General features: G+C 45.0%; 1 protein-coding gene and 1 long non-coding RNA gene across 2 annotated transcripts; both read left to right on the forward strand.

Annotated features, from left to right (window-relative positions):
* Positions 1-27,739: 27,739 nt before the first annotated feature.
* LOC119185966 (protein regulator of cytokinesis 1) lies at positions 27,740-51,341 on the forward strand. The gene is made up of 4 exons (XM_037434770.2): positions 27,740-27,799; positions 29,947-30,023; positions 48,758-49,013; positions 51,066-51,341. The coding sequence occupies exons 1-4, from the start codon at positions 27,740-27,742 to the stop codon at positions 51,339-51,341; spliced, it is 669 nt and encodes a 222-aa protein (XP_037290667.2).
* Positions 51,342-61,041: 9,700 nt separating this feature from the next.
* On the forward strand, positions 61,042-63,498 carry LOC142769337 (uncharacterized). The gene is made up of 3 exons (XR_012885783.1): positions 61,042-61,327; positions 62,636-62,776; positions 62,923-63,498. It is a non-coding gene; the product is annotated as an uncharacterized LOC142769337 (long non-coding RNA).
* The last annotated feature ends 8,591 nt before the right edge of the window (positions 63,499-72,089 follow it).

Raw genomic sequence — 72,089 nt, forward strand, 5'->3', positions numbered from 1 at the left:
TGGGTGCTTTGCGTCAAGAACTGAAAGCTGTGACCTCATAAGATGGACAGGCAAAGAAATTGTACAACACATATGCGTTGCATCATGAAATTTTAATTGCTTTTTATTCGGGGGCCATTTTGACTGAGCCATTTTGACTTTGAAAAATATAGTCATTGTATTTTATGAGCTGAAATGTATCTCAGGAGTGTCAACATGCCAAAGCAAGCTTCTCAAGTTACACTCATGCTGACTGTATGTTTGTTACAATCATGAAGCAATTATTTTGTAATGATTTGCATAAATTCATGTGGCTAAATCACTGCATAAACATCAGTCTGCAAATGTGATGTACAATTTTTGCATAGTTATAAATTAAGGAGCACAAGCAGCTGTTGCGGTCAGTAACACAGCAGACAGTATGATATTCAAGTGAATATTCATGGCGACCTATAAAGTAATATATGACTTAGTAAGGTTCTTACTGCAACTCTAGTCTTGAGGTACGTGTTACTGGAAAATACAGACTTCGTAGTATGTTTGTTTATCGAAAAATTCTCAGCAAGTGCTCCTGGAGAGTGAATGATAATTCAACAAGGTTTGAAGAGTAGGCCCTTGCTCAGTCATCGGTTAATATTTAACGTGGAAGTGAAAGAATCACTGAGAATAAAAAATGCACATCTGTGCGTCTACTTAAGCACTTTCTTGAATGCTCATGCATACACGGCTTTATTTCGCATTCACTCGGCAAATAGAAACAGTGAAGATGGTGGTAGAGGAGAAGAGGCTACTTATTTAGCACCTCTTGAAGGAAGGTGGGAGGTGCTTGCTCTGCTAGGAGTGCTTACTCTGAATTTTATGGCATTAAGAGCGTCTTTACTGAGTGGTAATATTTTAAGTTTATATATACACTCCAAAGACCCCCGCCCCCCCACCCCACCCCTCCAAAAAAAAGTCGCAGAAGGCAGCGATTCAAAAAAGAAAAAGAGCCCTGTAGGATGGCTCTGGCAATTAGAAGCTTGTTTGTTTGAGCCTCCTCCAGAAAGAGAAAATTTTTACAATGGAACGAGTGGATTGAGCAACAAATAGAGGCTTTGGAGGAAAGGAATAGCAGACTTCAGATCCCCTCTCAGCCATACGTCGGCAAACTCCCTCACAAGCCGAGTCACTCAAACTCGGATTGGGCCATAAATGAGAATCTGAATGAGCCATATGAGCAAATATATTTTGTGATTGAGTGAGCTTCACATTTTTTTGGTCGGCCTGTGCCTTCAACACACCTTCGACAATTTAAAGATAGAATTTTTGGTGAGCCTGTAGTTCGCGCTCTCTTCTTTTTCATTCATCTATTGTTACCACTGGCCCATCTGCCCTATGTAGGTATGGCCGAAGCTAAAAGGAACATTTTACTTTACCCCTGTATGGTAATCAAAATTTTTGGTGTGTTTATGAAACAAATGTGAGTCCAGCTTCTTGTCCCCTCTCATTGTTTTCAGCATGACATTATATCTCGCCTAGTACCTAGTCTATTGGTGGCCATAATGCATTGATGTTGTATCTATTTATCACTTTCTTTAGCCCCTGAGCTATGTTGTGAATGTAAGAACTGCCCACGACACACCCGTTACATGCTACGCTTCTCGCTTATTATGTTCGCAGAAGTCCAACATAAATCTCTACCAACAAGCTCAGCTGTCCATCACTCCAAGTTGCAAATTTCTGTAATGTAGTGAACATTCTTTTTCATGATTTCTTAATACCTATTATCTGTCACCCCTTTTGTTTCAGTCATATCCTCCAGGTCAGGCACCTTCGGCAGAAACACTGTAGCTGCTGCTACCACCACCACGGCCTATATTTCACTTCAGCCATTGCTGCATCACAACCAGTATTACAACTTTTGAGCCGCTACCACAGTCCTTCCCAATGATGCCTAACCTTGAAAGGGCTTCACATGCTTCCAAAGGAAGCTATCAGGCAAGTGTGTACTGTTAAGAAGTTTAGCTTTCAATAGCATTGATGTTTTAAATGAGCAGATGAATTGACAAGTCTGCCAACTTCATGCTTCTTGAACAGGGTTGAAACTATGTGTGTCTGTCAGTGCAGGGAACCAAGTTTATGTGAATTTCAAAGTAGCTTATTTTTATTTTATGTTACAATACTGCAGGCCCCTTCTCGGGCCCATAAAGGAATGGGTTGAACTTGAATAAACAAAAATGTGAGGAAAATAAATAGAACTTATGTACAAAGCAATTAGGAGCAAGAAATATGCAAATTGTAACACAAGTTGTTCTCATAAGTTCTGAATTCTGTTTATAAATTTGACAGAAGAGGAGTTCACAATATCATCGGGCAGCATATTCGATTGCTAAATAGGGTGCAGAACTAAATAATATTTGTAAGGGTTCTGTTATTAATTTTGTGTATGAAAGAAGCAGGGCAAGCAAAAATTAAAAAAAAATACTTTTCATTGTTTACTAGATATGAAAGCAGATTCTTTTTCCACACTTTTCGTGTACCGTGCAATCCTGAGCAAGTGCTCCCACTATGAAGAAGGTGACGAGAATTTGAGGGGGGGGGGTTCTTGCTCGGTCTTGCATCAAAAATCAAGATTGTGGTGAAAAATTCGCATGTGCTTCCAACGAAACTGATACACTTTAATAAATATGCATGAATTCACTATGATTCTGCTACCTCGTTGCGCTTCTAAATAAAGAAAGTGAAGGAAACTGCAGAAATGGCAGGAAGGCGGGGGGGGGGGGAGTGCATGCTCAGTTGTTCATGCATGTTTTAAAATATCTTGAAAGAGAGAGAATGGAACTCGCTTAGGTGGGGGCGCTTGCTTGAGATATTATAGTATTGTCCTCATCCTGCGTATCTTTTTTTAATCAACTGAAAAAAGCGACCTGAAAGCAAATGGCCCTTTTACAATTTTGAAATGGCAAAAGATGTCATGCTGATTGTTTGTGCACATACTCAAGCAACACATGGTGGTGTACTGAACTGAACTTGATCCTTTAAAATAACTTTCATTTTATCTAAAAGAACGTGTGCAAAATGTATAAAATCATGTACAGGAGCAAAAAATGCAATTTTTAAAATAAAATAAACCATTCTTTGGTTCGGTCAATAGAAGACAAGGCTCTGAACAAATTAGTATGAACTTCTGGTTGCTGTCATTATTACATGCTTAAAAATGATGACAATAGGGTAAAAAATACGTGGAAGTCTGGGACTTGCCGGTCTTCTCTAATCGACACAGTGCTCTGAAATAAGGCAGTGTTTACAAACACCCGCACAGCTGTCTTATTCAATAATGGCAAAGTAGATACATGGTGCAGAAAAGTTATTGTTGCTACCCCTTAATTGGAGGCAGTAACCGGGTAGACTCCAATGGCTGACTTAACAGCTCCAAAATGCACTGCTAAAGCTTGAACAGTTTAACATCAGGTCCTTTTAGCAGGGCTGCAACAGCTGCGCCAATCGCGCCGATTTGATACAATTCCTGATTGTTGCACCGAGCTGCGCCAAACCCATGAAATTGTTAAAATTGCACCACGCTGCGCCAAAATGCCCAGTCAGCCTCATTTTTTTTTCAGGTGTACTAATTGCGGTGAGCAATGCAGGCCGTGTCGGCCACCTGCAGCTTTGCGCCATCAGTCAAAGCGCGCAGACCCGAAGTAAAGTACGTAGAATATACCTAAAGTAATCTAGCCACCCACCCAATGCTGGTGAGACATGATCGACCAGATAAAGTAACAACACTGCATGCCTATCGGTCCGCTGACCACAACAGATACGTATCCGCGGGACGGCAGAACTTTAAAACAAAAACATGTTGGTGTAGCCACCAACTCTTCGCGGAAAATGTAAGTTCTCTTGCCAGAAACGCGGCTATGGCTTATTAAGGCTCAAACAAGCTCGACGTGCTGCAAATGCCGGCATTGATTACCTTAGCAGTGGCACATAACAAATTTTGGCTGGAAGCTGAGTCCTTCTTGCCACGGTCTTGGCGATAGATATTTAGTACCGTCGCAGGGGCAACGGGCGTGCGCCGTTGTTACTTTATCTGGTCAAACTCGTCTTGCAAGGTAGCTGAAGTGGCACATAGCCCCATGCTGAAAAGGGTGGGTTGGAGGGGGGTGGTGAGTGGTTAGAAAATTTGTTGACTTTGGTTTTAAAGCTGCTTGAGTCACCTTTGTCGCGCTAGACCGGTGCCCGCGAAAAAGCGTGTTGAGATTTACCAGGGGCTATTCGCGATACTGGGACACTTCACATTTTGCTCAGTTACTCATGCGTTTGTACATCGTTAAATTCTGAGTACCAGTATAATTACCGACGTATAAATAAGCTACTGGCAATCATTTGAAGCAGTGTGTGACATTTATGCTTCTCTACAGAAATAAACTAAATTGTGCGCCAATTTTTTTTACCACCTCTAATTCTCGTTTTTACTAATCTTCCAAATTTCAAGCTCACAATATCGGCACATTGATATTAAAATTCTCAGAGTTTGTCAATTGATTTAATAGGTGCAGTAAACGCTAATATGGACTTTATAATTGGTTCCTTAGCGAGCTGGTTCAAAATACTACCTTCATTGAAATAGTAGTAAATACTATGCTCACACTACATAATTTAGGTTATGTTGAATTGTTTCTACATGTTTTTTCTCTAAATGTAAGCCGCCTTTATTATAGTGCTCCAAATTCGCTATGTCATGATAAAAATGCATGTTCTTTTTTTCCATCACCAGCTTCGAACTTGGAATTTAGTGCTCCAAAAGTAACATTTTGTTGCTCCAAAAATTGCTCCAAATGGTATTTTGGCTGTTGCACCCCTGTTTTAGCACGCCAGCAAATGCCGGTTGGGGTCCAAAGATAAAGTCTGAGCTCAGAGTTTTGTTACAAGCATGAAGCAATGAAGAAAATAGGAGCAAATAGGAATGCTATACAAAGATTAGCACTTAACTCTTCAGATTCAATTTCACAAAACGAAACACTGGTTACAGTCAATGTCAGTGCTGCTGAGAGTGAGTGGGTTTTGGTGCTGTCGGTAGTCTCAACGAATAGAAAGTGCTGAGAGCACACCATGTAAATAAGCCGTGTAGTGATATTTATCCAAATAGCATGCACCAGCACTCGCAACTGCGCCCTTATGTTCAGTGGTAGCAGCTGTTGAAAGTGTCCATATAATTGCCATTGCAATATTTTATTCTAAATAAATGGCTGGTTAAATCACTGGAAAACTCAAATGAGTTTACAATGATTGTGAAACAATCAAGTATTGCTCATCACAAGCATGAAACTCAGGCACTCCAGAATATTCAATCCTTCAAGCAATGATTTCATCACCAGCCCGACTAGTTCCTCCATGTAGACTGCAGTATTGACCAGGGGCTCCCCTGCTGCAGTCCGTGAATACTTGTTACTCCTCAGTGTCACTGTGTTTCTCTTGTGACTCTCTTTCAAAACACCTCCTCAGTGACTGCACAGCATCATCTATAAAATCTTCATCATAGATTGACTGACTGATGCCCTAATAAGCTGCTATTAGGAGCTGTTTGGTATGCAAAACATCACACTGCATTGTTTCAAATTTTTTCTGGCCAGTGTTTTTCTCGGCAACAATGTAAGATAATCGATGGTACTACTTAATAATGTAACACTTCTCTGGACAACCGAAGAACTCTTCTATATCATAACACATTGCCCCACCAACTGAACCACTTCTGCATTTACCCTGTCTCTGCGTGCTTATATTGAGCAGCACCCTGCATAGGTTAAAAAGAAATCTGCGAATTATTCACACTCACTCATAAAATATATTTTTTCCTTAGGCCTTACTAGTAGACTCAGACTCGCGGCTCAATGCAAGTCTGGCAAGTCTGATGAGTCGACTTCCGAGCCCGTTAAAATATGATGATCTTTTCCACACATGGTTTCAATGCTCCTTAATAGCAATATGTTGTATAATTGGTGCCCCAGTTGATGATCTTTTCCACACAGGGTTTCGGTGCTTCTTAACGGCAATGTGTTGCATAATTGGTGCTCCAGTTACAACCTTTCAATTTCAGACCTTTATATAGTGACTGCAACCTAGTAAGGTAATCTCTATTCAAAGATAGGGTGCCTCAGATATTTTATGAGAATGTCCCGGGAAGAAATTCACAGGAGGGCATGTCAAGGAACCGCGACTCACCCCCCCCCCCCTTCTTGTAGTTCTGTCTTCTGAGCTATAAATATTGAGTCGGTGCACAAATGCTTGTGCATTAAGATATGTGTGAGCTGTGAAAATTGAGAGCTCATGGCGCAATTCCCTGTGGAGGGAGGCCGCTACACTACCACGAGACACTGCAAGGTGCCAGCTGGAGTACCTATTATGCAATATATTGCTTTTATGGAGCACTGAAACTATAGGTGAAAAAGATAATCATATTTTAACGGACTCGTAAGTTGACTCACCAGACTTCGTCATTGGTCACTAACAACACAAAAACCCTTCACTCTTGGGAGCACTCACATTAGCTTTAACCAGCGTTTTGTTTTGTAGAGTTAAGCGAGATTGAATCCAAAAGAGGTAACTGCTAATATCGATTCTCAATTGCTATAATTCTTAAACAAGGGAGCCAATAGTTGCCATTTACACCCTGGTTCGAGGAATATTGACATGACTCATCCTTGCAGAGCAAAACAAAGGCAAAGCCTTGAAATGAATAAGTTTCTTGCATGCTTTTCTCATAGCACTGTAGCGGCTTCCACATGACTTTGTGTCCTGAGTTCTCATTTTTTGGGGGGGCTTTTGCACCAGCATTTGGTGTGAAGCATGCTGGCTATTGCGCGGCGCCTTCTTTCAGAGGAGGGTGCAGGAGCATGCATGCTTCAGAGAAACAGCTATTGATAGCTCGTGTAGCTGCAAAGGGCTCATTAGGGGCTGTGCTTGGGCGTTTCTTCTTTAATGCTGTTTAAGTGGTCATTTGTGTCAGCTGTGGTTGCATGCTTGTGTGGAATCGCCTTATTTTATGGCTGACTTAACAATCAGATTTTTTTGCTTTTCGGGGGGCAGCACCCAGTGGGAGGACTGCCGCTTACAGTTCTGGCCCTCATAAATAACAAAGTAGGCAGCTGTGCTTTCTTTTGAAAATTTTTGTTTGCTGTTGAGGCATTAATACTCATCTCTACCAGTTCCACGACATTCCTCATGCAGCCTGAATATGCCTTTTACACTCCTGCTGCTTGCACTTATCTTTTTTATATCCATGTACTGTATTTGCTCACATAATAATTGCATTTTCTTCATTTTTGGATAATTTACTGATTTAAAGGTGTGGTTTGTACAGTGAGTAAAGTTTTGTAACAGGTCGACTACATTTAAAACTGGAAGCTGGAATTGTGATGACTACGTTGTGCCATAACAAAACCATATCAGGTTGAAGAGTTTTTACCTTCATGTTACAGGCACATGTTCGCATTGCCTTGTTATGAAAAAGCCCTGAAAAGCCTTTCCAAGTAATCATCAAATGTCTTCATTAGAGAAACTTATTCATCCCAAATCGACTGTTGGAAAAAAATTTGCAATCTGCGAAGTACTAGCGGAGCTACAGGAATTCGTCACATGCTTTACGTGCTTTCTTTCACCTTTCGTTCGAGTTAGCTCACTCAAAGCCACGCAGGAGGGGATGACTGAGGGACAAGAAGCTATGCCTATTTATCAACGTGCGTTCTGAATTTGAGCTCTTTTATTTTTATTTCCCCCCCCCCCTTTTTTTTTCTTCAAACATGGGGCTTCTTCTCAGTGTAATCATGAATAGGTGCACGGGCATGTGGCAGCCTCAGGTTTCGGTTGTACACATTACACTTGAAGCGCAGTCAGTTGAATTTGGAGCCCTATTTGTTCAGGGGAAACAGCGTTTTTCAGGTGACTGATAATAAATTATGAATAACAGGCTGCCTGTTGCCCTATTATGTCTGTCTCACATGCTCTCAGGTGCCTCGACTATCCTCGGCAGCATTTTCTGACCATGCTCGAAAAGGGTTGCTGGGCCACCTAAATTGCTTCATGGAGAGTGTTGTGTATACTATACTGAATTTGTGAAAAAAATGCCCATTTTAGCATGCCTAATTCCTGTATATCTGCCATCTGCTACACTTTATAAGAACAATTTGAAAACAATTTAAGTGATGACAGTAGATGATTGAGGCCCTTAAATTGCTGCATATTAAATGTTACCGTCAAGGCACTTGAAAAACAGGAGGAAAAGGTCTCTCTGGTGCAAATGTGCCCTTAATTGGCTATGCTTTATATGGTTTTGCCTGCTTCAAAATCATCAAAGTGCTTGAAGAACAAGAAGAATAATTCTCTGTGGCACGAGTGTCCGATAAAATACTCAACTATTTCTGGTTTTCCCACTTCTCTTGAACTTTATTGTTATAGTATGTGTGCCAAAGTGAATTCTAATATTGAAGTGTGTGTGCAAATTGAATATGTTTCTGAAATTTCTCAAATACTTCTAGAATTTTTTTCAAGTACTTCATGTGAAATTCTAGAAAAAAGTTGGAGAGGCTTCCAATTATTCTTATGAGATGAAAGTCTTCCTTTTGGTAAAATTGATAAGTGTTGGTAGGGTGGCGTTTCGTAGTTGCCTTATAAAGAATAAGGCAACGCACAATTAAATTTATGTATGCTCGAATGTGTTTACATGCACGATTTCATGCAGCCGAAGAGTTGATCAAATTTCAGGTCAAAAACCACTATAAATAAGCCCTTGCCTCTGCCACACCTATCATCTCCTTGTTAGAATCAGCCTTTTCTAGAGTCAGTACATTTGTGACCGTAGCAGAGCCAGAAAGGCAGCTTTCACGCAATACGAGTGTGATGAGGTGAAACATATTAAAACTTTGGAGGGTCCCTTTCAGTCAGACATTGACCCTATTTTGTCTCTGGTAAGTTATAATAGTTCAAATAGCAAAATTTGCAGTACGAATTGAGCCGAATAGCAAACATTATTCAAAAGATATTCAAAAATATGAATAGTTGCGTACCCCTACTTATTGTTTACTTAACATTTTTCACCCCATTTTTCGTTCTCTGTAGAAAAGACATGTGCCCTTCTAAATGCTGTGCTAAGGCCACAGATCACAACTCATGCACGTGCCTAGAGCTCCACGCATATTTTTTTGTGAGACCTTCAATTTACCTGTTTGGATTCAAAATTGTGGAACCTCTTGGATCAATTTCACTATTGAAACTTTATTCTTTGAAGTAGCTATGCTAGTAAGTTTTAAGTGTAAAAGCAATAATTTGAGAGTGAGTGTAACGATGTTAACTCCCACACACACAAAAAAAAGGATCACAGAGACATTCTTCCAATGCAGGTTCATCTGAGAGGCAGAAGAAGGAGCAGTGGGCTTGGCTGCGGTCGTGATGCAAGAAGGCCACAAAGATCCTGTGGAGTGTCCTTCAGCTTCAGAACAAGAGCCTCATAGTAGCCCCGTGTTGGAGTATTTGTGCATCAAGAGGAAAAACAGGTGCCCCTGAACGGGGCCCTGATAGTGAGAACTTTGGAGGTTGTGGCTAGTGATTATTGCTTAAAGAGGTACTGACGCAAATTTTTGTCTTGCAATATTAACATTGTTGACAGCCTATTAGTCACAATGTGACGGATTGCTTGCTGAAAGCATGGGACAGGTGGACGATTGCTGTCTGTTTATTACAGACTAGTTTTATCTTGGCACAGCTCTGAGAACACGAGCCACGGAATGCAACAAATGCCAGCTAGTGTGCTAAATGGTACACATAAAACGGGGCTTCCAGGTGTAAGCACTTGCACAGCAGGTCTATCAATAGTGAAAGTGGGCGGTGACAACCGACACAGTAATCAAGGCGCTGGGGCAAACAGCCCCCGCTCGACGCTTCTGGCTTAAGAGATGGCCCACCATGGCGTATTGTTCTTCTTCCTCCTTACACACAGAATACTGACGCAATTTCGTGCTGCCTGCGTTATGTGCTCACATTCTTTTGCTGCTGCATATACAGCACAATGTCGTCGTAAAGTTGATCGTTCTCGTTTGGGTGCAAAGACTTTCTTGGGGCATCCTCACGTTCCGCATGTTTGCATTAGGCATGGACACAGCAGTCACTGAATAGTAGCCTGCTAGCACAAGCGTGGCCAAAAGGCAACGACTATGATGTCAGTAATGAAGCTGTGCCAACTCTGAGCTCGGCAACAATGGTGGCACCTGGAAGTTGGGACTCGGCTTCAGGTAACTTTCAGTGATTCAATGATGCGAGATGCGGCATATAGCACTGGTTCAGGCACGCAAACTTTATTTATCATATAATTGGCCGTATGAGCTATAATTGTTCATCCAATTTGTAGATATACGCATGTTCAAGAGAACCGATGTCGCAGGCTATATTAGCCACAAAATTTTGTGTCAGTACTCTTTATAGTATTTTGCTTCATGTTTTAACTTACAGTTAAACAAATAAGTAAAGTATTTAGTAAGTGCTACATGTATTTGCCCAGTACTGTGCAAATGGTTTTGCAAAATTTGTGAATCAGCCAGCAGATATGCATGCACCTAGCAGGCTGAGAAAGATAAACACACTTCCTTGCAAAATGTTTAATCATATAAATAAATTCGAGGATGCAAAAATATTTGTCTTGTTTTTCTCAAATGTCCCGACACTACACTACATACAACACTTTCACCCCTTTGATCTACTGCACTTTCGAAGCACCATTAAATTGCCCATTGTGGCATATTCATATTTTTTACACTTTATAAACTGGCATAGCCTTATTACCATGCTTAGGCAAACATTACTTATGACCCTTACTACTTGCACAAAGTAACCGGGGTTGTTCTGCTGAAGGACTTGTTTTTGGGCTAGTTTATGCTTGCTTAAAATTATATGGTGTGTGGTTTCGTGTGACTGTTCTCTCTTTTTTGCACTATATTATGATTTTCAGCAGGAACCGGAAAACTCCTCGGACCCCTATCATCTATATTACCCACAAACCCTAGAACTCCTGTATGGCCCATATGCCCCATAAGCTCTGTATCCCCCATATGGCCCGTAATCCCTGTATGCCCCATATGGCCCGTAATCCCTGTATCACCTGTATCCAATAACATCGTATGATACGGGTCCTATCTGTATAGGATTTTTCAGTAGGGCGACCTCTCTGCCTTCTAATAAATTCTCACTCTCTCTCTCTCTCTCTCTTAAATAACTATTTTTAAATTATGGGCTGAAAACCCAAAATATGAACGCTGAGATGTAGAGCACTTTAGGAACCACTGACAAAATTGTTTCCTGTACGATACGTCTAGCGCTGTTATTTTTTTCCGCGTTGTAAAAAGAGCCTATAGCAGCACTATAGCAGTGCGCTCGCGTTCCGTCACACGGCTTCTTTTCACATTTCGCGGGCTTTCTTTACAACGTGGAAAAAATAACAGCGCGGGACGTATCGTACAGGAAACTTTAGTCGGTGGTCTCGGAAAGTGTTCTACATCTCAGTGTTCATATTTTGGGTTTTCAACCCATAATTAGAAACTAGGCTATTGGGAAATAATAATTAATTAGTATTGCGAGAAATAAAAGAATCCTGAGTACCTACAGGCTAGCGCGAGTAGTATGCGTTTGGTTCAATTCGCCTCCAAAGTGCCTCTTATTCTTTCAAATTCTTGGCTCAAGTTATGTAGGACACCCTGTATACGGCACTTCTGAAATGTGGGTTGCGTAAGTTGCTGTTTACTTTTAACAATACAGCTTTACAGTTTTAAAATACAGTTCTTCTAGGGCTGTATTTTAGTGGGCTGTAACCCAGCGAGGGGCGAAGCATCGCAAGCGAATGAGAAGGTAATACGTAAAGTAAAGCCGCAAACGCTATCGGGTTCCACTGATAGATGAGAAGCTGAAATGTCCTGTACTGTTCTGTTTTATATTTTGCAAGCTGTTAGCTACACGGTGTTTGTAGATTTATTGAATATTAAAATCGCGTACAGTACAACGGATAAGATAACCAAAGCGGCGTGGCTGTCCTGTGCTGACGAACTCTCTCGGGCTGAAACAAGTAGAAATGCAACAGCCCATTGAATGATGTATGCGCATGGCACGTTGCAAAAACTAGGATGAAATCGCAAAACCACGGATCGAATATAACTCTAAGCAGATTTAATGAAAATGCATGTGTAACCTAATCAAAAGTTTCTGCATACTTCAAGGTGGTTGCACAGTGCAAGGAAACGAGTACTTACATCGCGTAAACACGGTAGGAAGCATCACCAGCAAGAAAGAGCGACGACTTTCACTAACTTTCATTAGTGAAAACGCTGGAAATATATATGCATTATAGCAAGCAGCGCGCCGTAGTGCAACCGCGGAACCTATTGCGTTACAGCCCGATACTGGATATATTGTTAAGTTGGGTACAACAGCACACCTCAGCACGAACTCGCAAACTATTCGGTCACATCTAGCTAGTCGATTTCTTTTTTTAGTGAGCGCAACCGAAGACATCCTAACACAAATCGGACCCAGTAGTGGCTTTTGATTAGCCTCGATTATCTCGCGTGTTAACTGCTCACGACGTTTTCCTACAACAGTGCACTTTTCGAATTCCGGTTTGCATCCACAATCTCTACAATCGGTAGAGGTGGGCCTGAACAGCTGCGTTCGCAAGATGGTGACGCCCCTTTAAACGCCCATTCAAGCATCTGCCTGTTCGCCGCAGGACAATCTGCCTGTTTACCGCAGGACAACCTCCTGCCGCAGGACAATAGGATGAAGTAAACAACAGCCACAGCACTCGCTACGAATCGCCTGCTATGCTCAGTTGGGTAGCCGCCCTTTTGTGCGGACTAACCATTCACACGTTTAGAGAGCAATGGAATCGTTTCTGGAGCTGAGAAAACAACCTTGACGTCAACCTTATCACCTATTTTTTTTCAAACTGTGTGTAATTCATTATAGATTGATGAGCTTCGCGATGGGATTTGAGGTACTGGCGGCAGAGTTTTCTGGGTCTTTACGTCTTTGCTTAAAAAGATCCTAAGCATCTTCTCCGCCACTGAAACCAGCATATGATCAGGGCACCTAGCACTTATCAAACAGAAAGCTTGATCAACAAAGCTGCTGTTTAACGAGTGACTACAAAACTAGCGAAGAGCGTTGCTGAAACAATGATTAGCTATTCCTCTCTTTACGAGGTTTGAATGAGCCTACAAATACGTTGGAAACGGTTTGCTTCTTTTAGGTTTGTATTTCCATGCCACGTGATCACATGAGATAATCAATCTCTGTTGTGTCCCGACTCCGAAGCACAGCTTTGTTCTCAAGCGAGCCCTGAACGTCTGGGTGGTTCATCACAACTGCAGACGGCCGTTTGTCGACTGCTGCCCTGTACCCGCTAGCAACAAGCATGTCACCACTCGTCTCCCACGGCAGTTTGGCTGCCGCCTCCTAGCAGAAAGAATCACGTTTTAGGGGTGAAGCTCCAATAGCCGTGGCTTGCCTCTATTGGTACGTGACCACCTATTTCTCACTCAGCAGGTGCGGATGGACGGACGGATGGGAAGACAGACAGACAGGCAGACAGACAGGCAGACGAACGGACGGGCGTGCAGAATGACAGGCAGACAGATGAATGGACGGGCAGATAGACATATGCACAGCATGTGACGTCGACAATAACACTGGCTCTTGGAGGAAGCGTTATACTTTCAGCAGAAACACGAAGAATGTCGGCACGTTGTTGGTCGTCCTGCTTGTCGATTGCTCGGTCGGCTGAGAAGGTGATGCGATTCTCTTGAAGGTCAATGACAGCTCCATACTCCTACAGGAAGTCAACACCAAGAATAACGTCGCGTGAACATTCACGCAGCACAAAGAAACTTGCTACAAAAGTATAACCACAGACCCGAACTCTACTCGTGCAGGTTCCAAGCGGAGAGACGGTGCGGCCGCCAGCCGTTCGAATCACAGAGCCATGCCAAGGCGTGATTACCTTCTTTAGTAGTCTGGTCATTTTCCCGCTTAGTATAGAATAATCAGCCCCGGTATCAACTAAAGCACCTACTGCATAGCCGTCTATCAGCACCGGTATATCCAGAGAAAGCCGCACAAATCGCTCAGGCGAATCCACACCCTTTACTGTTAGCGTTGATCGGAGGTCTTCAGCACGTCGACTGCCAGCAACCTCGCCTCTAAGGGTCGCTTCCGTTAGTTTTCTCGGTGGGGACTGGGGGACTGTGCGCAAGCATGGCGCTGTGGCGAAGATGAATAGCGCCTCGGCGACGGTGAGCGCGGCTGCCGTCCAGAAGGCGGTGGCATGCGCTGTTGAGCTAGGTAATCCTCAATGTCCCGGGGTTGCTGGCCATACCGAGGAGGCGCTGAATATACTGAAAAGCCGCGCAGCCCGAGGCGCCGGTATGGACACTGGCGGTACAAATGGTCCGCTTCACCGCAGTGGAAGCACAAAGGTCGGCGATCAGGAGTGCGCCAAACATCAGATTTCCGAGGCGAAGCACGTCTGTCGTCAAGGTAGTGTGCTGGTTGTTCTGCAAGGTGCACAGGGTTGGCGCAAACGAGGGGTGGGGGCGTGCGTGTGTTCTCGTAGTACTGTAGAGGCTGCGCCGACTGAATTGAAACTGTAGGAGGTGCCTGAACAAACAGCGGGGAAGAGGAAGCTGGGCGCTTCAAGGCTTCCGCATAAGTCACACGGTGGTAGTCAGCCGGGGCGGGTGTGGCGTTATCGAGACTCACAGGGTCACGCAGGGCATGATGCAGCTCATCCTTGACGATACTTGCAATAGAACTCACTGTAGGTAGTGGTGGTGTGGCAGCCTTTTGCAGCTCCTCGCGTACTATAGAGCGGATAAGGTCGCGCAGACACTCGGTGTTGTTCCCAAAAGCCGTGAAAACTTGAGCAGTGGACGTGTTCACTTGCCGCTCATACAGGGTGGATCGATGCTGAAGCGTCTTTTCCATCGTGACGGCTTCAGACAAAAACTCGGCGACCGTGCTCGGAGGGCTCCGTACAAGGCCAGCGAAAAGCTGCTCCTTAACTCCCCGCATCAGGTGACGCAACTTCTTTTCTTCTGTCATACTTGGATCGGCCCGTCGGAACAGGCGCGTCCTATCTTCCACATAGGTCATGACAGTTTCGTTGGGCATCTGGATGCGGGCCTGGATCGCTCGCTCCGGTCGTTCGTGGCGATCAGCACTTCTGTAAGTGTCCAACAGCCGGCGGCGGAATTCGGGCCACGATATCTGTTCCTCGTGATTCATGTACCAGGTACGTGCTCCATCCTCCAAATAAAAATACACACGCCGTAGTTTGGCCGCGTCGTTCGAGTCGTTCAAAGCAGCTACACGTTCGAAGTCGACCAACCAGTCCTCGACGTCTTCGAGCTCGGTGCCATGAAACGGTGTCGGAAACTGTGGACTTTCGAGGGTGTACCGAGTCACCGGGGGGTTCCCGTTCCTGTTAAAGTGGTTGAATGGACGTGCTCATCATACTGGTGTGAACTGTAAGGTCAGCTTCGGGTGGCAATTCCCTGATCCTGCGGCTTGTCCGATGAACGGGAGTGTGGACTCGCACTGGGCTTGCGGTGCCGCTTCCGGGAGGGGTCTGAAACATCCGTGAGGGGCTACCCCGCACCTCCACCAATTGTCACGTCGCTCCAGGGGGTGTCGACAAGATTTATTGATGTCCGAACAACAGAGCTCCAACCAAGCGCGTTGGTTGGGCTTGTTTGCCAGAGTTGGGGTCCATGCGCACTTCTTCCTTCTCTGTGGTGTGTGCCTTCACCTTGGCATACGACCTACTACTAGAAGTAGGTGGCAATATGATTCACGGTTTACCTGTAAAACCCTCCGAAGCTTCGCCCCACTCATCATGATTCACCGCGTGGGTATGCCACGATTTTTTACTTGTTCCAGGATGCCTATGCTTTCCAGACTACCCCACCTCGAGCGTATGTCTTTGGGCCAAAGACTAGTGGCTGTAACAGTCTCTAATCTAAAGAGCTTAACAAGACATCCTGTGGCAACTCATGAACCAGAAATAGAGGTGTCATACACTTGTCGAAATGACGTACTATGGTTGAAATGGCAGCTACCAAGCCCCTATCATTACAGTAAAGAACACGAAAAAATTGTCAGCAAAACAAAAAAGAACATTTAAAACCGTTATTTCATAAATGCGGCTAGCCAAGATTCAGCAATGGTAAGCGTGAAAATTTTAGGGGCGAAGCTCCTTAGGGCGTGGGCTGTGCGTCCCCTGTAGCCTGTATGTAGCCACCTCTAGTTTAGTTCTTGCAGTGTTAACTAGATGGCGGTACCGTCCCCTGTATGTAGCCACCTCTAGTTTAGTTCTTGCAGTGTTCACTAGATGGCGGTACCGTCTCCTGTATGTAGCCACCTCTCGTTTATTTCTTGTAGTGTTTACTAGATGGTGGTACTTGTAGCTGATGATGAAAAGATGCAAGATGTTATAAACTAGAAAGCGGTACTTGTAGTTGATGAAAGACGCGAGATCTTATAAAATAGGAATGATGTCACATATGGCGCGTGTCATTGGTTGAAGGCAATCGTTCGATTTAGTGCGGCGACGTACGCTAGGGGGGGCGATGTAATCGAGTTGGCAAAATGTACAGAGGATTCATTGTTTACCAGGTTTGCCTCCGGATCTTCGCCCACTCATCATCATTCACTTCGTGGATATGGCGGAATTTTTTTTACTTGAAACGGGCGCTATGCATGAGCTGATGCTCAGTCCTATTTTTTTAAGTATAAACTGCCACATTCCACGAGACAAGAGTTGTCCTTAAGTGAAGCCCAAGGAGTTCAAGAAAGCCGCTGATTCTTGAGGCCACCGCATTCTGTAACGATACTTAGCCAAAGTTGCGTATGCACTCCTCTGGCCTACAAAGCAAGGACGTCAAGCCCCAGCAAACTGTGCAGCCAGTGACTCAATGCGCGTTGCGATGCTCCCCTATCTACATTAGATTTCACACAATGCAAAAAATCACAGCATATCCACGGAGTGAATGATGATTTGTGGGGCGCAGTGTTCGTCAGTCTGTCTGCCCATTCGTTCTTGCGTCTGCCTATCTGTGTGATCCTTGGTGCATCCGTTCGTTTGTTCATTCGTATATCTGTCTGTCCATCTCTTTTTGCGGCCATCCCTCTGTCTGTCCATCCTTCCGTGCGCCCCTCTGCCTGTCCGTCCGTGCGTGTGGCAGTCCGTTCGTCCGTCCATATGTCTAGAGAAAACTCCAAGCACAGCCATCTCACATCTTTTCATCATGTATTCATTATGTACAAGTGCCCCCATCCAGCAGACAGTGTAAGGACTGCTCTTTCTGGTATGTGCCACTGGTGGTTACGTACTACGAGGGACGCACAAGCCACGCCATAAGGAGCTTCGCCCCTAAAAAAATTGGCAGCATATCCACGGAGTGAATGATGGGGAGTGGGGCGAAGCCTTCGTCCGTCCATTCGTTCTTGCTTCCATCCGTTCCTGCGTACGTCTGTGTAACCGTCCATGCGTCCATCCACCCGTCCGTGCGTGCGGCTGTTCGTGCGTCCGTCCCTGCGTTCGTCCATGCATCCACGCCTGCATCCATTCATGCGCCCATCCATTCATTTGTCTGTGTGTCCGTTCGTCCATCTATGAAGCACTCCAAGTACCACCATCTCGCATCTTTTCATCATATATTCTCCATATAGAAGCACCGCCATCCAGCGGACATTCCAAGGAATAAACGGGAGGTGGCACATGCACACTTTCGTACGGCTTGCGCTTCGGGTTTACTTCCCACCTTTAACCACCTCGAGTTCAGGGTATATACTAGTTCACTGTATTCATGGCTATGCAGCCCAACGCTCGCTAAACCTTTCTAAAACCAAGGAGGTTACACCCAGCGAGTATAACGTAGCAACCCTTTCTTCTCAGATCGTGCTCAATGTACATGCCAATAGCTGCTAATGGGTATCGCAGCGTGCGCGTTACCTAAAGGCCGAACGCTCCTGTCTCTCATTCCCCCTTAGCAGTCATTAACATGTGCATTGAGCACTATCTTTTATTGTTCAACAACGCACAGAAGAAATCTCTCACCGGAACCACCTTGGAGGTCAAAATCGTAAGGACCGCTGTTTCGGGTATGCGTCACTGGTGGTTACGTACTACGACGGACGCACAAGCCACGCCATAAGGAGCTTTGCCCCTAAAAAGATTAGTGATAAAGTTGGCGTCAAGGTTGTTTTCTCTGCCCAGAAAAGCTTTCAGTGCTCAGCAAACGCGCTAATCCTCAGTCCACACAAAGGAGCGGCTGCACTGCCCAACATGGAAGACAATTCGTAGCATGTGCTGTGGCTGTTGTTTATTTCATCCCGTGGTCCCCTCGGCTGATGACCCGCAGGTCGCGGGAGCGAATCCCGGCTGCGGCGGCTGCATTTTCGATGGAGGCAGAAACGCTGAGGCCCGTGTGGTCAGATTTGGGTGTACTTTAAAGAACCCCAGGTGGTCGAAATTGCTGGAGCCCTCCACTACAGCGTCTCTCATAATCATATGGTGGCTTTGGAACGTTAAACCCCACAGATCAATCAATCAATCAACCAATCAATCAATCTCGTTGTCCTGCAGCAAGCATTATCATGGAGAAATGAGCAGGTGCTTGAATGAGCGTTTAAAGAAGCATCACCATCATGTATACACGGCTGTTCAGGGGCATTTGCAATGGTTGTAAAGATTGTGGATGCAAACCGGAATTTTAAAAGAGCACCGTTGTTGCAAAGAATCGTCAGCAGATATTACGCGAAATAATTGAGGCTAATCAAAAGAAACTTCTGGGTTAACTATGTCTTAGCATGCCTTCGGTTGCGCTCACTAAAAAAATGAGTATCTCGCTGCGATGCAATGAATTGCAAGTTTGCGCCGAGGTGTTCTATAGTACCTACTTAACAGGATTACGATTATATGGCTGTAACGCAATAGGTTGCGCGGTTGTGCTATAAGGTGCGCTGCTCGCTATCACAAGCATATATTTAAAGCGTTTTTGCAATTAAAACTTAGTTGAAGTCAGTTCTCTTTCCTGTCTATGAGTATTCCTACCATAGTTACATTGTAAGCACTTACTGAAATACAAAAAGGCGCGTCCCATCGAGGAAGAAAACAAGAGGACAGAACAGAAAGGTCGTCAATACAAGTTCTCGTTTTCTTTCGCTGTGCAAGTGTGTTGATTCTAAATCACCAACTAGTCCAGGCATCCATCTTATCTGTATACTTTGTGGGGCACTACGGTACGTGACCGCTTAAGAGAAGACAAGACTTGTCGTGTTAAATTATATAAAATAATTCTATAGACGCAGTATACTAACCCACGCCAGGCTGCTACCAGCCGCGTAATCTTGATCTTGTGCTGCGTCATATATGTACTGGTAGTCTGTGCCATAATAATATTCGTAGTCTGCAACAGCAAAAACACGAACTGCTTAGAGCTTGCTCTGACCTGTATACTGGACGTTCGTATGTGCTACGAATCTGCATTACCAAGTAAGGGTATAATTTTATCCCGCGCAATCATTCCGAAAGAGTGTATATGGGGTTGCACAGAACACAATGTCTTGTCGAGTTGAACCGAGCATAACACACGAACAACTGAGGAAGCAGCTGGCATCCCTGAGGCAACTGGCGGAGCATATCCCAACCACGCACTTTTTTGAAGATCTGCTATAACAGCACGATAAAACACACTTAGCCTAAAAAACAAGAAAGGACACACGAACGTCTATAGGAGCGAGTGCGGCTACTAGGCACCTGAGTTTGGCAATAGAGTCACCTTCAACTTTTACGATGTTGCTACTTACTCGACGGGTCGACGTAGGCTTGACCCACATTTTGAAGACATGGCTCACATTTTGTGACAATCTATTAGACAAGATTGGCGTGGCAGGATTTCTGCAAGGATTCTACGTGGAGCAAACACCAGCTCTCTATTTTACGGCCATATGGAATGAAAAGAATTGCTCCATCATCAAGCCTGAAATCGCACCGTGTGGGCCATCACACCAGCGAACCCCATATAGACAACAGGTGTTGCATGTGTCGTTGCTCTTATTAAAGCTGTGCTCAGATTTGGTCACTTGTAGTGAGCGGTTGAACATGTTTTTTACCTCAATAAAACAGATGTAGTGGAGGCCCTTAAGCGCTGCATAAAAAGTGCGTTCCTCTTTGGTTCCCTCACCCGTGTGACCGTTCTTTTCAGAACTTATGGGCTTGAGCTGCGAACACATTAAGCGCCCTTAAGAATGCATCCAGAAACTCGCCCGCATTGCTGTTGTCGGAAGCCTTATTCCTGATATCGACTTTTTGGCATAAGTGTAGAGGTGGCTAACTTTAGGCTGGCAACACCAAGAGCATAGACGATACGTAGTTAGGTTTCGGAATGACTGACAGGGCAGAACAATCGTGAGCGTTGAGCTGAGGCTGTAGGTTTCTCTACCTGTCGTCTCAATATGACTTTTGCCCACGATCTCAGAGCATTATGATTTTGCATAGGCATGAAACAAAAAAGTTAAGTACACAAAGGTGCTACTCGGCAATGGTCGGTGCAGCTTCTCATGGTGAATAGTGGTGGCAGCGAATGCTGCACAGTGAAGCGTTGGCGGACCAACTCAGGGCTGTCTAGAGGACCCGTGTGGCGGCAGAGGGGCTTGGCCTCTCTTACCCGACGAGGGAGCAGCCAGCATCAGTCCTGGACTGATCTTCAAGACTTCGAAAAAGTTCTCCATACCCTACCATACAAAGCACTACCCTGCTGATTCATTGTCACTTGACATCATCTGTCCTAAAATAACAAAATACTGCATATGCACCATCATTTAGAGAAAAGCGCAGTTTAGAGAAGAAGAAGCTTTCTTGTAGTGTGCATCACAATATTTGAATCCACGTAAGCATGGATAACTGATTGCATTGCGATGATAAAGCATGCTTTGCTGTATGTGTCCATGCGGGTACTGCTTCCTATACCAACTGCATTGTAGCGCAAATCACACAGTGGCCACCGCATTCGGATTTGCATAGTATTGTGCGTTTAGGAATGAAGAAGTAGGCCTACTACTTCTATCACACGGCATCTACGAGTATTTCCAAAAAACCCTCGATTCAGTGCGGATCAAGTGTTTTTAGGCCTAAGAATTTTCTTAACCACAACGACAAAAAGATATCATGTGTAGTAAGCCTCACGGAGTCAGTTTGAACACGAAAGCTGTATGGTGCATTTTGGTGCAACCGCTTGGATACGATGACAGAACGTTGACAAAAATCACAGTTCATCACTCTTTCTGAGTAGTAGGAATAATATGAAAGTGGGACGTATCCTCGCAAATTCACTTGAATGTGCAGTTTTTTTTGCGTAGCATAAGGACAAAAATTTGCACTGAGCGTTTGGTGTTTTGTTCTCTTCATAGACTAAACCTTGAAGTTTAAATGCAAAGGCAGGTGGGACGACTTAGTGAACGTGCTGTTGATTCTGTCGTAAGTTCAAAACCACACAGCACGTTGAACTACAGGCAATTGAAATTATCCACTGTTCTTCACTGCTTTGCCTGTCCTGGCCTTAGTTCATTCGAATGTTAACTTCGCTAACTAACTAACTAAAAACTAACTGACCAACTATTTAGTGAACTAACCGACTGACTGACTGGCTGACCGGAGCTAACTAACCAACCAATAGAATAGCTCACTGATTAACCAACTAACAAAGCAACTATGGCTGTTACGCTGAGCACTGAGAGTCTACCGTAACAAAGCTGCATTATAGATCCATGTTATCGTCGATTAAAACTGAGTTTCTACTTTGAAGGGTATAAAAAGGCCTTTGAAATGATCTTTTTATACCGTTGCCCCACCGCATGTTGTCTAGTGGCTAAGGCACTTGACTGCTGACCAGCATACCGAAGGATCAAGACCCGGCTGCGGTGGCTGTATTTTCGATGCAGGCGAAAATGCGGCAGGCCCGTGTCCTCAGTTTTGGGCACACGTTAAAAACCCCACGTGGTCAAAATTTACATAGCCCTTCACTACGGCGTCTCTCATAATTATATTGTGGTTTCGAGACGTTGAGCCGGACATATCATTATTATCTTTATACTATTCAAAGTATAGGCTTTCTTGTCGTCAACGATGACCCACTAACATAGCTCGTGTTTCGGAACGAGGAACGTGTTCTCAAGTAGGCTCTAATATGCTTCATATGATCCCCTTTGTGGTATAGCTAAATGTGCTCGGTATAACTACAGGTAACCATAAAAAGAGAGACAAAGTCTGATGTTCAATTAGTGACTTATTTGGCTTCACATAGTCAAAACGCTCTAACTCAACATTACTTCTATTAGAAAAGCGACATGTAACGTAGTTGCATGTGTAGTAATGCACAGCTGAAACAGGTTTGTTTGCAGCTGTGTAATAATCACCTTTATAGTTCTACACGCTCAAACCGCAATGTGATTATGAAGCACGTCCCAGTGAACACCTCTGGCAAATATGACAATCCGACGTTCTGTAACTTCAACGCCGCACAGTACACGATCATCTAGCGTATAGCCTCCACCGAAGTGCGACGACCATGACAAGAATCGAGGTCGTGACTTTCGGGTCCCCTGCGGATTTTGAGAATGCCTTTACCACCGAATAATAAAACATATTTCGGGAGTTTTACGTCTAAAAATCACAATGCGAATATGGGAGACGCAGAAATGGGAGACGCAGGGCACCAGAAATTTTCACCATCTGGTGTTCATTACGTGCACTGTACTCGAGCCTCTACCATTTCGACTCCATCAAAATGCGACCACCGCAACCGGAACCAAACCCACGACATTTGGGTCGGCAGCCGAGCACCCTAGCCTCAGGCCCATCGAGCTGGACGCCTTTACCACCGGGGCAGGCGCGTAGCCAGAAATGTTTTAAGGGGGGGGCACCCCCTTAAAATGGTAATTTTCCAATCTCCATGCCATAAAACCTTTTGGGGGAGGGGGGTGCCCGGTGTCCTACCCTCTAACTACGCCCCTGCGCTGAGCGGAACCGCAATCTGTATAAGACAATGAAGTAGCACTCACTCGTTGTAGCGGACATTCTGGTGCTTTGGCGGTGAAGCGAAGGAGCTACAGCGCACGTCAGACGGTATCGAGTCACGAGAACGCGAACGCGGCAAGCACGCGCTGTAATCGGCGATGAGGATTGTATAAGTTGATAGTACATGCCAACCATTAGCCAAGGACTTGCTCTCGGGATGCAAGGAGATGCTATAAGAACTAATAATGACTTGTTTATTGACTGTAAGAAGCCAGCTGAGAATTATTTGAGGCCTCAGATAGGTATGAATAATTATAATAGCTGTGGTTTTACGTCTCAAGGAATAGGAATGCGTCAGACATAATGGGTGCCTGCTACACAACAACAGCAACAAAAACGCGCACTTCAGTCAAAGAATCAGGACGAAAAAAAAACTGTTGTCAGAGAATAGTTGGTGGGTACCGAAGCCCTATGGAACACTTCACGTGGAGTACCAGTTACAGAAGCCCCCCCCCCCCTTTTTTTTAAATGTACTTCTTTGTCTCTTGTTACATCTCATACCAGTAATCTTTCCACAGTACAACTGCCTTCATTGAAACGAGACGCAGTGAGCGTCTATAGGTGGCGCTGAGTTCAATTCAGGAGAGGAAAGACTTGAGTGCGTTCAGCAGCTTGAGAACAGAAAAGAACAGTGATGTTTAACGCAGACAAAAAAGAAACTGCAGTGCCCATTTCTAACAGAGAAAGAGAGAAAACGTGGCTGATCTCTCTGCTTAGGAATCGGTACAGCACGAAAAGGAAACGTGTCTTTACAAAAGCAGTTGAGTGGTTTTTGTGCATTGCTTCACCACAAGAGCGAGGAAATTAATGTTACACCAAAAAAAAAATTGCCCGCAGCTTCCCTCGGGGGAACACTGAGGAGGATGCGGAGCATATAATTGGTTAACGGGGTGTTAAAGTGCGACTTAACTTGGGTCGATGGCTAAATTGGTTAACGTGGTTGTGAAATGGGGTGTTAAATTGCGACTTACTTGGGTCGATGGCTAAATTGGTTAACGTGGTTGTAGGAGGGGGTGTTAAATGAGTGAACACGTACACACGTATGCGAAAGGACGGCGCTGGTCGAAGGGACGTCGATCATTGTGTTTGTGGATTCGTTGGAATTCATTTCACCGCGACCTTGGACGTCGACGCGCCGTACAAACCAACCGACGAGCGGCAACTGAGCGAGCGAGCGCGGACCTTGAGTATATATACAGCGCGACGGCACATGCACTGTCAGCTGTTGAATGTTCTCGAAGGAGAAGCGCGCGCGCGGCACAGATGGCGACGGCGCGACGGCGCATGCGCTGTCAGCTGTCGAATGTTCTCGAAGGAGAAGCGCGCGCGGCACAGATGGTGGGCGACGGCGCGACGGCGCATGCGCGCGCGTCAGCTGTCGAATGTTCGAGAAGCGGTGCGGACGGCGCGGACGGCGCGGACGGCGCACTACAAAGCGCGAGTATAAGATGCTTCCGCATCTAAAACTATAAAGTCACGCAAACAAAGGAAAGCACATCGAAACTTGCAACGCGCTGCTTAAGCAGAAACCGCGCATGAAATTAGCATACACATGACGACAGCAGACCGACAACTCACCGCTTGACATTTAAAGCGTGCTGCTCATGCAGTGAGAAAGACGTACCTAACGAACGCACAAGTACACGCAGGAAAAGCACGAATAACGCTCCCAATTGGCCTTTTTCACGACAAGTACAGCGCCCTTAGCGGCGAGAGCCAAAAGCGAATTTGGTGGCTTTCCGGTCAATGCGACAGTGAGGGAGCTTGTGCGTTCATTTGCACCCGATATGGTGCGCCGACAGGTTTCGGAGGCCACGAGCCACCAAAAATGTTTCGGGGGAGGGGCGCCGTCGAAGCATTTCCAGTGCGCATGCGCAGATGGTGCCCGTAAAAAAGGCCCATTGTTACTTTATCGTATGTGAGCAGCGCACTTTTTTAAACGCAGCTGCGACAGCTCAGGAAGTGACCTTGGTGTTCTCTCGATGAACGTGCCCGTAAGCGTTCAAGTAGGAATGACCGTGCACTTGCGCGCTCATTGGAACGTGAGAGGCAGCGACCTTTAGTGCACGTCTGACGCTAGGGAGCCTTCATGTGCGCGCGTCTGCGCATATGAAGGCTCCCTATCTGAAGCGAGCTGTCCACGCAATCTCGCTACTGATGATGAAAACGCCCTGATGTTGCGGAGCTCCGAGGACCAGCCGGCGCTATCTGGTGCATTTGCTTGCCGTTAGCAAGGTTGCCAAAGTAAGTTCTGTACTTTAGTAGTTGCGCGCTGCGGAGCTTCAGGTTTGACACAAACAGTTGGTTCCACACTTCGCGAAACCACTTTGTTGTTTTCAATCTGTTGCTATACATTTTACAACGTCGTATCCGTGACGGAAATACGTCAGTGAAGCCGTGGTGAACCTTGGCATAAAACACTTTTGTGTTAAAAAAGGCAGCGCTGCCCTAGCAGCATCAAGTCTGAAGCTTAATATGAGGGTTAGGAAGCTTCTTCTTGACCTTCAGTTTTTTTTCTATTTAGAGTGAAAGCTGTTATCAGATAACAACGGCAGGGTGATGGGGTGGTTGTCCGCCGTCGCCAACGCCATTGTCCGCAACCACTATCGCGCAAAACTAGAAAAAAATCAACCTAGAAAGAAAATTCTAGAGCTACGACGCAGCAGAGTGACAGCGAAAGCTGGAAGAGGCTCCTTTTCTGTTGTAGACTCTCTTAGGGCTACTACAGCACACCATATATTATCGCAACTTTGATGATGTAGGCATTATGAGCGGTTTATTTGTAATGCGCCATGCTGAAGTTATTAAATACCTCCTCGTACGTTGCACAGTTCACACTGCATGTCAAATGGTTGTTATTTTAATCAATTACTACGCAATATCCCACGTGAAGATTCATTGCTCGACATGTCGATTGTAGAGGGCGTTTTAGCGAAAAAGTGCCAGGCACCAGCGTGGTTTTCCTGTAGAATTCTCGACAGGCACGCAGAGGGCTCGAACTAAAATTCCGTCCGTTCCACGAAGTCTCGTTCGTTCCTCGAAGCCCATCCATCCCACCGAAGCAGCCTCGCTTCCTCTGAAGCAAATCGTAGGCCCAGAATGAAACGCGATGCGTGCGTCCCTCTTCTTGCATCAAAGGGCACGCTGGACAAGTGATGCTACGCTAGCAAAACTCGAGCTCCGAACGCGGCATGCAACCGATGCTAATGGCGTCCGTTGGTGCGCCCTTGGTTGTCACTGTTCCAAGGCACGGGGCGCTTGCGACTTCCGGTCGAATCCGCTGTTTTTCGTAGGCAGAGGGGGGGGGGAGATTAACTGCAACGAGCCTTCGCAATAATATTAGCAGTAACTGTTGATGTTTAGCTTCCTAAATGATAGGGCACTTCTTTATGTGATGGCCGAGTGGGTGTTTTCGGAGAATTCACGGCTTACAAAATTTAAACTCGGCAGAAAAGACCATCATAATTCACTTTGTGCATACGGCGTAATTTTTTAGAAACGAAGCGCTTAATAGCCTAACCTTGTCCCGTGTCTGGCGTAACCAACAGTATCTCCCGAACCTATATAAAAGATGGCACTGTCTCATAGAAGTACATACAAACTGCAGTTGAGTGAAGACATTCCAGATGGCGCTGTACCATTACTCTTAATTGGCTGTTGCGCAGGCAGGGAAAGAGATTTCTCTCTCAGTTTCCTCGATTGTCGCCGTACGTGTCGGATCGATGATGGGGCATGAACGAAGCGCAGTGGCTGGCGCGGGGAGCCATGGCGGCTCGTGCTCGTCGCCAGACAGAGAAACAGACCAACAAACAAGAACCGACAGACAGACAAACAGACAGACGAGCGCTTCGCTCCAGTCATCATCGTTAACTCCATGAATATGCTGCGAATTTTCTTATTTTGTGCTGAAGCAGGTACAGGCACTAGCGGCAGTAGTGCCGGTGGTGGGCAGCCACAGTGTCGTAGTGGGCTCCCGTTGTGATCTCACAACAGCTTTCGCTATAACATATCACCATCATCATCTGCCCACATAACCCTAACCCACGTGCCTTCTCTAGGAATTCAGTTAGCTATACTTAATGACCAGCGGTTATCCTGTCTACGTGCTACATGCCCGACCCATGTCCATTTTCTCTTCTTGATTATAACTATGATATCCCTAACCCACGTTTGTTCCTTAATCCACTCTACTCTCTTCTTGTCTTTTAAGGTTACACCTACCATTTATCTTTCCAGTGTCGCTGCGTCGTCCTCAATTTAAGCTGAACCCATTTTGTAAGTTCCCAGGTTTCTGCTCCGTAGCTAAGTAGTGGCAAGATGCAGCTGTTATATACCTTCCTCTTAAGTGATAGTGGCAATCTACCTGTCATGATTTGAGAGTGCTTGCCAATCGTGCTCCACCCCATTTTCATTCTTCTAGTTACTTCAGTCTCATGGTTCGGCTCCGCGGTTATTACCTGTCGTAAGTAGACATAGTCTTACACTACTTCAAGTGCACTATTACCTATCTCGAAGCACTGTCCCATTCTGAGGTTGTTGTACATTACTTTTGTTTTCTGCAGATTAATTTTAACACCTACTTTTATGCTTTCCTTGTCTAAATCCGTAATCATGAGTTTCTATAACATATACGAGGATCGAAACCCCACTGACACTACCAGTGTGCCATCGGTGAGCAGCCAATGCTGTCGGCAGTGCTCTCGGCCGTGGTTCAGGTAGCATTGATCATGTTCGGGCTCCTAGATACGCTTCAGTGAAAGCTATTATCAGATCACAATAAAAGCCGACTTTAGTGCTGTAGTTGTCTGCTACCTACGCTAATGCCGCTGGCGACCGTAACATATTGCAACGGGTGCAAGAGAAGAAACGCCACAAACTAGTTTATTATGGGCGAACTTGTGCCCTAAAAATTATGTGCGAAGAGATGGAAGAGTCCGCTAGAGCGTTTCAAAACGAAAACTGTTCATCTGCCAACCCACACTGACCAACCCAGCTCCAACCCACACTGACTCGTACCCGTGAACACGAGGCATGAGTCGCGCGGCCACAAGCAGGAGTGTGCACAAGACTGTGGACGCTGATTCTTCATAATGTCGGATAGTGTAAACAGTCACTGTGGCATTAGTCCCCCTTCAAAATACGCATCTTCCCGATGCGCGATGGAGGGAGGCAAACAGCAAAAGGGAGCATTTTCATTCCCTCTCATAATAGGGCTTCATACGAACGACGTGTACAACTTCTGCGCTGTTTTGCCGCTTTGAACAGATGTGTCGTAGTTAGGTCACTAATTTGTCGGAGAACCTTATAGGGGCCAAAGTATTGACAAAGAAGCTGTTCTGACTGGCCGCGGCGTCAGATTGGTGTCCATATACACACTCGCTAGCATGGGTTGTACAGAACTTTTCTGCGGCGAAGGTTGTAGTGGCTTGCGTCCTTCTTTTGCTGTTGATGTATTCAGTGTCGTGCCAATTGGCGTGCTTCTTCGGCCCTTTGCAGAGAGTCGTCAAGTCCAGATGGCTCGTAATTGTCATTGTCTACTGGCAACATTGCATCGAGTGTCGTAGTGACAGTGCGACCGTAGACCAGCTGAAATGGTGTGACGCGGATGGTCTCCAGCACGACCGTATTGTAGGCGAAGGTGTCGTATGGCAAGATTTCGTCCCACAATTTACGCTCAATGTCAACGTACATCGACAGCATGTCAGCGATGGTGCGGTTCAGGCGTTCTGTCAACCCGTTGGTTTGGGGATGGTATGCAGTGGTCTTCTTATGGCTGGTGTTAGTCATTGTCATTAGGGACTGCATCAAATCAGCCGTGAACGCTGCTTCTCGATCGGTAATCACGACGAGTGGGGCTCCATGGCGAAGAACAATATTCTGAACGAAAAACTTCGCGACTTCCGTTGCCGTTCCTCGCTCAAGGCAGCCGGTTTCAGCGTATCGTGTCAAATAGTCAGTCGCCACTATTATCCACCTTTTTCTTGATGCGGACATCGGAAACGGTCCGAGGAGGTCCATTCCAACTTGTTGAAATGGAAGCGCAGGTGGCTCTATAGCCTGGAGAAGGCCGACCGTCTTGAGGGGTGGTGTTTTGTGCCTTTGACACTCGCTACATGTCTTGACGTAATGCTTCACGGACGCTAGCAACTTGGGCCAGTAGTATTTCTGATGAATTTTGGCGAATGTCCTACTCGTGCCCAAGTGACCCGCAGACGGTTCATCATGACAGGCTTCTGAGACTTCATGCGTCATGGCTGACGGTACAACGAGTAAGAACTTCTCCTTGTTGTGTTCGAAATTCCTCTTGTAAAGTGCAATGTCTCGGAGGCAGAATGAGGATAACCCTCTTTTAAATACGCGAGGAACTTGTTCGTCGTGTCCTTCGAGATACTTTAATAATGGGAGCAGTTCCTTGTCAGCCCGTTGATGTTCGGCGATTTCTGAGGTTTTTATCACGCAAAGGAGTGGGACGTCCTCTTCTTCTGAAAGAGTCGAATCGACTGGTGAACGTGATAAGCAGTCAGCATCATCATGCTTTCTGCCGGACCTATATACGACCGTAATGTCATATTCTTGGAGCCTGAGACTCCATCTCGCAAGCCGTCCCGATGGGTCTTTTAAGCTCGCCAGCCAACAAAGTGAGTGGTGGTCACTGACGGCACGGAACGGCCTGCCGTAGAGGTATGGCCTGAACTTGCTGATCGCCCATATGACTGCAAGCACTCTTTTTCGGTCGCAGAGAAGTCTCTTTCCGCTTTTGAGAGGGTGGAGCAAGCATATGCTATCACTTTCTCTTCTCTATTTTGCCATTGCACCAGGACCGCACCTATCCCGAGATATCTGGCATCTGTGTGAACATCCGTATCTGTGGTTTTGTTGAAGTGGGCCAGGATAGGTGGGGCTTGCAAACGTTTCTTTAGTTTGTTGAATCCACTGTCTTGTTCGGTACACCGAATAAATGGCAGGTCCTCTTTTGTGAGTCTTGTTAAACGTTCGGCAATTTTTGCGAAATTTCTCACAAACCGCCTGTAAGAAGCACATAAACCCAAAAATCGGCGTACCTCCTTCTTGTCTTTTGGCTTGAAAACAGCCCTATGGCCACAGTCTCCTCCGGGTCCGGGCCAACACCTTGAGCGCTGATTACATGACCGAGGAAACGAAACTTCTCGAATCCAAACTGGCATTTTTCCGGTTTAATCGTCAAGCCGGCTGACTGGATAGCCTGAAGTACCGAACGTATTCGCTCTACATGCTGTTCAAACTTTGCTGACAACACCACAACGTCGTCAAGGTAGGCTAAGCACGACTGCCATTTGAGGCCTGAAAGGACGCTGTGAATCATGCGCTGGAAAGTTGCAGGCGCACAACAGAGGCCGAATGAGAGTGCTTTAAACTCATATAGACCATCCGGGGTTACGAAAGCAGTCTTTTCACGGTCCCATTCGTTCACTTCAATTTGCCAATAAGCGCTTTTTAAATCCAATGAAGAGTATACCTTGCGTGCCGTAGCCGATCGAACGTATCATCAATAAGCGGCAAAGGGTAGACATCCCGCTTGGCCACTCTGTTCAGCTTCCTGTAATCAACGCAGAATCTCAGCGTGTTGTCCTTTTTTCTCACAGGGACTACAAGGGACGCCCACGGACTTTTGGATATCTGTATGTTATCGTCATTCAGCATCTGTTTCACTTCGCTCTTTATGACCTCTCGTTCCTTCGGTGATATTCTGTACGGGTTTTGGTGTACCGGCCTTGTAGCTTCATCTGTTATTATTCGGTGTTCAACAACCTTTGTCCGGCATACTTTTGACGAGGTAGAGAAACATCCGGTGAAGTTTCTTAGGAGGTCTTCAATGAATTTCTTCCCGGCTGGTGATAGATTTTGCCTGATTGCAGCTCTTGCCACGACATCGGGCGCAGGTTCCGAAGTAGGTGGCCCTGACACCAGACCACATAAGTCCGTCACTGTTTGAAAACCGTGCAGGAAGGCGATAGCAGTGTCCTTTGCAACATGCTGAATTTCGTTTCCAAAATTCGTGAGCAATACATCGGCACATCCACCACGTAATTGAATAATGCCTCGAGCTACAAAAATGCCTTTCTTGAGCAGTAGTTCGATGTTTGCATACGCTATACCTTCAGAATCAACGAATGCTTCATTTTTGACACCAACGCTGCATCGTGGCGGCACGGTAACATCACAATCTATAACACGTAATGCAGTGTACTCTGGCTCGTTTGTGTCTATGGCCAGTTTGGTTGAAAAAGAGACACTAGAATTGTGCAGGCTGATTATAGCTCTGTTTGCTAGCAGAAAATTCATTCCGAGTAATAAATCTCTGGAGCATTCCGAAAGTACGACAAAGTCAGGAACGTAAGTAGCGCTTTGATTTACAATTCTTGCGGTACATCTTCCCAGGGGTGTAATGAAATAACCTCCAGCCGTGCGTATCTGGGGTCCACTCCAAGGCTTCAGGACTTTTTTTAAATCCTTTGTGGCAGCGTAACTGATAACCGAATAATTAGCACCTGTGTCAACTAGAACGTTAAATTCACACCCGTCTACGGTAACGCGTAAGACTGTAGAAATTTTGTTTTTACCTAACCTAGTAGTAGTGTTCCGCTCGTCGTTGCTGCACTAAGACCTTAACGGAGGATCTTCAGTTGGTCGGACATCAGCGGCCTTGTCTCTATAGGTCGCTCGTTTCAGTTTTCCTGATGGGGACTGCTTGAACGACGGTGGGTTGTGGCTGAAGGTGGAGAAGGTAAACTAAATCGTCGAGGGCTTGGTGATCGATAGCGAGCAGGCACTGGTGATCTAGGCTGATGCTGGAAACCAGCAGTTGGAAACAGATGGCGGGACAAGTAATCTTCAATTTCAACAGGTCTTTCGCCATTTCGAGGGCATGGTGCGTTTGGAGAAAACTCACGGAGACCAGCTCGTCGATATGGGCACATTCTGTACAGGTGTCCAGCTTCGCCGCAGTGAAAACAGAGAGGCATACTGTTGGGTGTGCGCCACACGTCGCTTTTTCGTGGTCTCGAATTAGCTGAATAGTTTGAGGCACGCGAAGCCGGTCGGTAGCCACTGGGAGCTGCAAACGAAGCAGTATGCATGGCGGGATGGCGCAGAGCATCGGCATAAGTCGGTACGGGGCGTTCCTGCAATTGCTGTTCAAGTCGAACAGGTTGCGCCTCGGTTTCGGCTTGAAGAATGGTGTGGCGAACTTCATCTCTGATCAGGGTAGTGAGAGACAAAACTGGCGTTGCGACTTGTCTGGGTAGCAGCTTCTGGAGCTCTTCTTTCACAATGAATCGCACCATTTCCCTCAATGCTTCGCTGCTGCTGCCCAGGTTTGCTGAGAGGACATCTGCAGGAACACTACTCGCATCATAATTCTATTGACGGGAGCGCTGCTGCAATTCCCGCTCTATGGAGGTGGCTTCGGTGTGGAATTCAGCAACTGTACGAGGTGGGTTGCGTACCGAACCGGCAAATAACTCCTGTTTGACACCTCGCATCAAGTGACGCATCTTTTTCTCTTCCTTCGTGTTCGGGTCAGCGCGTTTGAAAAGGCGGGACATGTCCTCAATATACATGCCAACGCTTTTGTTCGTGCGCTGGTTCCTGGACTGTAGAGCGTTCTCCGCCTTCTCCCGACGATCGGTGCTGGCATATGTAGGTACTATTTGTCGTCGAAATTCTTCCCATGTCGGTATGAACGCTTCGTGATTTTCATACCACGTCCTCGCTACATCTTCCAAGGCGAAAAACACGCGACGCAGTTTGCTTGCTTCATCCCAGCCGTTGGTCTTCCAAACCCACTCGAAGTGTTCTAACCAATCCTCCACATCTTCGAACGTGTCGCCGTGGAAGGGCTCAGGCAAGCACAGTGGGGTCAGAATAAGTTCCCATGATGTCGCCTGGTAAGGCATCGTTCTGTTGTCTGTGGACGCTGCTTGTCTTGCTGGAGCACCGGGGAGGGGTGCGAATTCAGGCGGCTCTACTTGAAGGTGGCGGCTTGAACGCTGGTGTACTGGAGTTCGTTCGCCAGGTTCCAATCGTTGAGGATTGGGGCTTCGCTCTCTTGCGCCAAGGGGGCTTCCAATCATACCCAGAACCGTCCACCAGAATGTAACAGGTGCAAGAGAAGAAACATCAAAGACTAGTTTATTATGGGCGAACTTGTGCCCTGAAAATTATGTCCGAAAAGATGCAAGAGTTTGCTAAAGCGTTCCAAAAGAAAAACTGTTCATCCTTTTTTTGTTTGTTTCTCTGGCATGATGGCTCATACCCACTCAGAGGGATTGGCCAAGAAAGTGTAGTGCAGTTTTTCTGTGATCATTTTAACTATGTGTAATGAATATGTATTATAATAGGACTAATGTAAGGAAAACATCATAAAAAAGAGCAAACGAGAAAAAAAGTAGAAAAGTCAAGTTGAGCAATTTTGAGATTTCAGGTGTTCTGATTACCACTCAGCTGTGTTTACTGCACTTTGCCCTGGGGAGTAATAAATAATAATTTTTTATTGAAGATCACAAATGTATACGCTTGGTTGCCTGAACTGTTCAACCGCCAATGCACCTTCTTCTTCGCAGCTCCAACCCACATTGACTCGTGCCCGTGAACAAGAGGCATGAGTCGGGTGGCCACACGCAAGAGTGCGCACAAGACTGTGGACGCTGATTCTTCATAATGTCGGATAGTGTAAAAAGTCTCTGTGGCAATATTGCTTTTCTTTAGAATGTCAGATTTGAACGCAAGCTCAGCACTCTGTCAGCTTTGTTGTAAGCTATCTCAGAAATTAAAATAGGCAAATACTATTTCGGACTCTTGCTTTTGTTTCGCTTACGTCTTCCCGATACGATCTGTTAATTACAAAGTGCTGGTGGAGGATAAGAAATGATCGAATGAAGCAGTTTGCACAAGGCTGGAAAGGAACTGCAACCATGTATAAAAAGCATGTAGTGGTGGGTGAAATGGTCACTGCTCGTAAGTATTTATATTTTCATTAGTCTTGGTTCTTGCATGCGTTATTCCCTCGCCGTGTTACGAATGCAAAGAAGTTTTATTTTGTCGTTTCCTTGTGTCTGTTCGTTTGCGTTTTTTATGCGCACGACCGAATGTTCTCGAACTCTATTATTGGAACCAGGCCCCACTGAAAATTCTTCACACATGACCTTTAGCATTCTGTTAATTGTGAAGCATTTCATAGGAAACTTAGGTAACTTTGAGCGTATCTATCTATCTATCTATCTATCTATCTATCTATCTATCTATCTATCTGTCTATCTATCTATCTATCTATCTATCTATCTATCTACCTGTTTATCTATCTATCTATCTATCTATCTATCTATCTATCTATCTATCTATCTATCTATCTATCTATCTATCTATCTATCTAGCCGCCTACGACTTTTAGCTCACCTGGCCGTTTAGATATTGGTATCAATACCAAACTTGGTACGGCACAGCATGACTGTATGAAGAACACATTTGACTAGTCAAATAATGGTATGTATGTGATGAATGCCATGATTTACATTTCATGGTCCTGCAGCTCTTGTGGTGGTTTCGTTCACGCGACATGTTGCAAAACTGGTAGGGTATGGCATGGTTGCATGGCGAACACAGGCGACTGACCCTAACATCAAAATCATGACATGCGTGTCATGTAACAACATGACTACGTTCAACGCTCATGATGTGCTTGCAGCCGTTTCGCTTGCGTCACATAGCAAATTTAGTATTACGGTATGTGAATGGACGACGAAGGTATGTGGCTGGTGCAAACATGATAAATATTAGACGCATGTCATGTAACAACATGACTCCATGCTACGCTCATGATGTGCTCGCGGCCGTTTCGCTAGCTTCACACGTACCAAACTCGGTACTACCCGACGCGAACGAACGACATAGGTAAATGACACATCCTAACATGATAATCACGACATGCGTGTCATGTAACATGACTACATGCCACACTTATGACGCGCCCATGGCCATTTCGCTAGCTTCACATATGCCAAATTTGGTATACGTGAAGTCAACGGATGACAAAGGTATGTGACTGGTGCAAACATGATAAGCATGAGGTGCGTGTCACGTAAGAACATGACTACATGCCACAGTGAAAGAACCAATACATTTGGACGTGACGCGGTGTGCGTGCTCGCCGGCGTTCATGTCGTTTCGTCACGCTGGTGTTGCCACGCCAGCGGTTGTCCTGCCATATACTCGCAGGCGCGCGCCGTGCTGCGTTGCTTTGACGCATGCGCGTTTCAGCACGTCTGGCGTCCCTCCGTCACGAAGACAGGGAGACGAAGTGTTGTACGGGTAGCGCGTCGTTGCGAAAAACAGCATGGGGCATTTCGCGCCGGTTTCCTTCGGGCCGCACTGACGGACGCTGGTCGCGCCTGGCGTCAGACTATTGAGTGCTCGCGTTTTGCTGACGTGGCGTTGCTTTGCCCAGCGTGCGCGCGCGTCAATGCTACCTTGGAGTATATTGGGCCCCTGATGATGTGCTCGCGGCCGTTTTGCTAGCTCCACATATACCAAATTTGGTGTTACTTGACGTCAACGGATGACGAAATATATGACAGGTGCAAACATGATAATCCTGACACGCGTGTCATTTAACATGGTATGATACCATGTTCATAGCGTGCTCGCGGGCGTTTCGCAAGCTGCAAATATACTAAATTTGGTATCACGTGACGTTAATCGGTGACGAAGGTAAACGACACATCCAAACGTGATAATCATGACACGGACGTCATGTGCGGCATCATTTACCTCCACCTCGTAACGCTGTGCTGATTTTGAAGTGACATATCAACCTTTCTTATTCGTGCTTCGCATATCATCGATTCCCACTGTACGCGGGATCTGCCTTTTTTTTTGTCCCCGCGCTGAAACAACACCTAAATATGGGAAAAGTTCATTATTACCCCAATGTCGTTTTAACACGTGCTCGTTTCACAGTGATTTCGGCGTAGTTTGGTTGTGACAAAAAATCATCATCCCTGCGTGACAGAAAAATCGATAAGAATGAAAAAAAGCCTAATAAAATATTCTGGATCAGGGTGGGCTTCGAACCCAGGTCCTTTGCGTTGCGAGTGGTCACTTCACCACACAGCCTCAGCTGCGCTTGTGAATGCAGTGAAAATATCTTCCTTTGCTTAAAAACACAGTGAAATTAGCCTTCATACTCTAAAAACAGAGGGGTCCTGTGTGCATGTTTCAAAGTACAATGTAAAATATTGCCATAATAATGCATGGTACAAGCACAATTGGCCGTCGTGCGTCGGTACAATGAATTATCATTCAGAGTATAAAGTCAGTCACCCACTCAAAAAGGAACACAGGCTACTGCACATTTAAGGCCACGTAGTGGGTGCATAGCAAGCTCGAAGAGAGTTCACACACTAAGTGTTCGAAGTACACACTAGTAAAAGAATATCACTATCGCGTTCAACTCTTAAAGGCGAGAAATTAAGGGTCCGCCAATTTTCAAAGCTAAGTTGACTTCTAGCATTCTGCGTCGGAACTTGATGGTGGTGTTAGTGGTAAAAAGAGGATGAAGAAAGCTACAGCGCGTGGTAGACGCCCTTTCACTTTCCCCGTGCTTCCCGAGCCAAGAAAAGACACGGCTCCGGTTCGGGCCTCACATCGTGGTTCCGGTGCAGCAGCGGCGCGGTGTGGCACTTGTATGCAAGCTGCCCAAGCTGAGCCGGTGCTTTGGCCACTCCTTCTAGCCTAGGGCAATCTACCGCTATCTACAGCTGGCAACTTCCGCCCGCAATAGCTTGAGGCCGTCATTGCCCTGCTTTTGGTCACTGTTCATTTCAATGGGAACGACATGCAGATGGATACTCTAAGGTAAGTGCAACTGCCGTAGTGTTTGAGACCAGGCGCCCGTGTTAGACGTGCGTGTCTCGGATACTCTACGTGCTTGTTTTCAGCCGATGGTGCCGTTGCTTTGCTCTTAGATGTCTGCTAAGAGAGCATAGCGCAGATGTGGTTGGCGGACTTTGGCAGCACAGCGTCGCAAGCTAGTGTTTTTAGCAGAGTTGCTGAGCATAAGGTGTTCGCTCATTCCTTGACCCAACAAATGCTTAAAGGGTCCTTGAAACGGTTTTTTTTCACATCCCGTTGCTGATTAGGCCACTTCTGGAGCAAATCGTTAGCACCAGAGTTCAATCGAAACACCCATTAAGGGAGCTACGAACACTACAAAAGTACCCTCCTTCTCCACTTCGCCTTTCACCCTCAACTGCCCTCAACTCTTCCCTTGAGCGCTCGGGACTAAGCTCCACCTTCACGGCGCTGGCGTCACGATGTGGCGTGAGACCGAACACACTTGAATCCCGCCACCGACCCGATACCGACAGTCTGTGCTGCGCGTTCCACGGGCAACCAGATTAGCAAGAAACGATGACGTCAGTGGGGCAGAGCGTGTCACTTGGTGTATGGGTGGTTGAAAACGCGTTTGGCCGAGTCGAAGCAATCTGCAGCAATCTGGAGCGATTCACAGCTTTAAAGCGTTGTAATAAATTCCATAGTTTCGCAGAGAGCTCAAATAGGTCTCTATATTACCCTCGGGACTTGTTCTACCGACTCTATGCGTTTGTAAAAAAAAAATTGTGAAAGCCGTTTCCGGGTCCCTTAATTTAGCGGTGTGCAGCTTTAGTACAAAAGTGTAGTGGCTTAGTGGATCTCGGGCATAAACGCTATCAATCTACACACTGTTAAATTTGTTCGTAACTGCACGCTCATACATGGTAGTCCAGTTTGACTGTTCTGGTCAACAGCGGCAATATCACCGTCCCAGCGAGTGAAAAACCTGCGTCTCCGGCATTTTGGTAGCTAAATGTGGCATGCGCTTTTCGTTTAAATAGACTATTGCGTGGGTGCCCATTGTCATGTTAGCTTGATGTGACGTTTTCACGAACGCGACTTACAGGGTTTCTCTGGGTTAGTTTGTGGTGGATCGACGCTTGAGGCAACGCCAATGCTTTAGAGTAGCAAGGAAAAAAGAAAAAAAAAACGTGGCCACACAGGCTTGTGGGGAAGAACGCCAGCGTTCTTGCGGTATTTGTCTTGTTTGCTTGCTTGTTTCCGTGTTTTTTTCCATATATTTGTGAAACGCCAATATTACATACCATTTTACGAACGCGTCTACGTACGAGTGTTGCCTAAGTTAACCCGGATATTACAGCCACGAGCACGTTGGGAGGCGGATTAAGAAAGCGGCGTCCTTTCTTGAGCGTTGTCTGAGATCTTACAAAGTTCTTAGGGCCGGTGAGTCCGCTCAGCCCGACAAAAACCTAACCACTGTAACTTATTGCCACAGCCACTGTTTTCTTTCTGATTTTTTGTTTTCTGCCCATAGCATGTGTTAATAGTGTCTTGTGCAAACGGCGCCAGAATGTCAGGGAGCATTCTAGATTATTATTAGATCATGTGTTTTGCTTCGGCGTACAAACGCGAACAGCTGCGTTTATTTTCGCATGAACGTGACCACCAGACATATTGCTAGTTTTTTTATAACCGTGTGTATGTATGTCAAATCATATGAAAATGGTGTGGTGCAGTAGTCATGAAAAGGGAAGACGGAATTGATTTACACATGGTTCTTTGTACAGACGTCTCCCTGCGGTACATACAAATTCATCTCCTGCGTTCATGACGTCTCCTGCGTAACATACAAATACTGAAGCGCCTTACCACGGATCAATTTTGTCGACAACTGATGCTTTGTGCCAATAGCTGTGTGCAGCTTGCATTGCTGCCAACACTTTGATTTTTCGTTTCACAGCCCCAAGTTCATCCGAATAAAAAGCTTCACTCCAAAGACGCCGACTGCCCTTTTGTCCGCGTCATGACACCGTGACAGTTCTTCCGTAATGGGAAATAATTTTGTTGCAATTCGTTAGATCGACCAGTGAAGTATTAAAGCTTTGGCGCTGTGCCCACTTGCAAGTAAATGCGTGTGATCTGAATTTGTTTCTTTTTGTTGCCAATAAATCAGATCAAGCTTGGACCACCAAGCATGAGCCACCAACTAGCCCAACTTTCGCTATATTGTCAGATCTAGCTTGTGTGAAACGTTTGTTGTTCAGGGTGAGGAGGGATCATGTCTACCAATCATGTTGTTTCGTTTAGGTTAGCCATAGAGGTCTATCTACCATGAAATCTAATTTTAGCCTCACGTGACATTATGACAAGAGCCCGCACCTATTCATGAACCTAAAGTAAGATTCATATTAAAGCAGTGTAGGTGTTATGTGGTCAAAACTGAGTCCCTCTTTAGTCATATTTTCATTCAGTGCAGTAAATTGAATCTTAGCAGGAAATAAAGCACTTACCATTACCCTACCGAGAGGAACTGCCTCGGCATCCCACGATTCTCATCGCTAAGGTTTCCCTTTTGAAACATGATTCACTTTTCGCCATTTTGAAAGACGGTCGTTGTTGCCACCTAATTTGCGCTAGTAATCCGTAGCATGATCTCCGAACGGAGATCGCTGCTCCGATAGCTACATCGCAAAAGACACCAGTCTCATGACCTTTAAACACAAGATCGGTTAATGAGACATTCCTGCTCAAACCAAGTGTCTCCATATTTTTATCCCAACAATTCACCGATATTTTTAGCTGCACAGATTTTACGTTACTCTGATGATTTGAATACCTGTTCTTTTATCCTCTTTTATGGCGAGAAATCTGAGGCCCCTATACAGGCACTTACCCATTGTTTACACACTTCAACTATTATTGGCCCTCTTTGGCTATCAAATAGCCCCTGCACCAATAAACATACATCAACATCATTCTTATCATGCGCATAACCCTAATTGTTTACTTAAGACACTTTTGTTTTTGATAACAATAGCATTCAGTGTTTACTGCTAGCTTTATTTAAGGAACAAAAATCTAAACAGAAATAAATCATCATAGTCTGGAAACGCAGCCAAAGCCAGGACTACACGGCTCCAATACAGCAGGCAACTGAAGCTATGCTGAGCTCCGAACTGCTGGTTGTGTCACATCGGCGACAGTTTTTATGAAACGACTAACCCTGCCCTTTTTTTGTATTGAAGTGTTATAACTTTGTCGATGTGGCTGAAGCAGTTGGTGACAAGTTTCCAGCCCGCTGTAACTCATCTACATTAAGGCTTGCCAGTTTGCTAGTGTCCTTTTGGAACCTTGTTTATGTTTTATTCCCACCTGTTCTATTGGTTATGTTCCTCTAAGAAACCTACCATTGAATAGCCGGGACCTATATTTATTTAAAATTTGTTTTAAGAATGACTTCGTAGGGGTATTTGTACAAACCTCTCAGCGTGTTCCGAAACACATTTCAAGGCGAACAATTATTCTCAATTCTTGTAAGATGCCTAAACTTCTTGTTTTTTATGTCACAGAATTGAACATTGTTTGTATATTGATCTAAAACTTGCGGAAAGAGGGTAATGATTTTTTCGACCTCGGAAATGGCGGTAGCAGGTTCTTACACAGCAAAAAACACCATAAACTGATGAAAAGTTTGTAATCACGGGGCTTCAATAAAGCCGACAAATCAGCAAGTGGACATTTACGATTCAGGACTGCAACCACGAGTACAAGTACGCTGGTTAAAACGTCTTCTGCAGTGACGCCAGGCGTTCACGAACTTACCCTCCAAGTTGCTCCTGAGCTGAACTTTTTTAGGGGGCGAAGCTCCATAGGTTCTAGCCTTGACTTTTCTTGTCTTGATGCAGAACCATTGCTATAGTTGAAAGGCAACTTCAACTTTCCCCTCATTGACTGGGCCACGCTGTCATCAACATGTCAGACGTCAAATGAGTTTCTTAACTCTAGATTTGAACCTTTTTCAAACTGTTCTGAAGCCTACACATGTTGCAAACATTGTAGACCTTGTTCTAACTACTTCTCCAGACACAATACGTAAAACGAATTACTTGGACGGATTCAGTGAACACACGCTACTCCAAGTAGAGATAAACATACCCCGAACTGTAGCCGGTGTACATGTAAAACAAATTCGAGACTATAAGAAAGGCATTTATCAGGAGAATAATTATCAACTAGCATTGTTTTTTAAATACTTTCCTACCTTGCTTACACAATCGATCTGTTCATGAGGACTGGCTGTTTTTCAAGAATATTTTGTGTACGTTATTAGACAAATATGTACTCCTGGTTAAAATTAGCAACGATAAATCAAATCCGTGGTTCAATAGAAATCTTCGGAAAATGCGAAAAAGAAAAAGCGGCTATATAATATTATTACGAGGCAGTGGGCATGGCTCTACCGTCGTGGACAACAGTTCGATGAAAAAGAAGTGGACTCGCCGCGCGAGAGACTGGCAGCTCTGAAGCGTCACTTTGGCATGTAAATATAGGAAATACGCTCATTCCTCTCTTCCGTGTGTTTGCGAGCCCCGTAACAAATTGGTGGGAGTGCTGGGTAACGAAGCGCCATACAACGGAGCTCCGCAGTGGTCGTCAAATCGGAGTTTCCGTGATGGAACACGGGACTGATCCCACGGCCACCTCTCCATCGGCTTCGGCGACGCCCGCACCATCCACGGCAACGCCTCCACTGGCCCCACCCCCACCCACGTACGTGCTGACGCATCCGAAGCATCCTGGAACGTTCTGCGGTACGGACCAAGTTGATGTCGACGACTGGATAGCCGACTACGAACGCACCAGTGCTCTCAACCGGTATGATCCGACTCTTATGCTGGCCAATGTGCTGTTTTACCTGAAAGGCACGGCCAAAGTCTGGTACGAGAACCATGAGGAGGAGATCGGCAGTTGGGACACCTTCAAGGAAAAGCTTCGCGACTTATTTGGGAAGCCCATCGGTCGAAAGGCGGCTGCAAAGAAGGAGTTGTCTATACGTGCTCAGACGTCCACAGAGCCGTATATCTCATATATACAGGACGTGCTGGCTCTATGTCGTAAAGTTGACAACGACATGTCGGAGTCTGACAAGGTTGGCCACGTCCTCAAGGGCATAGCGGACGACGCGTTCAACCTGCTAATGTGCCGGAACTGTGCGACCGTCGACGAAATTATTGAGGAATGCCGGCGTTTTGAACTGGCCAAAAGCAGGCGGATTTCAAGATCATTTACTCGACTGCCGAACACCGCAGCGACGTCCTCCTGCGAAGATGGACTGTCCTCCCATCGGCAGTCTTCACCAGCGTCTGAAATTACGCGAATTGTCCGGCGGGAAATCGAAGCAATTACACCTACTCTTCCCGCCAACGGCCACGTCGATTTGCAAGTACCTCAGGTTTGCTTGGTACAGTCGATTGTGCGGGAAGAACTGAGCAATTTGGGCTTCGATGTCTGCGCCGTTGCTCAGTCTCGACCAATTGGCTTCCGTTCAAGGTCGCCGCCTCGCCCCAGGTCACCACCCCAAGAAAGGTCTTATCCACGCTCTCGCAATCCGGCCGAATGGAGAACTGCGGATGATCGGCCGATCTGCTTTAACTGCCGCCGCATAGGTCACGTCGCACGGTATTGCCACAACCATTGGTCTTCGTCCCGAAACCAGTATAACACTGCTCGCCGCACCGATAGCTACCGTCGTTTCCAACCTCCTGAGCCGATCGCCGACAACTACCGCCGGCCTCTGCCCGTCGATTCCTACGCCTGCGATGCCCCTGAAACGCAGCACAGCCGCTCACCGTCGCCTCGACGTCACCAGTCTCGTTCGCCGCCAGGACGTCGCCCGTCGTCCCCTTCTCCTCTACGACGACGCCCGACCTCCCCGCTCAATTCTCACCAGGGAAACTAAGCGGTGCAGCTCTTGGAGGTGAAGCTGCATCCTCGGTACCGACCTCAAATCCTCTCCTTGTACTGCCGACACGACGAAATTTGATCGACGTCGACGTTGACGGCCTGACTGTTTCTGCACTTGTTGACACTGGGGCGCATATATCTGTGATGAGTGCCCGACTTCGTCGCCGCCTGAAGAAAGTGCTCACACCGGCTGCCCCTGGCGTTATTCGTGTCGCCGACGGAAGAAGTCTTGCCATCACAGGAATGTGCACAGCACGCATCACTATCGCCGATCACCCCACATCTGTTCTCTTTGCAGTTATTGAGCAGTGCCCAAATGACCTAATTCTTGGTTTAGATTTCTTGTCCACCCATGCTGCTCTCATCGACTGTGCAACCGGCGTTCTTCAACTTGAACTGCCTCGACTTGGACCTGTGCCGTCCTCACCGTCACACCGCTTGTGCGCTGTTGATTATGTTCGGCTGTCACCGCAAGCCACCACGTGTGTTGCCTTAACGATATCACCAGCTCTTCCTGACGGTGACTACATAGTGTCTCCATTGGTGGATGTGCTCTTGGCTCGAAGTGTTGCTGTGCCGCATACAATCGTGACTATTGTGGACAACTACGTTCAGCTTCCGCTCCTTAACTTCAGTAGTTCGACCCAAGTTCTCCCGCAAGGCATTTCGTTAGCCCACGTTTCCCCACTTGATGCATGTAGCATCGTGGCATTGGACCCTGAAGACTGTTCGTCCCCTACTGCAGCCAGCCGAGCAAACGCACCTAGCGACGAAATCACGATGATGATCGCCCCTGATCTTCTGCCCTGTCAGTTGGCGCAACTTCACCACGTTCTGACTACCTACCGAGATATTTTCGACTTCGATGACCGCCCTTTAGGGCAAACGTCCTTCGTGCGTCATCAAATACATACCGGCGATGCTAATCCTGTTAGACGGCGACCGTATCGTGTTTCCCAGTCCGAACGCCAGGTCATACAACGAGAAGTCGAGAAAATGCTCTCCAAAGGAGTCATAGAGGCCTCTTCAAGTCCATGGGCGTCACCTGTTGTTTTAGTGAAAAAGAAGGATGGCAGCTGGAGATTTTGCGTTGACTACCGTGCCTTGAACAAGATAACCCGCAAAGACGTATATCCGCTGCCACGAATCGACGACGCCCTTGATTGCCTTCATGGCGCGCGATACTTCTCATCTATTGATCTGCGTTCGGGCTACTGGCAAATTTCTGTCGACGACTTAGACCGAGAAAAGACTGCCTTCATCACACCGGACGGCCTTTATCAGTTCAAGGTTATGCCTTTTGGGCTGTGCAACGCCCCGGCAACGTTCGAACGCATGATGGACTCTCTTCTTCGTGGTTATAAATGGTCCATCTGTCTTTGCTACCTCGACGATGTGATTGTTTTTTCCCCAACATTTGAAACTCACTTAACTCGTTTGTCGACCATTTTAGCCGTTTTTCGTCGAGCAGGACTCCAGCTGAACTCGAAAAAGTGCAATTTCGGCCGACAACAAATCACGATCCTTGGTCATCTTGTAAGTGCTGCTGGCGTCCGACCTGACCCTGACAAGATTAGCGCTGTCAAGAATTTCCCTCTGCCTTCTTCAACCAAAGATGTTCGGAGTTTTGTGGGCTTATGCTCGTACTTCCGCCGCTTTATACGCGATTTCGCTACAATTGCACGACCACTAACTGATCTTCTCAAAAAGAACGTGCCCTTCTCGTGGGGCCAAGACCAAGCAGCTGCGTTTTCCACGCTGATCGACCTGCTCATTTCACCACCAATACTGGCTCACTTTGACCCGTCTGCGACGACTGAAGTACGCACAGACGCCAGTGCTCACGGAATCGGCGCCGTCCTCGCTCAACACCAGGGAGGCCAAACGCGTGTTATTGCGTATGCCAGCCGCCTTCTCTCCACATCTGAGCGAAACTATTCGATAACAGAGCGCGAGTGTCTTGCGTTGGTCTGGGCTGTAGCGAAATTTCGCCCCTACTTGTATGGCCGCGAGTTTTCAGTTATTACGGACCACCACGCTCTGTGTTGGCTGTCGTCGCTCAAGGACCCAACTGGTCGCCTAGGTCGCTGGGCTCTACGTCTCCAGGAGTATAACTTCGACGTAATTTATAAGTCGGGCAGGTTGCACCAAGATGCTGATTGTCTCTCGCGTTATCCGGTGGACCCTGCTAGCCTCGCTGTCCATGAAGGCGATTCTTGTGTGCTCGCCATATCTGATTTGCACGACATCGGCACAGAGCAGCGCCGGGACGCAACCCTCAAGAAGGTCATTCAGCGAGTATCTTCAGGACATTCCGACCCTTCTCTCCGTCAATATGTCCTTCGCAACGACATTCTGTATCGTCGCAACATGAAGTCTGATGGCCCGGAATATTTGTTAGTTATTCCCCAACACATGCGTGCCACTATTCTTCAACATCTGCATGACGCACCGACGGCGGGACACCTGGGTTTTTCACGCACCTATCACCGCGTGCGGCAACGGTTCTTTTGGCCTGGCATGTATAAATTTGTGCGCCGTTATGTCGCTGCTTGCGAGCGCTGCCAGCGTCGGAAACGTCCTGCTCTCCGTCCGGCTGGCCTGCTCCAACCTATCGACATTCCCCCGGAACCATTCTTCCGCATCGGCCTCGACTTGCTCGGACCTTTCCCGACGTCCGTGTCAGGCAACAAGTGGATCGCTGTCGCAACCGACTATGCGACCAGATACGCGATAACTCGTGCATTGCCAACTAGCTGCGCTACAGACGTCGCAGACTTTCTCCTAAATGACGTCATTCTGCGGCATGGAGCTCCGCGCCAGCTTTTGACGGATCGGGGCCGCTGCTTCCTCGCAAAAGTTATCGACGAAATCCTCCGGAGCTGCTCTACCGAACATCACCTTACTACTGCCTACCATCCCCAGACTAACGGTCTCACGGAGCGTCTCAACCGAACTCTTACAGACATGTTGTCTATGTACGTCTCTGCTGACCACCGTGACTGGGACGCAATGCTCCCCTACGTTACATTTGCATATAATTCGTCAAGACATGACACCGCCGGCTACTCTCCATTCTTTCTTTTGTACGGCTGCAACCCTGCGTTGCCATTCGACACACTCCTTCCTTCTGCTACTATCCAACCAACGGTGTATGCGCAGGACGCTGCTTCTCGAGCCCGCGTCGCTCGCCAAATCGCGCACACTCGGCTCAGTGCTTCTCAGGCCGCACAAAAAGTCCGCTACGATGACTCGCACCGCGACGTTGACTACCCTGATGACTCTCTTGTCCTACTCTGGACGCCGTATCGACGTGAAGGTTTGTGCGAGAAGCTCCTCCCACGATACACAGGACCCTACAAAGTTCTCCGCAAGGTCACCGACGTCGACTACCTCATCACTCCCGTTCAACCGCACTCATCCTCTGCTACACCATCTACTGATGTTGTTCATGTGTCGCGCCTAAAGCCCTACTATACTGCCAGTCCTGATTGACTTAGGGGCGCCGTGACGGCGCTTTGTTCGCCGGGGGTGATATTACGAGGCAGTGGGCATGGCTCTACCGTCGTGGACAACAGTTCGATGAAAAAGAAGTGGACTCGCCGCGCGAGAGACTGGCAGCTCTGAAGCGTCACTTTGGCATGTAAATATAGGAAATACGCTCATTCCTCTCTTCCGTGTGTTTGCGAGCCCCGTAACAATATAGCAAAGTGCTCGGGCAGTTTTTCTTGTTGGCGCAAATATAAAACCTGCATAAAGCATATTGCGCTGCTTTAAGTAAGGCTAAGGCGAAGTATTATTCTATTTACCTACCTACACTACTGAAATACAACCCAGCTAAATTTTGGAAAGTCATCGATCCCACCAGTGAAAGCCAGGACATCTCATTACACTATTGCAACAACGTCCCTCTTTCAGCTAGCCAATGCCCAACAGCACTTAATTCCTTTTTCACTTTTGTCTTCACTAAAACGAACAGTACAAACATACCCTACGTAGCCGAGCTTGACTACCAATTCATGGAACCAATAGACATTGAGCTAGACGGCACAGTTAGAGCCATAAACAATCTCAAGTTATCTTCGTCGTGCGGTGTAGATGCAATTAATTCTAAGGTGCTAAAAATACAGTAATGGTCTCAAGCAAAATTCTACTCTATATATTCCAGCAGTCTCTAGAAACTAGCATAATACCGTCTGAATGGAAGTTGGCAAAAGTAATACCAGTATTCAAAAGTGAAAATAAAACCTCATGTAAAAATTACCGTCCTATTTCGCTTACATGCATTTGGTGTAAAATTCTAGAACACATCATCGCTTCATACGTAAATCTAGCAGATCCGACTTTTCATACAGCATTAATCAGTTCATTATCTCGATCGCAACGCAATATCGGTACTTGGGCATTATACTTACACCTACTCTATCGTGGTTGTACCACATTAAAGCAATCTCTGCCAACGCCTCCAGGTCACTTGGTTTCTTAAGACGTAATTTGAAAGCTGCACCTTCAAGTATTCGCAAAATATCATACTTAACCCTGGTTCGCCCTCAACTAGAATCTACATGTTCGATCTGGTCTCCCCACCAAAAATACTTAATTGACACATTGGAAAAAATCTCAATAGGCCAAGCCGCTTCAACGCCAATAACTACAATCCCCATTCCAATATATCGTATCTAAAACGACAGCTTTCACTTCCACTCTTGAACATCCATCGTGACAATGCCTTGATTTCATTCTTTCATAAAATCGCCCACTCCTCCCGAATCACCGTTACTGGTCTACACAAACCACATCTCACCTCACACCTATTAAACAATTATCTCAGCTATTCCCGAATATACGGCTTCACAAACGCGTTCAAAAAGTTGGCACTGCCACGTGCTATTATTCTCCTGAATAGTTTGCCTGATTACATTGCTGCCGAGACAAATCATGGAAGATTCCGTCATATGTTATCGATCCACTTCACAAACTTCACCGAGTTGATGCATTTCCGCAGCGCAAGGATGAAGTTTGGGAACTTTTTCACCCTACATCATTATTAAAGCAAATCTCTCGTATGCTACGTCAGATGAGCTATTTCTGACTGGCAGTTATCCCGCCTATCGCGCTTTTTTTTTTCTCGCACAGTGAATTCACTCCGCTGTATTGCCGCTATGAATTGTATCGTTATTTTTTCCTTCATCGCGAATGGTATTAGTTTTTATTTTGTTAAACATGAACTCGTTTTAAGATTGTTGCAGCTGTGACTTGTAACCGCTCCCTTCTTGTGCTCAATAAACGCATACTTTTGCTTACTGTTTGCATGCGTGTGTCATCTATACATGTATAGACTTATCTCAAATGCTTTCTGTTAATTATATTGCAATTGTATCTTTCCTCATGTATTTTTGCCAAGTCTATATGTATATGTACATGTATTTATAGTATCGCCCCCCTTACTCAATGCCCCCACTCCTGGGGCCTGTAAGGTACTTAGAAAGAAAATACGTGGCACATAAAAAAAAACTTACGGCAGGCTTCAATGTAGACAGAGTGAAGCTGTTTTCATTTTTTGTTTAGTTTGGACGATTGTAGCATTAAGTTGTGCATTATTTGTAACTTTTTGCCATATAAGGTTATGAAAAATAGGGCTCTGCAAAGTTGCAAGTTTTTGCATGCGCGCAAAAGAAGCGTGAGACAATGTTACGGAAGAAGCCTCTAGAGAACGGCAGTGTGTACGAGTGTCGGTGCATAAAAAAAAAGCGACCCCACAGCGAAGTTTGCATGATTGTTTCTTTCTGAACCCAGATGCGAAAAGGCTGAAGAAATCTGCACAATGGTCACACGAAAACTACAGCTACTGATGAGTGTGTGGGCCGATTTGGGCTTCGAGTATGAGCCCACACGGAGCCGCTTTGAGCGCACCAAGAGCCACATCGAAACGCTGCTCAACCAGATGATTGATAGTGAGGTGGAAATGAAAGAAACGCTTTTAAAGAAAATTGCGCAGTTGAAGGATCACCTGCACCAGCTTTGCAGAGAGCTTTCGATACCGCTCCCTGAGGTAAGATAATCGCACGAGGTCACCGATGATTTTTTTTTTGCAAAACGCATGTATGATCGTTAAATGTGGGCGTATCCGCTCCTTAATGTTCGCAAATGAATTGTAACATTGTATTAGCTTTCGTACTTCGAACTGGAGAGTGTCTGCTTCAATTAAGCTTTATGATCAAATGGCACGTGGAAGCACAGAGTTAATTAAGGTGTTCACTGCGTGACAAGTATGGTGATGACTGGGGATATGTATTCTGTGCACGGAGAGGCTTGCTATGACGAAAAAAATAAAATGAATGTTTATATAAAATAGTAATAGCTAACCAACGTCACAGCGAACAATGCGCCAGCAAGAGATGTAGACAGGGCGATTCTGGCACGAATGTCGCTAACATGAGGCAGTGTTAAGTGTGAAGAAATGTATTACCCTTCATTCACATGTTAGCATACCCAACAGCTGTCAAATAAAGTGGTGCATAGCTTCCTCATGCTTATCTTCTTAGGAAGTTGTATTGCATTCTTGACTACAGTGAGGCTTCTTGTTGGGCTACCGAGTTTATATTCAGCGATTTTTTTAACTGTTCTAGGACAGGACAGATGAACACACAGCATTCTGTGTTTCCATCTCTTCTTTTGTTTTTGTCTAGTCTCTTTCCGTCTGTTCTTTTGCTTTTGTCTTGTACCGACTTGCAACGAGATTGAACAAGAGGAAATATATTTGTTCAAGTTATTTAGGGTAGAACAGAATATACCGGCTGCGGCGGCTGCATTTCCGATGGAGGCAGAAATGTTGTAAGCCCGTGTGCTCAGATTTGGGCGCACGTTAAAGAACCCCAGGTGGTCAAAATTTCCGGAGCCCTCCACTACGGCGTCTCTCATAATTATATGGTGGTTTTGGGACGTTAAACCCCACAAATCAATCAAGATAGAACAGGATGTGACAGTTAAATAACGTGGTCAGGAATCATGGACAGTTGAGAAAGTGTCCCACCAGGTGTAACCACTGAGTCGAAAATTGTGCATATATGCTGCGCCTGCCGAAGCAGTGGCGCAGGGATGTCATGAGACATTGCACTCTTCCTCGCTCTTGCCCTCCCTCACCCCCTCCTGAGCATTGTGTATCCCTTCGCTCGACCACGGCCGGGCTGCGTATTTGACATTGCTGGTCCGGCATCGCAAGAAAGATGGAAAAGAAAGATTGCGAGGAGGACGCCAGGATTTGCGGACAACCCTGTTTTATTTCTAACAACATACGTCTACTTGAACCAAACGTATCTCGGTACGGTCAAGGCGGTGAGCTGAAAGTGTCGTTGAGCGCTTCACATGCAGCGTACGCTACGCATCGTGCCGCGTTCGTAGGCTCGTTACCTACGCCCAGCTAAAAGTGTCTATTAAAATTAATTTCGAAGGAACATTATCAGCACTTTTCTGACCTATAATTACTTGAACAAAATAGTGTTTGCTTTTTTTGCAAAAATATAAAATTTTATGCTGATGCAGTGCTAAATAAAACATCAAATTTCTCATTGGACAGTTATTTCCAATAATGCACCTCTTGAGATGCCAAGCTTCCCTCCACACTGTTATTTTTCAGATGGGCTGCCAGCTATATTAAGTAACGGTAATATTGATTACCAACAAAGAAAACAAGCCCACAACTTGCACTAGTTCACTTCATTTAGACTATTGCCTCGCGTTCAATGACCTAAACACGCATTTTGGAGACATGATGAAGTTTTTGGTGCATATTTATGAGTACTTAAGGTTTGTGGTTGAAAAAAAGCGATTTCGCCATCGGATACATGGGCTGACACAGGAATAATACTATGAGTAACCACGTCGGAATCATGCTGGTGGCTGTTGTATCCCCCTTTTCTCAATCCCAGCTTAGGAGGAATTGGTGCCAGCCGCTACAGACTGCACCAGACACGTGGTTTCGCATGTACAGCCCTTGAGAGTACACCATGCAGTTCTAGTCTGGTTGCACGTGAGCACGTGATATAGCTTTCCCGGTAGCGTTGTCGGAGAAAGCAGTGTAACTGATGCTGCTATTTCATTTCAGTTCACGGCGTCCCTCTCAATACTCGAACAAGAAAACACCGTCAGGAAAGACCTGGAGCACCTGAAAGAGAAGAAAAGAGATCGAGAGCGTGCACAGAAGAAACTCAAGAAAAAAGAGGCTGAGTTGTGTGCGAAGCTGGGCGCACATTGCTTGAGCACGTGCAGTGTCTCCGTTCCGTCAGAAAAGAACCTTCAGGAGATGAAGCTTTGGATTCAAGGTCTTGAGCGGGAGAAGGTTATTGTCTGCTATCACAGCGGCATCGAAAAGATTGCTTGAAAAACTTTGTGCTATATTTGCGATAGCCTACCTTGCATAGGGTAGACTAAAGTGAAATTTAAGAAGGCGTTTTTGTTCAAGACAAGTGACCACGACGATGTTCTGTCGCAACAGAATAAATAACTGTATATTTACGCAGAATAAATAACTGTATATTTACGCACACTGCAAGATGGTAACAAGGAAAGGCATGAAAGGCAGCACACTAGGCATAGGCCACTATTCAGCAGGTTATAAGTAGGCAAACGAACGCGTACGATTTTAAAGCCTTGTTTTGACTGGCATAGGGCTCGCTGGCAAAACACTTTAATAAGTTCAAAGGTTTTGCTATTCTGTTTTTTTTAACACGAAATTGTTTTTATCCTATTGCCACCACGGCTTCACTGACATGTTTGCTCTACGGTTAAAATGTGAACAGATTCCAAAGAAAAAGTACAGTTACCGTACGTCAAACTTGCAATCTCTCACTCCTGGGTGGCCGGCGCGAAACCACTAGCCACGGAGCGAACATTGACGATATTGTTAAGAAGAAGCTGTTTATCTACACCCTACACTGTTCAGTTTCCATACCTCCGACTTCAGCTAGTTTCCACCATCAGAAGCGAGATGGCGCAAAGTGCGTGTGCGGGACGCGCAATAAAGGTCTTCGCTCTGCGCATTCGGGTGCGCGCGTACCTCATCGGGGCATAGTCGCAAAAGCGCGCGTGTTTAAGTTGCTCTTGGGGCGCTTTCTACGTCTTCTGCTTTCACTGCAAGTTTGCTTTGAAGTTACAGCAGCTAGGGTTGTTACATTCGCTCCCCGACCAGCCGCAACGCACGTGCAGGGACACTAGCCACACCCAAAGAGGGGGGGAGGGTAAAATGAGCGAATCGGCGACGCTCTTTTACCCTCCGCTTGGTTGCGGTAGCGGTCCCGGCACATCCTTTGCGGCTGTGCGGGAAGCGCGTGGAACGGCCCTTAACGAGTGCACAGCAGTCACTTCGCTCACTGCGGTGGCCGCTTTACGTAAGGCGCACGCTGCTCAGACACTCGTGCGTTCGTCTCGTGCATTCGTGCGTTCCTGCTTGAGTTTCGGGCTGAAAGTTTTGAGCCGCTTGCCGTTCTTGCGTGAAATTATTTTCCTGCGGTAGCGTTCATTCGTGTGCTCTTGAGGCGAAAAACTGCACAATAAACGCTGTACTGCCTCTGTGAAGACAGATTTCACTTTCTTGTTACACTGACCCCCTAGCCGCCTGAGGGAGCGTCCATGTTTTCAAATAGTATATTTTCTGGGAAAAGTTCTCATTTTAACTTACAGTGCTTGAGAGAAGATGATCTTTCACAAAAAGTTTGCAATACCTTAGTTCTTGAGCGAAATAGAAAATGAACCGGGGCACATGAAGAGAGAGAGAGAATAAAATGAGGGAAAGGCAGGGAGGTTAACCAGAAAATGGAGCATCCGGTTTGCTACCCTGCACTAGGGGAAGGGGGAATGGGGAAGAAAGATTGGAAAGAAAGCGAAGAGGAGAAGAGACACTGCACATGAAAATTTGCAAGAAAGGTAAGGCAGATATGTAGTGATGAGTTAAAAGAAGCGGAAATGGTTTGATAGTTCGTAGTTCCTAAATGAATCGAACCATGAAATGGGAGAATTGCGATAGGTAGCCCTAGAATCTTCGAAGTATACTTACGCATGATTTTTTTGTGCACTGGGTGCTCTTCCAAAAGTTTTTTTGGTTAAATACACTTTGAATATGTCCGCATAACGTATAAAAAATCAGACAAAAAATATTGAGTGGACAGGCATTTTCATTCTGTTGCTAAATTTTCCAGCTGCTGAGAACTGCAAGCCATTGCTGGACACCGTTTGTTCCAGGTTGATCGTGCCTGCCAAGTGTCTTTGCTGCGAAAAGAAACAATTGCAGAGCTGAACCTGCTTGGCTCTAAGCCGCAAGCCCATCTGAAGGTTATGAATGATGATAAGGATTTTATATTGTCAAAAACAACATCGATGAATTGAAGGCTTACCTCGATGAAGTGAGTTGAAATTTTAATTTTAGTATACTTTGCATCATCAACGTACATTCCTGTACTATTTTCCATTGGCAATAACGCTTTCCTCTTGGGGAGCTAATTCTCTTGAATGGGCTAAGACGATTGCCTCTGAAGCACTGGGATGTTGCTATAATATCCATATTATTTAGGCCCGTGGATCTTTGTAAAAGAGATGCGCTTTGAGTTTAATGGTGAGTTTCAATGTAAAAAGTTGTACGTCTCTAATATTTCATAGAAAACCATACCGCATCAATTGTACCTTTTCGTGAAACGTCCCCTGATTGAATGAGCACTTACATAAAAATATTACACATCATCATTTTTATAGCAATAGGTAGCTTGTGAATATGAGCCACTGAAAGCCTCGTTTACGGGAGTGCCTGGGGGAAATTCATTTACAGATGTCATTAGCGCGCCTACTCTGAGTTTCGCTTTCAAAGAGAACCGAGCAAGGCAGGAACAGTTCCGGCGGCACGGCAAACAAAACTGGCCACATCACAGCACAGCAATTCACGCGATATTGCTGGCACGGAACGGGAAATGAAAGGCATACCACCAGAGCAGTGCACGTGCGAGCTACCAGCCAACGAAAACTCGTGACGTCAGTGTTTGCATTGTCCCTGCTTTGAAGATGGCGTCGTCAGGGGCTCCGCATTACGATCAGTTGCCCAGCGTCCACTTTAAAACTGATTCTAAGGATGTTCAAGGCTATGTCTGCCATTGATATCTCATAGGTGTCGTGTTTGTCTCCACGTAAATACATACTGCCCATTATCTCACCTTCGAAATTTGCTGTCAGTGGTCCTTCAAAATATCGCGCTAGTTTCTGGATAAACCGTATTCATGTATTGCAAGCCCCTTGTTATGCCCTTAAATACACGAGCACATGGTAGGCTTGAGAAGCTGTGTGGAGAAAAGGTGTCGAAACTCTCCCAGTGTTCCGTTAACACCTGTTTTTGTCAGGTTCGCTGGTGCCCGTATACCATCTACAGTTTGTCTCTCTTTATCATCATGCAAGAAGGGCTTGCACTTTACGAGGACAAGAGAAAGGAACGTAAATCACTTGTTCTTTGCGTTATTTTTTGTGCTTATGAAGTAAGTGTGAGTTGTTTTTGCCTTCCAGTCATCGTCTGGCGTGTTACTTGTTTTACCCTTATTTACGGTGACCTTCTACTTAGGTCGGCATAACTGAGCTCCTTAGCTTGCTGTGTGGCCAGAATATTTATTTTGATCATTTGAATTGATTTTTTAACGTGCAACTATAATGTAGGTTGGCTTACGCAGCGAAGTTTGTGACAATGACTTGCTATTTTTTAAAGGCTTCCTCGGGAGGCCGAAGCTTGCAGACTAACTTGAGAACCACGAGGAGTGAATAAGCACGAAAAGATGACAGACATACGAAGAAGACATAGAAAGACAATAGAGTGGGCAAGAGGGGGTGACCGATATTCCTGTTGTCTTTAAGAGTGAAAAATTGGCCTGGTTAGAAGCAGTGGATGGTCATAGAGCGACAAAATTAATAAAAGTACCGGAATAAGAGGGAATGTACTTGCATAGTACAGGGTAAATTTGAGATTATCGTGAAGGGCATCTGTCCAGTAGTAAACCATGGATAGGCTGATGATGATGCAAGCTAAAAGTCGGCAACCTGTGGGTCGCATGTGGCCCGCGCAGCAGTGTTATGCAGCCCCAGGAAGGACATCACGCCCCCGCCCCTCCCCGTGTCACTCTTTATCTCTAGGTCGACAACGCAGTTTTAACTTCAGAGATTTCGCTTGTGGTACATGTTTCTATTGAAAACAAATCGGATTCGCATTCTAGATTTTTACATTAGTGTCAATCCTAATTCGAAGAATCTTATTCTCACTGTCTGTTTCCAGCCTCACTCACTACACCAGTTCATAATGCGGCCCCGGCCATGCAAGATTCATTAAACTCTGCCCTTTGTCGCAAGTAGTACAGTGTCGACGTTATTTAACATGGGTCAACAAAACACGTTTGCACCTGCTTTCAATTGGCAGTATTTACGCAGCTCTCCCCCCCCCCCTTTTAGCTACGATGGAACGCCCTCAGTCATAGCTGAAATGGCAGATCATCGAACACATAACTCGGAAATTATGGGTTAGGATACGACTTGCAATAACAATGGTGTATCGCCCACATTAATTCCTTCCGTGTTATGGAAGAACCTTCTGTTGGCTTCATCAGTTGTGGACAACACAGAGCGAGCGAGCCACCCAGACCATTACTCTTGTTTCGCATTCCTTTTGTCAGTCTTATGTCTTTTATTTCTCACTTGTTTCAGTGGGGCAAGAAATGGGAAGGAAAAACTGCCGGTACTGAAAAAAATGTGTGCTCAAAGAGTTATTTGGCCCTTTTCGACATTTCTTCCTTGTTTAGCTCCGTGGGAACTTTTAAGAGGCATCATCAACTTGCTCAGTCTTTACCACAGTCAATACATTATTCATTTAGAAGGTAGTTCTTATGGTAAAACCACGATAATGCTGTACAAGTTATACGATCGTGCCGAAATCGCCTTACGTGTATCTCGTATAAGAGATATTGTTTCTGCTTAGTTATTGCATTTCAATAAAAGTATTTCAATAAAAGGGAAATGTGAGGGCCCTCATGCAGCTAAACACATTTATTCACATGACAGATATAGCACTATCGGAATAATCAGCAATTTGCACATTCTTGTTTTCCTTCTGTCATGCGTCCATGCGCATCGCTTGCTGAATGACCGAGTCCTTCATATCAGCATCCGTATTCTCGTATTCTGCTGAAAAATGCGGCTGTTTCTTTGTTGTGAATCTGGTAAGCCGAGTTAACTTGTGTAGCGAATTGTGATCAGGTAGGTTGAACGTGTTCGAGGAGTGACAAAAGCCGGGAAATCCCAGTTTGAATTGGCCGTCGTCGATACAATGCCGAGGAAATATCGAGAACCTCCCTTATATAAATACACAGGGCCAGGACCAAGGCGTCAGTTTGAATTTACCTGTGAGTTTGAATTGATTAATTTTTACTGCACCTACTGGCTTGGCTTAAAGGAACCTCTAAATTACATTTCATAATCTGTAGGGTGAAGGTGGCTACCCTTGTGAACTGCATGTATGGCGTTCTAAATGGGCCTGTCTTGTGTTTTGCCCTCTTTCTGGTGGTCTTGCGAGTGAACTGTGGTGTGCTTGCATGGTCAGCTCCAACAGCTTGAGGTGACCCGTCGTCGGGAGCTGGCCGGCCTGCAGGAGCAGCTTGCCTTATTTTTTGACCGACTGGACATTCCACCCGAGGAGCAACATCGAATCCGCAGCTCCAGTACCGACCCAACACCGTCGACTCTGGCTGCAGTAAGCTGCTTGCTTGACTTCTTGAGAGCTGCCTCGCAGATTTCCGATAGAGTTTTTCTCGTGGGAGTAGGAAGGATAAAATTAAGCATATAATTATTTGAAATTGTGATTATATAGTTGTTAGCATTGATAGAAAATGTAGTATCCTAAAGGCTATCTTCAGCACTAGACATATTTATCAGTGCCTACGAACGATGTAGGGTGTGGCTGCTTTAGGTGTGTGTCCAATTAAAAATACGATGACGTGGCCGTCATTCGCTATCTTGATAAAATTTACCCAATGGGCAGGTTTTACGCCCAGAAAATTATTTCACTTCAGCGAAAAACATAAAAGCGCACATTTGTAGAAGAAATCTAAAACTTTGGGCCGGAAACAATTTTCAACCAATATCGCAGTTTAGGTGTCGGCACATTAGGAGAGAAAAATTGGTCCACTTTTTGATTACAATGTGACATTATTCAGTTCAAATGTTGTTACCTTAAGAGAAGTTATATACAATCTTATCAATATTTTCTCATTAAGGATGGGGCTGCTTGTGACTTAGCAAAGAGGGTAGGGTCACTGAAATATTCCCCGCATCCTCAAGGGGAACCACGCGCACGCATATGATGGTGGTCTTTTGGTTATGAAGCTGGGCAGCTGAGCCAAAAATTTAGAGGTCTGTGTGCTTGAATTTTGACCAGCGCTAAAATATTTCTTTGGGTAAAAATTTTTGGAGCCCATGGCAACAGTCCCTGCTGTAATCGTATCTGGGTTTTGGGATGTACAACAAATATTTATTGTTTCACTTGCTTCAAACATCTTCCTTTGTTTTTTTTATTCGATGAACATGTGTTAAATTTCAGTGTTATCACTTCGACTCATGTTTTTGGGCACATGTGCTTAGATCTAGGTGCACGTTGAAGACCCACAGGTGGTCCAAATTTTCAAGGCACTTCATTACGGCGTCTCTTATAATCACATCGTGGTTTTCAAACGTTGAACCCCAGCAGTTATTGCTAATATTATAATGAATTTTTTAGGTGGCAACACTATAAAAAATACACAAACGCAGTTGCCAGACAACTGCTTAGTGAATCGGATTAAGATACCTTTTCCTACTGTTGTCAACACGGCATTTAGTGAGCTGTGCTTTTGTTTTCTTGTTTTTTCTGCGCACATTTTTTTTCGGCACAGTTGAACCCTTAATAAAACACATGCAACTGGGACAAATGCTTGTAGAGGAGGTCTCGGTAAAGTATGCAACTGTGGGACCTCATTATCCATGTTACTCACCTGTGATATTACTAAACTTTTATTATTATTCTGATTCTGCACTGTATCTAATATCTCGGTTATAAACGTGGCAACAAGTGTTTTATGAGCACTTAATGCCTAAATATATAAAAGGCAGAACAAAATTTAAATTGTTTTCATCTTCCAGGTTTAAGTGGCAACATTTCGGTGGTTCTGCCGGTAAATTATGAAAAATTCAACTCTAATGCATACTTTCATTTATGTCACGAATTATTCATATACCACATCAGTAAGAACCTTGCAGCAAAAAACGAGCCTCATAATAACGTACGTGTCTTGTGGTGCCTCTTGCTTGCGTACACACTAAATAAACGAAATTATTGAAGATAGACCTTACGTCCTCTCGGCGAGAAAGAACGAAGACGTGGGATGTGCTGAGCGCGCTTCGAGCCCTTCGCCTTCAGCCACAAAACAATTGGTTCTAGCATGAAATGTCCTAGACGAGACAGCGCCTTATTTTTCAAGCTTAAAGCTATATTTGCCATGAGTAGTTGGCAGCCGGCATCAGAGGCGTCACCCATTTCGGTAATTGCTTGCTGGATTTATTTTAGGGGTGAAGCTCCTAAGAATGTGGGTCTGTCCTATCTCCGTATGTATGTATGTATGTATGTATGTATGTATGTATGTATGTATGTATGTATGTATGTATGTATGTATGTATGTATGTATGTATGTATGTATGTATGTATGTATGTATGTATGTATGTATGTATGTATGTATGTACGTATGTATGTATGTATGTATCCACCTTACAAACGTCCCAGTACACCACATCACCGATCCACAACATCAGCGAACGTAAAGCCGATACTGTTGAGAAGCAGCCAATATGAAATGCAAGATGGTCGTGCGTTGTATTCAGGTGCGCGTTTTTAAACCATGCATAGATTTTCCCACTGTGTCCATCCCTTGTTTTCACGAGACCGCTTATAGTTCCACGTTTGAAAACTGCCCACTACTTCGTCGTCGCAAACATCCCACCACGCCGCATCACCGATCCATCATTTCACCGACCATAAAGCCGTTATAATGGAGGGGGAACGGAAGCGACGTATAGCTACTACTTACAAATAATAAAATTTCTTGTTTGTCACTTCTTTGATTATGTAGAGGGCGATATTCGCGGACGGTTCACAGTTTGGCGATGAAACCCTCCAGCGCTTCGACCCATTCATAATCATTCACTCCGTGGATATGCTGTGATTTTTGTTTGATTTGTGGCAAAGTTATCATTTCATTTCATTTCATTTTATTATACCCCTCAGGGCCAGAGGCATTACAGAGGGGGAGTGGTAAAAGCACAAAAAGGTAACAAAATAAAAGGAACAAAATATGCAAGTACAATAGAGACGCACTATAAGTTAGAAAGAGCCTGAGTATACAATATTAGCTACAGAATTGCGAAAATGTTTACAGTTATTAATGTTTACAATGTCAGCGGGAAGGCCATTCCAATCGCGAGAGGTTCGTGGTAGAAATGATTGATAAAAGTACTCAGTATTACATGAAGCGAATCCAACTTTGTGACGATGATCAGTGCGATGGGATACATAAGATGGTTGAGGGATGAGTCGATCGCGCAGATCAGGATGATGATACATTTTATGAAACAAGGCAATGCGTGACACTTTTCTGCGCAGTGATAATGATGGGAGGGAAAGGTCTGATTTCATAGAAGTTATGCTGGCGGTGCGACTGTAATTAGCGCGAATGAAACGTACAGAGTTGTTCTGAACCATCTCTAGAGCAGTAATTAAATTGATATGGGTGGGATCCCACACCGATGTAGCATACTCTAATTTCGATCGGATTAGTGTTTTATAGAGCAGGAGTTTCAAGGAGGAAGGAACGTGACAAAAATTTCGACGAAGATAGCCTAACATGCGGTTAGCTTTGTTAATTAAGTGCTCGATATGAGCAGACCAGTTTAGGTTTGCAGTAATGTAAACACCGAGGTATTTATATGAAGTTACTGATTCTAAATGAATGTTATCAATGTGGTATGGTGGTGGACGGGAAGATTTTCTGGAAACACGCATGACTTTACATTTATTAATATTTAGTTGCATTAGCCATTCACTGCACCAGTCTGCGATTGCGCCAAGATCAGACTGAAGTGAGGCAACATCATTAGAGTTCGTTATCTCTCTAAAAACAACACAGTCATCCGCGAATAGGAGAATATTAGAGTTAACAACGGAAGGAAGATCATTAATATAAATTAGGAATAATAAAGGCCCAAGGACTGAACCTTGAGGAACTCCCGAATAGACATCTGTAAACTCTGAGTTAAAGCCATTAAAAGAAACAAATTGTGAGCGGTTTAAAAGGAAGCACTCAATCCATTTCAGTAAATTAATACCAATATTAAGCGTGTTTATTTTAAGCAGTAGCAATTTATGACAAACCTTGTCGAATGCCTTAGAAAAATCTAAAAATATGCAGTCAATGATCGATGATCGATCTAGTACTTGATGTAGCGCATGAGTAAAGGTTATTAGCTGAGTTTCACATGAGTAATGTTTTCTAAAACCGTGTTGTGCTGAACAGAAAAAAGAGTTGGATTCTAGAAAACCGACAAGGTTAGTGAAAATAATATGCTCAAACATTTTACAACATGTGCTGGTTAAGGAAATGGGGCGATAGTTAAGTGGAGATGTCTTGCTTCCAGACTTGTGAATTGGAATGACCTTCCCAATTTTCCACTCATTTGGAAGAATGGACTGATCAAGAGACTGTTGAAAAAGTTTAGTTAAGATTAACGCAGCGTAGGCCGAAGTGTTTTTCAAGAACTTGTTACTAATATTATCACAGCCGGGAGCTGAATGAAGGCTAAGTCCACCAATGAGCTCAAGAACACCAAGTGTACTGATTAGTATAGGTGGCATACTTTCAAAGGTATGGCTGTTTGTTGTGGGGCTATTAACAGCAGAATGGGCAGAAAAGTTCTCAGCAAATGTACGGTTAAAAACTGAGGCACAAATATCAGATGAAATGGGGTCGCCAGAGGAATTGGTCAGTGTGATAGCGTCATCGGTTGAGGGATTAAAAGTTCGCCAGAATTTCTTAACATTTGTGGTTAACATGGAAGGTAGTACATGGGAATGAAAATGTTTTTTTGCATCTCGAAGGGCTTGAATGTACAACGTAGACGCTGTTGCATATAAAGCCCAACGTTCATTAGAAGGCGAAAGTTTTGCGGCGCGAAAGAAACGCTTTTTCCTGTTTGACAAACGCCGGATATGGCTGTTGTACCAGGGTGCATTTGAGTTGTTGGTTACACTGCGGTGTGGGATGTACTGTTCAGTGAGTTGAATTATTTTATCTGAAAACATATTCCAATTAGTTTGTTCACTGCGATCGTCAAAACCGTCAAGAAAAAGATCAGTGAAGGTAGAAAGGTCATTGTTGATTGCCTCAAAGTCACCTCTGTTATAGTCACGAATGATTTTCTTCTTTTTCTTTGTTTTCGGGTGGGCTAAGTTAATGAAAAAATGTAGAAGCAAATGATCGCTAAGACCAGGAAGGTACGTTATGGGCGATATTATATCGGAACTGTTTGTTAGAATTAAGTCTAATGTGTTTGCAGCGTGAGCTACTATTCTGGTTGCTTGTGTACACATTTGCTGTAAGGAAAATACCGAGCAAACGTCTAAAAATTCGCGAGCTTGGGACGAAAGCGGAAATATTAAAGGGGAATGGGAATTCCAGGTTATGTTGGGAAAATTGAAATCACCCAGCAAGAGCAACGGCGATGTAGGGAAACGCGTACTAACAACGTTTATGGCATCTTGAAGTTCGCTACTGAATGTAGGCGAGGGTGAGGGTGGGCGGTAGCATACCCCGATGACTACATTCTGGTGACTAAGCGTTACCACAGCCCATATCATTTCTAGATTAGTATGAACGTGTACAGATGATGATGGGATATCGCTGGAAATAGCCAGAAGTACGCCACCGCCTCTCTGTGTGCCACGGTCGCGACGAAAAAGTGAGAAGCGATGAGCGTTTAAAAATATCTCGGAGTCGCACACTTGCCCGCAGAGCCAAGTTTCAGTTAACGCGATAATTTTAGCGGAGCATGTGTCGATCGCTGATGATAGAGAGTTATACTTGTTAAGAACACTTCTGATATTAGTAAACAGGACCGATATGGAAGCTACAGTCACATGACCACTGCCCCTCGCGCTTTCCTAGGGTTTGGAAGTTGCAGGCGGGGTAATGGTTCGTGTACTACGATTTGGAATGTTGATGATTGCATCACTGTTTGGGTCGTACATGTAGCATTTTTGGTTCAGAAGCAGCTTGTTGTAGCTGAGTTTATGCTTGACGGGGCCTGGTTGACTCTTCGCAAAATCAAGTAGTTTTTTCCGAGCTGCACGTGTAGCGGGTGAAAAATCCTCTGCTACAGTGATGTTATGTTTCTTTAGGTGTATATGTGTCGCAAGTAACGCATCTTTTGTTTTATAGGATAGGCATTTAACTATGATTGGGCGACATATGCCCTGGCTGAAGGTACCCAAGCGATGCGCGCGTTCAATGGCATCAGAGGAAAGGGGAGAAGAAAGGTGGCAATTGAGAGTGGAAATAACTTTTTCCTCTGTCATTGCCCAGGTTTCTTCAGAATCTGGGATGCCGTAGAAAATGAGGTTGTTGCGTCGCAGTCTGTCATCGTGATCCTGCACGCGTGTTTGCAATGAGCATACCTGAGCGGAAAGCTGATCTGTCTGAGTATGGATGCTACTAACTTCCTGGGTAAGTTCTTCTAGTTTTTTATAATTTTCCTCCAGTACTTCAAGCCGGTTCTGAATAGCAGTGATCTTGGTTTCGATGGATTTCTGTCCAGATTTAATTGCTTTAACATCAGCTGCTAATTCGGTCTGTACCTTCGAACTTTCCAGTGAGCGGGTGTGAACATCTTTGAGCATTTGGAAAATGACCCTCATCTGTTCCGCGGGATCTGCGGGTAAGGATGCTATGTCACCGAGCGTGTCCGAACGCTTGGTAGGGGGCCCGGGGTTGCTCTCAACATCGCCAGCGCGTAGCAGCAAAAAAGGTATGAAAAAACATTCACAAAACACTTCACACAACACCCGTGGACACGGGACCAGTATTAAGCAGAGGTTGTTATTTTTCTTTGCATATAAAGAAACGTTTGCACACACCTGCATTGCGAAAGGGAAGCGATTCAGTGCTTGTACAGAAGCACCGATCCCGTGTCCACTGAATTGGTTTGGGCTGCGCTGGCTTCTTAAACACTTGGTTGAAGTTGATGCTGCTGTCGATCCGGGGGGTTGCTTGAAGACGAGTTCATCAAGAATAGGCAGGGTAGGCATGGGCGCGAAATCACGAGGCGAAAAGATCACCACGTCAGACGCGCCGACGCCTAGATGTTCCAGCGTCGAGGGTAATGAAGGAGCGCATATCACGCCTAAGGATGCACTTGATAAGAAGGGCACGAGGAATGCCAGCTGAACCTGCATTGCGAAAGGGAAGCGATTCAGTGCTTGTACAGAAGCACCGATCCCGTGTCCACTCCGATCCCGTGTCCACTAGGCATACTAGGCAGTAAACGGTCAAGCGTTACTGGTTGCCTATAATGAATAAATTGGCCACATGTTAAGCAAGCTTGCAGCACCTCTGTGCCGGCGTGCCCGCAAAAATGCTAAAATTGTGCCGTGAATTGCTCCTCGGTTATGTCAATGTTCTCTCGCCTTCACAGCTACGGGCCACTCTTGCCGAGTATGAGCGGCGAAAGCAAGCGTGCCTGCGGGAGTTTATCACGCGTGCCAAGGATGATCTGCTCACGTGGTACAAGAAGTGCTGTGTACCCCAATGCCGACTGTACCTGGACGTTGACGACTCTGAAGGTGCGTGCTTTGCGTCAAGCTGCCCCAAGGTTTCTGTTTGGTGCTCCTTACAACGGCGATTCCGACTTGCTGCATGACTCCCATATATTTCTGGGATACAGCGCAGGTTTAGTTCTAGTAACTGAAGGTTCCGGAAAAGGGGGGAGGGGCACATCTACCACTACATCTTTTAAGATCTATGTCGTGCTCCTGTATTTGATGATTCATCTTGCGAGGGCACAGTGTGCTCTGCGGTGAGGAACAGTAATGCTCAGTTTGTTAATTTTTTACCCTCAGTGTACAAACGTAATGCAAACTAAATAGAACTCTGCGAATAACAAAACTTTGGGGGCGAAGTGACTTCCAATAGTAATGTTCGAATGCAGATCGAATGCTTTTCGAATATTTCTAAATGGCTTTGAATAGTTAGAAGAAAAATTGCAGAAAAGCCAGCGAGGATTTCTAAGCATGCTCTCATGACGTAGGAAGATGAAAGTTTGTTTTGACTTAGTTTATCAAGTGCTGGCAGAGTGGCGTTTCATAGTAGTTGTTCTTAAAATTTTTATTTGTGTATTTATTGTATTTATGTATTTATGTGCCCAATTTGGTGCAACAAAAGTTCTTGCTATAACAGTTAACACGCGAAAAACAAGAAATAAAATTATTTCTTCGGGCTCCCATCCTCTTTCACCTTCTGTGAAAGATGAAGGGATGTGGCATACAAAGGTGTGCTCTCTTTAAGTCAGGAGTTCCAAATCTGCCTTGTTGACGTTAGTCTAAGATTACCTGAAATTTCGGTGATTAAAAATCTTCGACGTTTGATGTTGCGGAATTCTTGCCCAAGTTTTGAGACCAAAAACCTCTGCCACATCTGTCATCTTCATGTTAGAACTCATGTTTCCTTGGGTCAATACGTCTGCCACCATAGTAGTCTGAAAAACAGCTTTGCCGCGGTGTTTGTTCGTTGTGCGGAGAAGCATATAAAAATATGAAGGAGACCATTGTCGAACGGACGTTAACTACATTTGTCTTTGCGTTGTTCAAATAGTTCGAATAGTAATTCTTTCGTGTGAATAGATTTGAACAGCCAGTACAATTACAAAAGTGTTCGAAACATGAACTATTCGAACTTTCGTGGGGGAGCCGGAAGATATTCATTACACGCATCAGCAAAAATACTTGTTTGAAGAACTGGAGCGATGCCGCTCTAAAATACTTGTCTTCGATTCATCACTTCATGACTTCCAATTCGTTAAAAACGAGACCGAACAAAATACAGTTGCAAAGCACTACATAATTGCTAGTTTCGTCTAAAGGAACCCTGAAATGTTTTTTTTTATATTTGTCAGCATTTAGGCTTGAATGTCATCAAACAATTCGCACTACAAGTTTAGCGATACGCCTAGTAGCAGGAAAGAACACGCGGAAAAGAATATCATAGCCTCCTTTTTATCCTTGCCTTGTTTCTACAACGAATGATACGCGCAAACATCACTAAGCGGCCAGAGCTCGGATGAGTGCACTCGAACATTTGAGCTTTGACAGGTCGTGACCTCCAAGACAGGCCATGCCCCGACAGGTCACGCTCAATCTCGGAGGTTACGACAGGTTAGGGCTAAGTCGCGCAATCTTGTTTCCCGGTGTCCCCGGCAGTACGCACGCTGTCTAGCAATAGAGACGAAGATCTCGAAGTGGTTGATATATGCTCCGACAGGTGCCGCCAAACTAGCAGATGATATTACGCGTATTCCACAACCAAACAGATGCCATCCTGCGAATGATCGTTTGAAAACGTGTATAACGTAGCCATAGTGATCTGCACCGATTTGCAGCTTGAAGTGTTTCAATAAATTTACGCAGAGAGCTCAAATCAGTCTTTAGATGACGCATAGTACTTCTGCTGCCCAATGTGTTTGTACAAGATAGTGCAATCGAGTGTTAAAGAACAAAATCGGAGGAGAAATTTTGTGAGGTGCGTTTTTATACTAAAATAAAACAAAGCATTCCCCTTCTTTTACGTGGGATATATGCCCGCTGTGAAGTTCAGCGGACGCCTACCGCAAGTCGTGGATGTGGACCCTACATCTAATAAGTTTAAATGATGGTGAAATGATACTCTTCAAACGGCCCTATCGTTGGAATATCTTTACAGTACCTACTTCATGAAACATTAGTCCCTAAAGCAAACGAGGGACTTGAATTACTTTTATGACATTCTCAGTTGCTTACATTCTATCCTGTTTTTTTTCTGGTGAGCTTGACCTCGTCACTGATTCTACCTGCTAAAGCTTGGCCGCCGAGGAGTTACTATATATCTTTTGACTTCAACAACGTACTGAGGCATTTGATTCAATAGTTATATGTGGTGCACCCTATGCAGTGATAGTTTAAATCACTTCGCATACCGTCACTGCATCTAGCATCGCAGCATAGCTAACGTGAGATTCACCGCGACCGCAAATAGATTGGTGCATTGAAATGGTGGACAAAGGCTGGGGTATTTTAGAGTAATTTCGGTGTTCTCTAGCAATTGACAAAGCATGCTCTCAAAGTTAAGCAATATAGACTGCTCGTGAGGTATTTCAGCCACTTTGTTGCAGGCAAAAAAGGCTTGAATATACAATAATTATGAATGTCTTACAATATTTTCCGTTGAACTTTCTATGGCAGTAATGCATAGTTTTGCTGATTACTGCTCCTTAATAAAAGCTTACCAAGGTTTGAATGTCAAATGTTCTATGAAGCAGTTAGCTTCGCTGTAAGGGTACACAAATTGCGGATTGGCCTGCTACATCACGAGTGTTTCCTGAGGTGCAGCAATATGCGATTTTGCTGCGTTTAGCTTGTTCCAAGTTGACTTTGAACAGCCCCACTCTTTTCCGTCACAAAACGTGAAATAATTATTAATGTTACTTAGTTTAGGTAGTATTTTTTCATTAGTATTTAGTTACCAGAATACATAATTGTTAACATTGACTTCGTTTTTTCAGACATCTCAGAGGAGCGACTGGCACTGCTGGAGGATCAGCTGAAGGCACTCAAGGAGTTCTACTCTGAGAACAAACTCATCATCGCCAAAGCAGAGCGCCACGAAGCCCTGTGGTCCAAGTATCTGGAGCTGGAAAAGCGACCCATCGCGCCTGAAGAACCGCGGAGGGCACCTCCTGCAGGAGTTGAAGGAGAGGCAGAGGCTTCATGGTGAGAACCCCAGGGTAGGTGTCGGCTGCTTCTGCAGAAATACAGTGTGCTCTGTGTGTGACATCTAACAATTAACCCCATAACAGGCCGTTGGACTTCAGCGTTTACAGCACACGTACTAACTCCCAAGAACAAAAGCCGTTTCAAATATAGAAAAGTATCTGCTTGGAGCTGGTCACACTTTAGGCATTTAGCAGGCTTGTGCGAATCGCGAATTTCAAATTTGAAGGAATGAGTGATTTGGCGAACACTTTCCAAGAGAATTTGAATATTACATATCTCATAGTATAAAAAATGAGCATACGAGACATAATTCAACCAAGGCCCACAGTGTTTTTATTTGAAAGAATTCATTTGTAAATATTGTTGTTTTTGGTTAAAGAGAAGTTGGAGCAACTTTGAATAGTTGAAGGTTTTGACTTTTGGTAGAATACTACTGAGAACTGGTAAAATGCGTCACAATTTACTAGAGTGTATAAGCTACCATAGCAAGATTTTAACTTAAACAATGATGAATTGATGTGGGGATTATTTATTGCTGAAGTGGGCAGCTTTTCTGTGGACAGGTGTATTCATGGTAAAGCACTCCTCCACTGCGCTCGACGCTTCTTTACGTGAAGTTTACATTTGGAATGATACACGACCGTTGGATAATTGCGAATACTCGAAAAGTTTTGATGATATAAGTTCAAACCGAAGAGAAATCGTATGTTGTAATAATTATTAGAATATGTGAAGCGCTCGAATACAAAAAATAAAATAAAATAACACTGCAGCTCTAGCCATCATAGATCTTGGTAAATGGCGGCTCGGAACAAGCAGTGCGAGTGGAAACTTGATAAGACAGATGCTTGCGCTAGTTGGTGATTGGGAATCAACATATTTGCACAGCGCAAGACTACGAGTAGTTACCACGTAACCACAGAAGAAGAGACAAGGACAGAAAGAGCGCTCTATCTGTCCTTGTCTCTTCTGTGGTTACGTCGTAACTACTCGTGGTCTTGCGCTGTGCAAATATGTTGAGTGAAAACTGTTCTAAGAAAAAGCAAGAAAAATATTAAGGGTAATTTTGAGCCACAAGTAATGGAAGATACTGTTGTATTCTAATTGCAAAGCATAGGAGGTAGCACAGGAGTTCTGTGAAGATTGGTACAGGGGTCAAGAGAACAGGGATGTTAACATAAGAAATAGCAATAAGCCAGCCGAAGGTGATATCCCAGCAGTCAAGATAGGGAGTAAAGAAAGCCCTAACGGGAATGCAAACAGGCAAAGACGCTGGTGAGAGTAAGAGTACTTGAGACCTGTTGAAAGAAAGAGAGATTGCGTTAGAAAACCTAGCCACCCCGTATACGAAGTCTCTTGACGGGTAGAGTACCAGAAACTACCAAGAATGCCAAATTCGTCTTGATCTGTGAGGAAGGGTAGTCAAGGGCATGAAATATTACAGGTTGATCAGCTCATTGTCCATTGTGTACAAGGTGTTTACACAAATAATAGCGAATAGTAATAAAATACCACTTGAGTGTAATCGACCAATGAACCAACTAGTATTTCGTAGAGGGTACACAATTGTGCATAATTATACTGAAAATCAGGTGATAAAGAAATGAACGGAATACAACCAACATATATACATAGACTTTACGTATTGCGAAAAGGCATTTCCTTTGGTGAAATATCAGCAGGGATGCAGCAGGCACTGCAGAATCGAGGCTACGGCGTAGCCTACGTAAACATACTGGAACAAATCTACATTGGATCCACATCCACCATAGTGTCCTACAAAAGAAAATTGGTATCCCAACGAAGAAGGATTGAAAGCATGGAGGCACGGTCTAAAAATTGGTATTCATAGCTTGTTTACAAGAAGTGTTCAGGCCCTTGGTAGCTTGTGATTCGCTGATGACATTGCATTGGTGAGTAACTAAGGACAAGAATTGAAACGCGTTGTTACTGAACTGACGACGAAAAACAAAAGCGTAAGTCTGAAAATCAATATTCACGTCACTCAACTAATGTGCAACTGTCTTGGCAGAAAACAGCGCTTGCGATAGGCCATGACACTTGAAGTCCTAAGGGAATAGGATAGGTAGTAACTACGAAGCATCAGAGTGAAGTAACAAAGAAGAGTAAAGATGGCGCGGAGCACATTCGGCATGAATTGTAAAATGGTTGATGGCAGTCTAACACTATTCCTCGAAAGCAATGTACATGACAGCTGCATCTTGCCGGTACCGACGGGCGGAACAGAAACTCCGAGGCTTACAAAGAGTGTTCAACCTAAATTGAGGACGACGCATCGAGTAATAAAAAGGAAAATGACAAAAATAGGTTGAAGAGACACGAATAGAGCTGGGTGGGTCTGGTAACTAACGGGGATTAATGAAGTCATAACTATAATCAAGATGATAATGACATGGGCCGAGCACATAGCGCGTAGGCATGACAGTCGCTGGTCATTCAGGTAACTGCATAACTGAATCACAATATGGGGCAAACGTGCGAGGTGGAGAAAGTCGGATGGGCAGTTGAGATTAAAATGATTGCAGGTACAACGTGACAGCAGAAAGCACAAGGCTGGTCGATTGACGGAACATGGGAGATACTTTTGCCCTGCAGGGTTAAGCCCATGATGATGATAATGATGATGATGAAGAAAAAGAAAAAGAAGAAGAAGATGATGATGATGAACTAATTGTGTTGCACGTGCTATGCGCAGCTGTGCCATGTGCTAGGTGTCAAGAGATGCCATATAGGGCAGGCGGCTTATGTTGCTAGTTGTTTGCCCGAAACCGACAGATGAAAGCGTTAAAAGCTCGGTTGTAAAAATGTTGGATTTCTCACGTGAATCGGACAGAATCTCTGCTTCTAGTACGCGACAGAAATCAAATAAATCGCACTCATTTAGAAACATCAGTGGAGAGACGCAGAAAAAAACACACAGTAGCGACAAAGAGCGCTGTGTCTTATCCCTGTGTTATTGCGGGGCTCTTTCTCAGTGAGTACTTTGCACTAACTAGCATCAACCGAAGTACTTCTTCAGGGAAACAGCGCTGTTTGTAGTTGCTAGTCGAAGCAAATGGACAAAGATGGGGTGTGTATCTGTTGACAGTGATTGGTATTCGCCGTGGGTCTAGTTTATATTGAAAATTTCTAGTAATGAACGGACTTTAAAAACACATTTATTTGATGCTTTACAACTTGACCTAACCTACATTGCAATGAGGGCCAACGAGGGTTTCTTTGAAACGATAGCATGGCCTTCTAATTTCTACACTTGCAGTGTTAATTTAAAAATTTTTTAGTCTCTACTGTTTTTTTCTTCCGTTTCTGCTAATGTTTAAGCTTCTGCTGGACATTTGAGACACTATATCTTCATTTAGACATGCATATTTCAGTTGAAATTTTTGATTTCAGCTAAGAAATGAAATCGAGAAGTTCATCGCCACCTATAGCGGGTCCAACAAGATTTTTGACCTGTGGGGTAAAGACTTCCTTGAGCACCAGGATGGCCAACAGCAAGCTCACGCACAAGAGAAGAAACGTGTGCGCCTTGAAAGGGTGAATACGTTTTCAGCTTTTCTCTTCAAAGCAAAGACTAGTCAGAACTGCCGACAAAATTCTGAGAGTCCAGTATATATATATATATATATATATATATATATATATATATATATATATATATATATATATATATATATATATATATATATATATTAAGGAAAAGGAGTATATACGTAACAGCTCTTTTTTGTGTTTTGATACAATATTGATGAGATCTAACATGATCTAACAAACAATGATGCCAAGGAAAATATAGGAGAAGTTATTAGACCGAATTGAAATGTTATTGCGAAGAGTTAAAAGTGGGTGAAAAGATAGCTTGCCGTGAGCAGGAACAGAACCTGTGACCTTCGATTAACGCGTTCAACACTCTACCACTTAGATACCATGGCGGCTACCCTCCCAGTAAGTTTATTGGGTATATATGTGAATTTTTGAGCGTGAGAGTGTCAGTCAGCGCCACCAGTAGCCATGGCGGTGAGTGTGGCACTCTTTTTATGAGCTTGTTTGGCGTCATGTAGCACATGAACTTATTTCGAGTTGGCAGCTCACCAATAGTCTCTTGTATACAACCTAAAGGCATAAAATCTGCCAGTACGAGACCCTCGTAATGAATAAAGGAAAGAAGTGTATACTTGATGGCTCGTTTTTCCATGTTTTGACACAATATAATTGAGCCTCATTCTTCCCCCTATACTTTATGTGGCATTATTGTCTGTTAGATGATCTGACAGAGAATAATGTAAATTAGAGTATAGGGGAAGTTATTAGTCCCAATTATACTGTAATTGTAAAGAACACACAAACACCCGCGCACGCACACACACACACACGTGTGCGTGTGTAATGCTTACTGCATTCTGCGTTACCGGCGAGCTTAAATGTTCATATCAAACTAGTAAAGGTGAGCCAGTGCTTTCAGGTCCACTAGCCTGCACCTCTAAAGTATCTTTTGTACTTCAGAGCAGGCTGGATCTTATGGTTGAAACAAAGAAGACTTTGAACGCTTTTTTTCGCTGTTTAACAGTTTCACATTAGGGTGTTTAATGCCGGGGCCAACTAGACTTCAGCGGTAGGTTTCCGAAAAACTACCACCAATATGGTAACGATTGTTACGTGAACGGCAATCGAACCCCCGACCTTTGGGTCAGCGACCTCAAGAGCCATGTACGCTATCCACTCAGCAACGTTTACGTAATTCGCACACATTAAAAAGTACGCCTTTGGTGCTTGCCACTCACCTTTCAAGGCGTTCTTGGTTAAATGAAATAATGCATCCTGACCGTGGCAACTGCGATTAGTTAACTTAACTAGTCGTTTGTAAGCGTCCGCCCCGTTTGGCGCGTTTTTCCCACCGCTGTTGTCTAGTGGTTACGATGCGCTACTGTAAACCTGAATGTTGCGGGATCGGATCCCGGCTCGAGCGGCTGCATTTGTGATGGAGGAGAAAATGTCCG

Source organism: Rhipicephalus microplus, chromosome 8 (assembly GCF_043290135.1).
Source record: "Rhipicephalus microplus isolate Deutch F79 chromosome 8, USDA_Rmic, whole genome shotgun sequence".
Taxonomy (NCBI): domain Eukaryota; kingdom Metazoa; phylum Arthropoda; class Arachnida; order Ixodida; family Ixodidae; genus Rhipicephalus; species Rhipicephalus microplus.

Coding starts and splice junctions, on each gene's coding strand:
- LOC119185966 (XM_037434770.2), top strand. CDS start 27,740: ATGAGTTTCTATAACATATACGAGGATCGAAACCCCACTGACACTACC. Junction 27,800..29,946: donor ACACTACCAGTGTGCCATCG/GTGAGCAGCCAA, acceptor CCATTGCACCAG/GACCGCACCTATCCCGAGAT. Junction 49,014..51,065: donor TTTCGATACCGCTCCCTGAG/GTAAGATAATCG, acceptor ATTTCATTTCAG/TTCACGGCGTCCCTCTCAAT.